Source organism: Cygnus atratus, chromosome 11 (assembly GCF_013377495.2).
Source record: "Cygnus atratus isolate AKBS03 ecotype Queensland, Australia chromosome 11, CAtr_DNAZoo_HiC_assembly, whole genome shotgun sequence".
NCBI lineage: Eukaryota > Metazoa > Chordata > Aves > Anseriformes > Anatidae > Cygnus > Cygnus atratus.
Window position 1 is genome coordinate 2,576,126 of NC_066372.1, and position 72,089 is coordinate 2,648,214.

Below are 72,089 nucleotides of genomic sequence, written 5' to 3' on the forward strand. Positions count from 1 at the left end.
TAGGACATATGTTTCCATAAGACACTGCACACAGACTTTATTTATCTTGCAAGTGTGAACAGTTAACAGAGCTGGGATTCACACCTTAGGATCAAAGGAACACAGGTATTTGAAACCTGATACTTATACCATTAAAGTATCTGCTCTGGGACACACTTTGTATATGCTTTCCTGCTTTCCTCTCACAAGTTACATTCTCTAATGAAAACCAGATATTGTCAAGGTTTTTGGATACAATAAACTTATCAGAACTCTGCTTTAAAAAGTATGAAGATGATGAACTTTGGATGACATGGATTGACTTTTGACAGCCTTCTCCAGACCTCCATGTGATAGCAACATTAGGTTTAGGCATAGGAACAACAGCATCTTTTGCAAAAGCAAACAGAAGGAAGGGATAAGAAATCAGTGACAAACATTTTATTTCTTAATTGTTTAAACAGGAATTGCTTATGATTGCATAAGTTTTAATGGTTTTCCAAAGGAAGCAGAACAATTCTTAGCTAACACTTTGCTTTGTTAGAAGTGAAGAGGGTTATAAATGCACTGTACTATTATCTGTGCCTTCCTTCATATGTTGTGATTATGCGTTCAGTAAATAGCATCCAGACTAAAAAGACCTTGTTGTGAAATCAAGCAACATTAACTCATTAAGTCAATAATTCATGGATTCTTTTATCTAAAGTGGCAACATCACACCATCAATTCACAAAACAGCCACTTCTCTGAAGTGTATGTGATGATAATAATGGATTTTCTAACAATACACTCTCAGAGCAAGGTCACTGCGCACAGATGCGGTGGACACCATGATCTGACCTAGGTCAGCAAAACAAGCTTTATTATTGAACCTAATTATGAACTATCAAGATAATGGCCTAGACTAAACTGTTTCCTAGGGGGATTATTTAGAAACTAGTCAGCCATTTTAGGTTCAAACCTACTGTACAGCAATACCTTCAAAAGTAGAGCAATTGCTGCTAGTAGGTACTGTGTCTGCTAGGTACACTATACATGCACACAGAAAACACACCCATTTTAAAATATCCACGTATCTGCCAAAGGTAACCCTCACGCTCATGGCATATATCCAAATCAAATCGAATGGCATTTTTTATAAGAATAGTCAAGTGAGAGCTGAAAGAGCAAGCAAAGAGGAAAATGAAGTGTATAAATCTGCATGATCATCAAGTAAACAAGGTAACAATATAAACTTTGTTTGCACTTGACATTGCTTAGGTCTAGAGATATAAACCAATCTTTTAATACAGCCTGATTTTAATACGATGCTAATAAGTGAAGAGGAACGAAGCCAAAGCTATTTGGGATGCCGCTGATTACTTTCAGACCAACCACAGTAAGACTCATGATATTCATATCATATTTCAAATATATTCCTTCGGAGAGCTCATGTAAGAAAAGTCTTTCATGCTTCCTACATTTCCTTGATTAGCTAAAATTAATGCAAGGGATCAAAGCTGTCTACTGCAATTTTTTGCTCAGCTGAGTTTTTTTTTTTAAACCTTTTTTCCCCCTCCACAGAAAGATAAAGCATTTCAATTGAGTTCACTTCTCCAGCCAGAAAAGTCATTAAAATGTTTCCTTCCCTTGTGTGTCTCACTCTGTAATTCTCCCAGGTATATAGAACTGTCTCATTATTATTTTATACTCCAGCTCATGTAATTATACCCAAGTTTCAGAAAGGAATAGTTCCTTGAGATCAGAGTTCTTGTTGTGTTAGAAGTAAAGCCAACCTCTGAGTATTCCTGGCAGGGGAAGATTGATTCCCTATATGACTCCCTCAATTATTTAAAATGATCTTGTTTTTATTTAAAATTTTGATTCATATGGTAACTAGAGACCTATTTTAGAGATGTTTGTTTTTCTAAGATCAGAGTTCTGTTACTGTGATAAACTTCTCACCTTTAATCCAGCTTTCAGTCCCAGTGAACCAGTCAACCTGTATGAATTAACATGATGTGATTGACCCTGTACCTTGCCTGTGGGTTTGTAACGAGATCCAACCCATGGGAAAACATGTAGGGAGAAGGGAGGGGGCAGCTCAGCCTGAAACCCTTCCTTTAACTGGTTGGCCTGTGAACCCATATGAACTGCATCTCCCACAGAAGTTATGATTTGAAAGTAACCCTTTCAAATCACACTTGGAAAGGTTCACATAGCTCTGGTGCTAATACACTGGGGCAATTTGCAGAAAATTTTGTATTCCTTCATTCCATACTGACAAAGACTGAAGTTCACAAGCTCTAGGCCAAAAGAAGCCATGGGGGAAAAACAGTTTTTCACAAAAATCAAGATAAAAGAATGACTTAGTCATACATTGATGGAAAGAGTTCTTAGGAATAAATGTAAGAGGGAAGGTAGAAAGATTCACTGGGTAAAAAGATTGCTGGGGCACCAGCTGAAAAAGGTATCTTTAAGAAACAGATATCTCCATCTCATACCATTAATTTTCCAGGATCTATTTGTTCTATATTAAGCAGATATCTATAACAAGGATTCTGATTTTTGTGCAATCGCTTTTTAAAGTCTGGAGCAAACTGAGAGTTGTGCTGGCAGTGGCTGGTTAGGAAATAATTCTCAATCATGTGAGTAAAAGGATGTTTTAGACACTTGATTTTTTTTTTTTCTTTCTATTAATATGTCAAGGAAAGAGACCAGAAACTTTTCAATTAAAATTAGAGGTTGTGGTAGCAACATTGTCACATGAAATAAAATGTTGGACAGCAACACTCTATTCTAAGCATACTATGGACCGAAGGAGACCAAAGGCAGAGAATAAATAAGAATTCTACCTAGCTCCTAAAAGACCCCAAACCATTAGTTTAGAAGGAATTCAGTAGGAAAAGCAGAAGTCAGTTAAAAAAAAAAAAAAAAAAAGAATTGGAACAAAAACCAGCCATAGAGGCCTGGAATAGCAAGGAAGATGTTTTAAACACCAGTAAAACACTCAGCTGAGAACATGAAAGGGGAGAGAACCCTAGTGAGAAAGATTACAGTCATACAGACCTACCATTTGGTAAATAAAACATTCATAGAAACAGACCTTTCAAAATAAATTGAGAGAACAATCTACGGAAAACATGGAAAATACCTGAATATAAAGGACTAATTGTTCCTCACCTGGGAGTAAATGAAACATTGCTGTTTTACAACAGAAAATCTGCTATTCTACAACAGAAAAGGTCTGACTCAAATTATAAGCATCCCTCAGCTAGGAGCACACTGTTATATTTTAATAGCTCAATAAACATAAGCAACCTCCTGCAATGCCACAGTCCTGTTTCTTCATTTGCAGTGGCAACCCAGATACTTTTCAATGAGAGTTTGATCAATGTGGATAAAATTGTGACTGAAATGCAGCTAGGCCTTCTACTTACTCTGTTGTTTTAGTACACGCTGCACGTACATCTGCAGCTCTCCTGGACCTCAGGAGAAGCAGGGAGCTACCAGATAATGTCCATAAGAGATCTAAATACGGATTTAGACATCTAGTGGTAGGCAAATGCAATTTGAAAGTGAAGTTTCTCTGCATTTTAACTTCCTGGAGCAATTCTGCTAATAGTCCCACTCCTTACCCTTCTACTTCAACCCCTTTGATCTCCACTGTGCTGTGGCCACACAAGCTGTCGTGTAGCTACTCAGAAATGATACCTGGAAATGGAGACAGCAGAAAGCTGGGAAGTGATGCAGCAGGGAGCCAAAGGGATGGAGTGAGGCAGGACATGTGCAAACATCAGCTACCATTGTAACCCTATCTTAGTCCTCTAAATTCAAGTGTTCATACTTCCTCTAAGTGCTTAATAAAATTTAGTGTATGAGAAATGTTTGGCTTCTGTAGGAAAAAAACAAAACCAAAACTTGTTCTGCACCCTTGCTTCTGCATGTCAGCTCAATACAGTAGTTTTAAAACAAGCAGAAAATGCTTGTTCTCCTGCAGTGTCCCACTTCCAGCAAACTGTAAGCTGCTTCCCTTCCACAAGCAGCAGGGAACATGGGCTCTGACCAAAACGCGACAGAAATTTGCAAGAATCCTCTCATTCAAATAGACTTCAGAGTGCGGTTGTATTCTGTAGCATAGCATAAGAACACAGAGTACGGAAGGCACTTAGGTCATTTTTGCATTGCTAATTAATGTTTCAGAGCATTTCAGGAATCTTTTTACAGGAAGTTTATAATAAAATTCAAACTGAGAACTCCAAAAAGCATCAGGTGCAGTGAATTTCTAAGATATAAATGGCAGTGGAAAATGTTGAGCAATCTTGGGTAATTTGCAAGCATTTTAGTCAACCTAATTTCCTCCTTGTGTGCACTGATTTGCTTTATATACAAACACCTTTGGTAACGCTCAGTAGAATTAGCCTTTCCCACAACCTCATGATGCGTATGTGCTGAATCAGGCCAACACATTGCTTCATACATAAGTGCAAGCAACAAAATCAATTGTCTGGAGCATTATCTGATGTAGTCAACCAGTGGAAGGCACTTTACATTCTGTTTATGCCTATTCCTCTTCACTGTTTTAAAATAAACCATCTTGAAATGGTGTTACCTTTTCACTGCAGTTTACTATACTTCTAGATTCCAGACAAGGAAGGGAATGCAGAACAGACATGATTACAAAGTTTTAACTGTCATAATTGAATTTCAGGGAATATATGTCCTCTACCCTACCATTCCTTGATTTCAGTATTAAAAATAAAGGTAAATTGGAAAGGATTTAGGCCAATAGTTCAGTAACAGTGAAGAGAAACCTCTTGACAACAGGATTACACTTCTAACACTATGTTCTTCCCACCCTCCTATAGTCCTTAGTTGTTCCCCAGGTCCTGGCTGCTGAAATCAACTCTTTATCTAATTGTGACTGTAGATAAGTATCAAAGTAGTAGAGTAACTAAAATAAGAGGATACACAGCTTTTGTGCTAATAAGCACTTCTTTTTAAACGCTAAGAGCGATTAGTCCTTTTGTGTCAACTATTGATTATGCAGACTGATAGACAAAAAAAGCAGCACCTCATTCTTCATTGTCCTGCATTTCTAAAGAGCAAAAGTGGCTTAAAGCAATTCTAAAGCAGAGCAATACTCCATCTTCAGAAATCAAGAGCAGCTTAGCTGTATTACAGAACAACAGTGATGGGTTCAACTGAGTGAAAAGCAGTTTCTGGTGTTTCTTAGTACTATTTCATTAAAATATACATTTTCAGTATTAGCTTTCTATTCCAAAGGTGAAGGTCATATCAAAGTCTCAAGAATTAATAATTTTGGCTCATTCTGTTTGAAACAAATTTAAGAAAGACTTTTTGCACAGTTAAAAGTATGTGTGTTCAGTTTAAAATCTGAATTCCAAAGAGTAAATGTTCACAATCCAAATTCTGTGAATTCAGAATCATCTTTGATTTAATTATGCGCTCTAGCTTGGCAATGTCCTTAACTGTCATAATGCCTGACCACGTGTTTATGGAGTCCATTACATGTCATAAAGTGTTTGGTCTATTTATAAAGTATGCTGTGTTCAATAACTTGACTATATAAAGTGTGATTTATAAGAAGTTCGAATAATAATTGTTACATCGCAACAGTGCAAATGCATATTCTAAGTGGTAAAAAAAAAAAGCTTCTGCATGTTTAAAAGATATTCCTTCAAAATAGCATTTTAATCTTATTGTTCCATCTTAATTACATGGACACAAATTATCATGAGGTTCTTAAAGCATTTAAGTTACATATACAGAAATAGTGAACAAGTAGTTACCTGGCACATGGGTCACCTTATGCTTGTTGGTAGCAGCAACCTATAGTCAAGAGTTAGAGCAGATGTTAAAAGCCTATTATCGTGTTAACTGACTCCAAGTGTTTAATACTCCTGTGGTTATTTATTTAGATGTATTTTCAGATGGGAATCCTTGAAATCCCACAGCAAGAACAAGGTGGAATTCAGTATCTCCAAGTTTCCAGTGATTTTTGAGGATTTTAAGATGAATACAACACTTTCATATGTAGAGTAAAAGAAAAGCATAACCTTTTAACTTCATATCAAAAGCTGAAAAGTATTTAATTTTGTATGCAACTTCAGCTGCTTTTTCTTAGTTTTTATATTGCTGCACTACTGCTTCGCACAAGTGAATGTGAAGCTATTTCATGAACTATTCATTGATCTCTATGAATTTGTTACAAACACTTTGGACCTAATTATAACAGCATCCTTGAAAAACAAGCATTTTGAATGTCACAAGGAGATGTTGCTGTAATAAAGGAGAATGTAATAGGCCTTCATGCACATTATTTGAGAGCCAGAGGATTTTCATCAAAGAGAATAATATAAGTCCCTTATAAGGAAGGTAGATCCTATACATATTGCGGTTTGAAGATTTCTTGATACAGAATATTAAATCTGTGGAAGGATTCTATTTTCAGGCATACACACATGAACATGCTAGCATGTTTCACATCCATATTTTGTAAAGAGCACATAACTTTCCAAGAAAATACACTTTTATTACTATTCCCCCAATTGAATACAGAGTACCAGCATAACATAGACCAAAAGTGCTGGGAGCATTAAGGTCCTGCAAATGTCTTAAAGAAGTTGCACAAATTGATGATTTAGATTTCAGGGGGTAACTGTTTGATTCTTCTGCCACTGAACCTATTCAAATCGTCTGTCCTAAATACAATTTTGGGTGCCTAAAATCCCCATCTGAGTGTTCTAGCCAGCATCTGGTCCCATATTACAAGTATTCAAGCAAAATGAATTAGAAGTATGAAAACTAAATGTCTATGTAAGCTAAAGCATAAATTCAAGGTCCGGGTATTTAACACATACAGAAGCATTGCAATGCCTCTTGGTAAGTGCTCACTTGCACATTCATCTATGAATTTTGAATGTGTACTATTGGGTTATACATGTCTGTGACTTAGAATCTAAATAATATATTTATACAAATCTGCTTTATTTGATTAATACTTTGCTTTGTTAGGATTTCAACTTTCAAGTTGAAATACCTTTCCTACTTATTTTGCTTTCCATGAGCACAGTTGATCCCATTACTGAAATCTCTACTCAACCATTAGGTTATTTTTTGTAAGAGCATGCACTGCTTTTGAAAGATGTTGAACTTTCAGATTTATGACACTGAAAATCTAAGCCATTGATCCCCTGCACAAATACATTATGGAGAACACTTGCAGTATACACTAGCTACTTTACTGAAGAGCTCTTTCAACATGCTTCACTCCTGACCTGGGGCCCATCTCTAGAAGGGAGAAAAGTTAAGTCTTCTTGAATCATTGAACTTTTCAACCAGAACTAGAAAATGTACAAGCAGTATACGTGCTGCTATGGTGATGTTGACATTACTGGAAGGGTAGCAAACTTCTGTCTGTACCAACCCTCTGGGTTTCAAGTCTGATCTACAGAAGAGAACTTCTGTACCTCTTCCGAATTTTACTATTTTACAGCCTTCATAAAACTAGTGGCATCATTTAAATGACTAAAATGCCATATAAGTCTCTTGGTCAAGACTTCTGAAATTCAGTATGAGATAATCTATAAAATACAAACACTTAAGAAACCCTGTAATTAGGTGCTCATACCATCTAGGTGGTCCTTCAGTTTAAAAAAATTTAATGGCATTCAATACCCCCTTCCTTCATCTGTCTTGAGAAGCAGCAGCCCCTTGCTAATTCCCTTATTATACTAGCCTTCTCCCAGATAGGGAGAGAAAGTTGGAACTGCATGAATACAGTTGTTTGGAGATAGACTAGGCCAAATTTCAGAAGAGTCCAGTCTCCATTAATTTTTACCACGGATGAGTTTGGACTTCCTTACATAAGAAATTAATTTCTCAACAATTAAACAACATCTCATCCATTACTGCTTCTTCATAGCTTACAGACTTAGGTTTCTAAACATAATGTATGAGTACACAATGTCTTTAATTGCGGGGTCTCTGACCTAGTCTTTAGGATGAGGTGCAGACAGAAAGTAATGTACTTAATGACTTTTTTTTTTTTTAAAAAAAACACGTAACTTGTATGCTTGCTCTTAAGATGACAGAAAGCAGTTTATTATAGAGTACATTTACCTTCTACATTTTAGGTCATTTGAAAGCATACCTCATGTAAAAAACACACTCAGACATGTAGAAGTTTGAGCCTGAAAATAAAATCACCAAATCACCAGCAAGAGCCACCAAACACTGTATAAAAGAGCTGTATATTAAGTTTTCAGCTTTGAAAAAATGAAATAGATCAAATAAAATTTCAGACTATTCCACTGTTTTTATTCTGTCTATTCATCTGCATTAGACATGGCTTGTTTTACACGCACAAGTCAAAGAAACAATTATTCTTGCTCAACAATGATTTTACGTACCCTGCAAAGCCTTATTTCATTTAGTTTCATTGCTCCATTTTAGAGGTCTCTTAAGTGACATGTTCAAGCATCAAACCAGAGAGTCTAAGGTTCAGTATAAGACCATTTTAGCTCCTCACTGGCCACAAAGCACACTGTTCTAGTCCATCTGTGCTGTTTGCCCTTCATACAAGCTTCTCATAGGGCCTAAATAAACAGCTGAACTGTCTAACTCAAGGTCAGTCCTGGTTCAAACACTTATACCTTCATTCATATTACAAGTATTTCTTCTTTCCAGAAAACCAGCACATTAGTAGCAATGCCCTGTTGGATTTAAAAGAAAATGTTGAAAGTAGTTGATTATATGAAGAACATACCCCCATGTATCTTGTTTGTGGCATAAGATAATATTAGTTGTGTGAAACTGTTTGGAGGAAAAAAGCTAAGCTCAAGTAGAGTAGAGTTTTGATGAAAAAATAACTACAGAAACACCACTAGCACAGGTATGTCAAAACCCGAATTTCACTTCCCAGTGCCTCTTATCAATGCTTTGATGTGTTATGAGGATGGTGGTCATGTTCTCAAAACAACACCAGTGTACTCAGCCCATTATCAACAAGCCCAGTTATAGCCTAGCCTTCACTGCAGCCAGGGTACAAAGATGTTTGTGAAATGCATGCTTCCAAAATGGTGGACCTGAAATGAAATGGGGCAGTCCTTTTGTGGAAGATGTGATAAAGTCAGTAGCTTGAGCAGGCTTTTAAAAAATGCACTCAGGTAGCAGATTTTCAAGGAGAAGAGGAAAATTTCAGATTTTTTTTTTCAATTTATAAAAAACAAATCTGATTACATATCAAATATTTAAAACATTATCTAACAAAAAATATTGGCAATGAATTCTTGTATTATTTTCATGTCATAACAGTTGGAAGGTGGTCAGAAAGAGGCACAATATGACTTTTAAATTAAATTTGCTACTTGAAAGAGATATGTGCATAAACATTTAAAAAGAAATAGACATCTGTTATTTAATATTAGATAGGAAAACACTAACTATTTCCTGTAAGTTCAGCTATTACAATGAATAACCACTGTTGTGGGAAATGGATAAATATATACATAGGATTAGATCATCCTTAGATTAGGGATTTTTCTTGTGAACTTATTTTTTAAAATACCTGGAATTAGTTTCTTTTTTCTTTTAATGCAAGCATTCTCTCAGTTTATGCAATTGGCTGAATAAAGAAAAATACTAGCTCCTGTATAATTTAATTTAGGATAAATTAGAAACTTTGAAATATGCTTTTCAGTTGCACAGATCATCTTAATCAAGGCTTACCACTAATATATTGTCAATAATAATGTCTGAAATGTTTTCCTGGAATGAAAGAGAAAAATTCTCATTTTGATAATATGTCACAAAAAAGATTTAATTGTGCTACCATTTCTGACCAACTACAGCTGCTGTTTCTTCAGGAGAAAATCATCTACATCAATCAGCTTTCTTGGGGCCCTGGTTCCTGATCTCAAAGATTGTGATCCCGCTGCTATGAGAAGGCTGCTGGTTGAGTTACAGAGCCCACCTGGAAGAGTTAGGGCCCCTTCCCTGTCATGGCAGCACATCCAGAGCCACTTGCACTCTGAGGATATGAGCACGTTTTCAGAAAACCTTGTTCAATTTCTCAAATTGGTACAATTCATAAAAGTTTCTTCTCAAGGGCAGAAGAGGCACTGAGTAGCTATCTAGCAAATGAGAGCAAAGCTCAACCTTCAGAACAACTTTTTTCCTTAAGAATTAATCAACTTAAAACATTTTCCTGCAGCCAAAACTTGATACACTACAGCTAAGCATCACATAGATGAAGAATTTCTAATTAAAATTTTCTGGCAAGATAACTGAGTTGTCCTCATATTAAGGATTAATGCTTTTGATAGGCTTGATGGCTCTATATCCATTGTAAATCGTAAAAAAGATGCTTAAGGAATTGATTCAGATTTATGAATTGCAATAGTTAATATTGCAACAGCAACAATAAAAAGCTCTTCCTAATTCTTGAGCGCTAATCATTCCTAAGTTAGGAAATTTTATTTTATTTTTACACACTGCATTAGTAGAGTAACTAAAGCATAGTTGCCTCAAGGCAGGATTTTGCAGCTCCCCCCCATACACTAGACAAACACTCACTGACCCGTGTGGCATTATGGAAATGCTGTGTTTACAAGAATAAGCTTCACCCTGTCCCATCGGCAGTTCTGCAGCTGGACATTAACCTGTCCTTACCCAGTGAGGCTGAGGGAGGATACACACCAACAGGAATCAGGAAAATCAGCTTCCATTGGGTGGTGACGATCTCCACGGCCAAGCCCCCAGGATTTCCCTGCACTCTCATTCCAGGCTTTTCTCCTTGCCCCTACTTATTCTGCATTTAGGGACTTTTCTGCCATCGAGCCAACAAAAGCAATGCCCTATCCACACTCAGGCCTCTTCATTTGAAAGGGCACAATGACATTTATTTCAACATGAATTCAGATATCATTAGTTTTACCTACTGCTCAGCCAGAAGCCCCGTGTTAGAAAGTATTTTAGTTTGTGTTTATGTTGAGTTTTCTACAAGAACAACCTTGAACTCTTAAGGAACAATTGACTGAAAAATATCACATACTTCAAAGATTCCTGATTTTTATTCTTCAATAAATTAATGACAAATCATTGGAACATCTAAGCAAGATAAAATTCAAGCTAAAACTGATTTAAAGTAGTACATTAGTCCTCCCTATTTTCCTGCCTTTGGACAGACTTAACTGTTTAAGAAGGGGTAAAAGATGCAGAGGTATCATCTACCTCATCATATTTCCAGCTCAGAGTCATTAAAAAACTTCTAGAACTTCAACTTTGTTGAAAACTTTTCAACAAAACAAGTGGAAGCTTTGTCTGCCCGAGGCCCGTGGTGTAGAATGCTTCATTTTTCTTTTGCTAGGACCACTGGCTAGCAGTATTTAGAAACTGAAGTTTAACAGTGCAAATTTTGGCTTCCTCCCATTCCTCTCATTTATTAAGTCTGCTCATGGAAAACTTGCACAAGCAAGGACAGAAACACTATGAAAGCAGTCAATATTTTGCTCGGCATACGCCACCTAGAGATGTAATTTTAAAAAATAACCTGCTTTGTTTGTTCAGGCTCATTCTAGTGCTTATTTTTTTATGGTTTTATGCCAGTGTGCTACACGTTTGTAATCTTTTGGATTTAATATTTAGAATTAGTAGGTATTAGGGAGAAAATAGAGCAAAATTTAATAATGTATGTTAATGAACAGCACAGGGACGATACTAAGTTCATTTCCTCCTGCAGGATTTGGAGAAGTGGTAGTAGCTTGTGTCAAATTATGATTCCATGATTCAAAAGGAAAATGAAGTTGATTGCATGTACATAAACTAGCTCATCATTTTCATTTCTAGGAAGTCTTGCAACTATTTTTTTTTTAAAAACTATTTCTCCAGTTAAATCAACACAAACCCTTTCATGTACTTGAAGAGATAGTTGCTTTATTTTTAAACTGATCAGTAATATGGAAGATAGGGAGTACTCAGAGTCAGGCTTCTGGTCTCTTGTTAGGAGACCTGGGGATAAAGGAAACCAATGAAAGTCTTCAAAGTTGGACACAGTAACAGACACTGATATTCATTTGTACTGTTATTTGAGTGGTTCACATTCACAACTATTTCCACATCAGCTATTATAGGCTTGAATTTGAAGGCTGTCTGTATTTAATTGCAGAAGGAACAATAACCTATAGCCTGATCCAATACAGGTGACATTTGCCCTGTTCACTAGGGAGCATCTCTTTATAGTGTTTGAGGGAGCAACTGCCTACTGTACTAATTTAATGGCTGCTTTGGAATAAATCTATGGATGCTATTATGTACACCCTGGTGCAGAAAAAAAAAATCAAAAAAGGTGTTAACACTGAACACTGAGTACAGGGAATAACAAACATCTGTGTCATCCTGAAGCCAGTGTGAATGGGTACAGTTCCCTAAAAGCCATGCTGTTATCTTTGCAAAAGGTTGAAGGTCTTAAATATATGGGCACAAAAAAGTTACTTTGCAATTTCAATTTCCATCTAGAAAGAGATGCTCCAAATAGCTGAAAATTAATGTTTTTCTTATGTTTTGCCTCAAATACAGATGTAATTCAGCACAGCCCACTTTGATAATAAAAAACACCCAATCATTATTAGTTTTAATTTTAATACTTGCCTTCACACACAGGCATCCCCAGGCACTTTTCAAAGGTACTGGAACAACAGGCTATACAATTTAACTTGAAGTTAATTAAGAACAGCTGAAAGAATCCAGAGTACAGCCTTCACTTTTGAAATTCAGAAATACTTTCTTTAGCTTTAAAAATTTGTACTAGATCTATCACAGCTCTTGCTGATTCAGATGTTGCAGTCACCAAGTTGATTGAAAAATAGACCATTTTCTTAGGGGGGGCTGTGTGCTTAAGATACTGTGGTCAAGCACTACCCTGTTATTCCTCCAGCTTGCAGGAATTTCTTATTAGAATAAGAATTTCATCACCCCATTGCTTATTTTAAAATTAAAATTTTTCTGTTTCAGGCGCTATCATACCACTATTACACAGCACACCTGAAAGCGCATTAAAAGTCAATGGAGTAACTCCAGCCGAATTCACTAGGCTTTGAAATCAATTTCTTCACATTGATTTCAAATGGAGCTGAAAAGGGACTTGTGTGCTTATGAAGTTGGAACTCTGAGGAAAAAATAATGCATTTCTCCTTATTATGACAAAAAGCTAAAGAACAGTACTGCATTTTTTTTTTGCAGACAATAGCTCAGACAGGAAAGTATCAGCATAGATTTACTTATTTGAAATTAAGCTCAACTACAGACACGCCTAGATGGCTGAAATGCTGTCTCAAATATGTGCAAAGAAATGAAGAATAATTTTCGCTGTTCATCTTTTCATTAGTACATTACTCAAATTCATTGCAAGAGCTGCAGTTGTAATTTGTTGCAACTGCAAAACAAGGTTTCCTATGAACAAACTTGGTAGGGCTCTAAAAGTGACTGGGGCTGAGTAGGGCTTTTCTCCTCACACAAATATATATCCTGGAAGACGTATGTGGGTATACAGCATGCACAGAGACGCCAATGGCAGGCAGAGCACCGCATCTGCCCATACACTGCCTAAATTTGCATTTCTGATAGCATATAGCTATAACAGCATATAGCTATAACAGCACTAGCATTACCACAGCGCTAGCTTAATTGGGCTGGTCCTCCCTGGGTTCAGACACTGCTGCATTACCTAGATAGTGCTGCCTTTGGAAGCTACACCAGGATGAGGAGTACCAGTTATCCATCCTGACCTGCTGAGCTATTGGTGTATCATTTTCTGTAACTACCAAAGTAAATAAAAATGCTATGTAATCACCACATTTCCTGATTGAGAGGTGTTTGTCCTAGTCAAGGAAGACAAAAGTGAATGAAGGAGCGATACCTTGAAAAACAGAAGAGTTAAAATAGCTTACGTCTTCTAGTAATGGGATAGTTAGAGAGAAAGAAAAATACTCTTTGCTGGGTGCTTTCAGTCATGTAAAAGATATCCCCGGCCTCCCCATGAGGCTGGAGACGACAGGGAGGATATGCACTCATCTAGCATCCAGGACTCAGACAGCAGGCATTATACAGGAGAGCATTCCTAATTATTCTGGATTTCCAGCAATGGAAAGCACTTTGGAGAAGTAAAACATTTTTGTTAGCTAGTAGACACGTTTTGCAAGACAACTAAAAGGACATAAAAGCACAGTTTAAATTTTCAAAGTGAAATCACCAAGACATTTCAATGTACATAAAGTACACCATGTACATAATGTACACCAAGACAATGTCACCAAGACAGGTTTCTTTATAATTCACAGTAAAGACATTAAAACAAAAAACAGTCAAAGCATTTTCAAGTGGTTGAGGGCATGGCACCTGTCTAACAGTACACCCGAATGGTCTGTACACCTAGAACCAGGGAACATCTCAAACAAGTACTTTAGCACACTATGAACTGAAAAATCAGACCAGTTAGCAGTGCTGCCATTTATAGTGATACCATAGAATGGTAGAGGTTTAAGTAAAGGTAATATACTGGGTTGACAATTTTTTTTTTTAATAGTCTATTTAGTCTGCAAGAATAAAATCCAGAAACTCTATTCTTTTGTGACAGAGGGATTATTATTGTTTCGTCTTTATTTCTTTCTAGGAAGAGGCAATTCATCCAAAGCCAAAATTAAAGTAGCAAGAAAAAGCTGTCTGTGTCTAAGCCAGTAAGCCAAACATCCTTACAATAAAAGTGTAAGAACTTCCACAGGCTGTAGACATGAAAGCCTTCAGTGTCATCAGTCAGACAAACCCCTAAAGACAAGTGGCTTTAATCCTATGGGGAAGGAACCAGCTTTGTAGACAGACAGCAGAGCTCTGGGGAAGCATCACTCTCGTCAGACACAAAACTGGAGCTGAGGGAATCTGCAAGGCTCTACAACAGCAGATCCTCCTGTAGACAGCTAACAAATATTGTTGCATGTGTACGCGTGAGCATGCATACACAAGTCAGTCTGTAATAAATTTTTTTTTAAAATAAAAGTTCTAGCCCAAATCCTTGAAATAGGATCTTAGATACTTCAAAATAAAACTTCCTCTGAAATTCTTTCCTCTGTTTTGCTTGGAAACATGTTTTTCCCCTAGAAACAAATATTTTGAGATGACTTCCTCCCTTTCCTAAAGTACTATAGCAAATTTTCCTCAGAGTAAAGAACATTAGACTGAAGTTAGTTATGCCTTCCAGTTATGGTGTTCCCCCATACCCTGCTTACACCTGTGCTATGCAAGCATTCCATTACACATCATTATGCAATTTTAACCCATCTGAAGCTTCCAACAGCTGTGCCTTCACAGCATAGCCTTGGTGCTGCAGGACACCACAGAGGCAGAAAGTGGCAGGGTTCTCCAGCCTCACTGGATCTGCTCCGTAGATACAGTTTGTTTTTTTAAAGAAAATAATCATTTTTGTTCAGGCAGAATCATTCCACTGATTATAAAGCAAGTTTCATCTGGATTGAAAAGAGCTTGAGAAATTCTTCTTATTATCTAGTAATAGGTAGAAAGGGTCAAAATGGAGCTAAGCAAATTCACGGAAGGAAAATCCATTGAGGGCTACTGAACAGAAAAGGTACCACATCAGACTCAAAGTTCTGAGCCACAAACCAGTGCAGGATAGATCAAGTTGGTAGGATATCATGTGCTCACTCTGCTATAGTACTTAAAAGTCTGCTCTTGGTCCCTCTCAGAAGCCAGATAACGGCCGTTGTGGTACAGCCATTCTCACGGTCACTGCCTCAGTTATTCTAAAGTACATAATACACAGGAAAACAGTACATTCTTTGCTTACAAATTGTAAAGGAACAATTTATTCAGTATTTATTTATGCAAAATATAAATCATTTTTGCCGGTAAAGCACTAGTAAGCTCTTTGGTATTACTCACATGACTACTACTACTATTCTAAGGTGAATAATTGTGGAATTGGGCCATCTGCCAACTGGGAAATAAAGACCTAAATTCTGTCACTTACTTTTACTGAGTATTACTTTATTTTGTGAGTTGACCTGTAATGAGATTTTGATGAGGATAGATAGAAGCTTTTCAGCCAGTATAATTCAATGATGAAAAATGATGGGTATGTTTGAAATTACATTTATTTCATACCATTCTCATGCTCCTTTTACTGCATCCCTGTAGCTTCTTTTTTAAACTATAGATAAGGATATTTTTGCAACTTAGGGTAATACAGACCAGAAAAAATAAGACCGATCTGAACAACTGCACTGGAGTCTCTCAAAACAATAGCACAGTATTATTTCCCTGCAAGCTTTCCCCGAACTTCAGGTTCTGGAAGGGTCTTGCATTCAGTTTCACACAACTTCCTGAACTATGTACTCAAAGTCCTACCTGCCACCACTGCTCAGCGCACACAGAGTAGAAGCAGACGTGGTGAAATGCAGGGACTTCCCAGAGAAGAACGTGAGTCAGCTTTTACCCATGCTGTTTCTTTTCCAGATCCGGTAGATCTTGATGTACCCCTCCAGCTGATCAGGATGGGTGATAGGTCAGCTCAGCACACACAGACACGTAGCCTGAAACCACTCCTACACAGGCATGGATATAGAAGACCAGCTACTGAACTTATTGTCAAAGTGTTTTAAAACCAGGGAAAAGATTCATTTTCAGTCCTGCTATGATGTTAAGTAATGCAGAAAGAAACACGATTATCAGGTAGAAACCAAATTTATTCTTTTAACCATTACCAAGCTACAGAAGCAGGCTTTGAATTGAACTGAGGTGAAAATGCCTGGCAGGTAATTTCCAGTTCTCTTCCAAAGTCTAAAATAATTATACATACAGATAAGAATTTTATTTCTAAAGAACTGAAAGTCACAAATTCTATCACTTTTCTCCTCCTCTGAAAAGAGATGCACCATTGACTACAACATACTCCAGGAGAAGCCCCATCAGGCCTCTTAAGGTCCCTGCCCCAAGTAGTGGCTTTTGCTGTACTGTTTGCCTGGGTACCCCTTTTCCTGGGCAGCATTCACCCAAATGTAAGCTGACTGGTGTGACAAACCATCTACTTTTCCTCCGTAGAGGCTAGATTTTAAGAGCAAAAAACAACCAAACCAACCACAAATGCAACAAAGGAATACAGCAGGTAAGAGGAAATGTTATGGAAACAAGTTTACAATTTTTTGTAAATGTGAATACAGGCTATAGGTCAGTCAGTGAAGGTGTGAGCCTTTCCATTATAATTACACAGACAACAGCTACAACTGCCTGGTTATTAACTGGGTCATGTCACTGTTAGCTTTTTACTTCAGAGTAAAGGAAGTTTCCAGAAAGAGGATGACAGCAGACTAGATTTCTTTTTGTCGGAAAGGAAAGCATAAAGGCAGTTTGGGGGAGAATATATATATTTTTAAAGCTTAGAGAGATCATCTTGGTCCCTTGGTTATTTCAGGGCAGGTCCTATATTCCATTCTTTGTCCAAATGGAACACGTTTGGGCTGGCTGCCTCTACTTCTGCTCATCCTCAACTCTGCCAAAAGTTAGTTTTGTGCTGCAAGCAATTGACCACAGAGGAGTAGGCTATCAAGTAATTGATTTTTCAGCACTTGTGTGGCCTCAGGCAGGTTTAGAGAGTGCTGAAGCAAGACAGGGCTTAAGGCTGTCCCTAATTCTGCAGCTCAAGTCAAGATGGGAGGCAGCTTTATGGGCATTTACAAAACGTACAGCTCTGCAAGCAGCCAGATGTGTGGGGATTCACAGTTGAGGCTTTGAAGGACATACTCAGTACCATCCTTCTCCATCTGTGTAGGACACAGTTTGTTACACAGGTAAATTCTGTTGCCTGGGCATTTTCTACTTTCTTTCAAAACTGAATCAACAGCAGGATTTCCCTAAAACCTTATTTTTTATGAAAAACAGCATTTTTAAAATGTTAATAAAAAGCACATTATCATTCTGTCACCAAGACCAATGTGTTCTGTGACCAATTTTCATCGTCTCTAGACAAACATGACAGAGCCTGTTCTAAAAATTTCTCAGTGAAAGAAATAATTATAGATTTCCTGACAAAGTAACAATTTTAAAGTTTACCAGTTGATTCAAAGTCCTTCAAAATGTTCAGTTAAAAGCTCCATGGCTTAGTTTCCTAAAAAATTACATCACAAACAGAATGCTAGAATGGTCATTACACTTGCTAACAACACCATTAGAGGATGCTCTGACAGTACTGGCCTGGCACCAATGACCCAAAGTACACCAGGTCTTACCTTTGTCTGTTATTTTGCAAAGCAGAAGAATGTTAAAGATTCACCTAAGGAGGCATTTCAGAGTATCTGCCAGAGTATCTCTAGGCTTTTTCAGCTATTAACAATTTCAGTAAAACATGAAAAAAATCTGCAAGAGCCCAAGGCTCTTCTGATTGATAGAAATTTTGTTAATGTACAAATTAACTATACATGTGGTTTTTAAATTCAATTTAAGCCTGAAAATCTAACCTTAGGGGTTTGAAATAATGGGGCATTAACTTCACTGCCTTTTACAAACTACCATGAAACATAAGTAAACGACAAAGATGAATAAAATCAGAATGATAAATGTTTTATAGTTGGTATTTTTTTTAAATAACGTTATTGCCATTGAAAACTTAAGTGAAATGAATTCAGTCATTTTAGCTTAGTCCCTGGTGGACAATAGTCCACATTTCAAAAGCATCACACATAATTTGGCAAAATTGGTGGCTTTGGCTCAGATGTGGCTTAGGGCTGAGTAAGCATGCAATTCCCCTAGTGAGAGTGCCCCTTTCCTTCAGGGTTAAGGTCAATGGCTAGTCACTGTGGGATAGGGAGGCTGATATTGTCTGCTTGTATTCATCTCTGCTACAGACAGCATTTCACCTGCCGGGCGTACATAGCCTTCCAGTGCCTACAAATATATTCTTTCCTTAAACATACATGCACCTTCACTCCCTTCCACTCTCCCAGATAAACACACACATTCCCTTTCTAGGACAGACAACCCTTCAGTCAGTTTTATAGTCCTCATCTTACCCTTTCTTCTTCCCCCCTCCTCCCTTCCCCATTCCACAGTCATATTTCACCTTATACTAGATTTAAAAGATTGCCCATTCTTGACCCAGAATACAGCTGGGCAATATACTAGTTTAATGGCAGGAAAACAGGGGCATCAATGGAAATTATAGAAAATCAAATTGAACAGATGTCAGGAAGCACATCAGACATTGTAAATGTGAGGGATGCCCATCAGACAAGGTTATGGAGGTGAAAAAACAGAAGACGTAAAAACACAGCAAGAACAAAACCAGCCCTCCCCCCAGCTCCCAGTGATGTGCTTTGACTGATGCGTTGGGAAGGTTATCCTGCACCACCCGTCAAAGTTATGGAGAAATCTGCTGGATTATGCGATTATAAAAGACAAGTGTTATGGCAACATGCAACATACAAACACTTCAAAAGCAGTCTTATTGAATGTTAATGTAGATTTCTGTCCAGCACCGAAATTAAGATTTTACATGAATTTTCAGAAATACAGAAAGTGGAGGCATTCAGGCATTTAACACAGTAGATTACGCCCACTGGGATCTTTAAGAGAGCGTAGACATCCAATTCCCAATAGTTGCAGAGGTCTGAAGAGCCTGCATCTTCACATTAGCATGAGGCATTTGAATAACTTTCCAGACCTTGCTCAGATTTGAGATTTTTCTGCCTTTGTTACTACTTTTAAGGAAGAAAATTGCAGAATTGTTTTCAAACACTAACAGGACACATGAGCTTCTGCTTTCCTTCAGATCACGTAACTCCATTCATTGAAATGGTATCACACTAGCACGAGTTTTTCTTTCCTTTATCCAAGAGTTAAGTTTAATTGGAACAGTAGTCATTTCAGCTCTTGAGAGAGAACACAGAAGCTTTGCTCTATCCTTTGATATAAAGCCCTCACTAAAGGTAATATTTAATTCAGTAGGTACTCTTTTTCTAAGGTTGTCAAATCACATACTTTGTAGGACTTCATTAATATTTTCTGATAATTATGAAAAGACATCGGCAATGTACATGAGACTATACACTGTTTGGTCTATGTCTAGTCAAAAACTGTATTATTACATGTGGCAAATGATTCAAAAGTTGCTTTAACATGAAACAATACCTGGGTCAGGTAGCTTTTAAACCATTCTTCTATGTTCAGACATACCTATAAAATCATAATGGTTTCCCATTTTGTGTTGGCTATTATAACTTGAACGAGCTGTTTCCTTACCAGGGGGGCCACAGCGGCACAGGAGAGCCAGCATGCTGTCCTGCACACGAGCTACAGAGCCCCAGCTGGAAGACAGGAGAACACTCAGGACTAACCAATGGTCCTAATGAGACAAGAGCAGGGCTGCCTAAACAGAGTAGGAAAAAACAGTACCATCAATTTGTGACCATAAATTTGCACTTGCAATCCATGGCGTCCAACTACTTGTTGCTTGTGAACTGCAGGCACAAGAGTTTAGAAGGGTCCTATGCCACTAAACACAGAGTAAGAGAGCATTTGAAAGCAATGTCTTGTATCAACCCATGCTGAAAAACATTCTAATCGTGCTTCTGCCTGCAAAGCTACTGCCCATTAGCATCAGCCATTAGCTGATGCTTCAATATAATTGTTACTAAAAAGGATAGGAAGCATTCTAGAGTATCTTCACACACTGAGCAGCACTGCGTGCATGCTCCTTTCTTTCACACAGTCAGCTGCCCTTGTCCATGACTCAGCCAGCCAGCTCTCACTGAGAAACCAAACCATGGAAAAAAAAAAAAGACTTATGTACATAGTTTCAGATGTTTTGGAATAACAAGACAAAGAAAACTAGTGGGAAATGGAGAAGCAACATGAAAACTTGGCTAGCAGGCTTCGAAGCTGACAGTTTCAAACTTTTTATTTAAAGCCAAAATGTTTTGAAGTGACTAATAAGAAGTCTCTTAATTGAAGTTGTAAAATCTATGTCAAGTAGTGTGCAATTCAAACCTCAGAAGGAAGTGATGGTGCAGAGAATATCAGGGTTTAAGTGCACTAAGTTATGCCAAAATATTCCTCTTTCTATCTGCTTACAGCCAGAACTAGCTTCTTGCCAGAAATGAGACTTTGCTAAAGCCAGGACGTCTTACACATCTCAGAGACAAACATCAGGAAAAGGGTTCTCTGGAACCTATTTTCTCAATCCCTATCAGGTTTAAAAAAAAATCTGTAAAAATACCTGTTTACTATCACAAAGTCTAATGTTGCTATGAAACCCCTTTGCCCATCAATTCTGTTCATTACTTCCAGTTTTTAATTGCTTGGACCAAGCCAGGCCAGCTCATCTTTAATTGGAATAAAGAGTTAATCTTTTATACAAAGGACCCAGCTGAGTCTTTGTATATGTTCAAATGTGCAAACGGCTTTTGGCAGTTTAGAGTGTGTGTGGTGTTAGAGGGATTTAGCTCATTAGCAAACCACAAAGGCTCTGCTGACACTGTACTGTGGGTAAAATACATGAGGCCAACCTACACCCTGTGGACATGTACAGCATAACTACATAATAAACAAGCATTTATTAATAATTTTATCTGTCACACATGCAGAAGGAGAGGTTGAGAAGTCAAAAGCTGTCATATGTTGCAACTAAAGAGGCATAATTAAAATGATAAGTGTCATGTGATTGTAACCCTTGAAGAATTAATCTAGCATGAAACAACAATGGTATAAATACAACAACATATGTTCCAAAAATTAATTTCACATAATAGGCAGCTGATGTAAGCACTTAGACCCAATTATGTATGGTCATACAACAGCAGCTGATGCATGGAAAATCCCTTCTATAGTGTATACCAGAATAATCCCATTATAAGTGATTGAATAGAAAGACTCCTTTAAAGTCTTTGCACTAGTGAATTTACAGACAAACTAGGATTTATGGAAATGTGTAACTAACTTCTCCACGAATTCGTTTTCGAGCTTTAAGTTTTCAAATCAGATATGGCTTCTTCTGTATCTCAGAGCATTGGCTATTCTGCAGAAACATGATTTGTGGTGACAGTTACAATCTATGGATTTGTTTAACCTCCATTTTAAATAACTCTGCGTTTAAGCTAATTGTTTTATTTCATAATTTCTACTTCACCCAAATAGTGGGAATTGATTGTTGCTATTATCTCTACCTGATTCTCCCTCTGCAACTAAATGAAACGGATCATAATTGAAGACATTTATCTAGTAGCATTAATTTGTTGTTAATATTGAATGTTTAGGCTTTACTTCTATTAACCTTCATTTTAGTACCGATTAATATTTTTCTCATAGCGAAAGCATGAATAGCTTACACATAAATGAAGCATATTAGTGTTTCAGCTTATACCGATTGTCTGCATATGAGCTTTGCCGTTTTTCTATTGACCTCAACTCTGGTTGTGTGCAATGCCATGTCACATCCCAAGTTTCAGCTTGAGAGCACAATGTGCATCCAAAATTTTAAACCTGGAAGCACTGATAAGAATTCAGATGCACACAGATCACCTCCTGATAATGACAGAAATAAACTTATTCTGGACAGAAACTGTATTTATTGATTTAGATTTGGCCCTGAAATCACTTCAGATGCTTGTAAGGTCAATCAGAATGACCTACCATATGTTTCAATAACCTTCTGTTCCCTTTCAAATTATGCAACTTTTAGTTATGAAGCTGTGAACATACCTAGCGCTGACCAATGGTGCTTATATGCTTGTGCTTGGAAAATCCAGAAGCAAATTTCATTCACTGCATCTCTAGAGCCAACGTACTAAACAACAGGAAAAACAGTGGAAATACAGCACTGCAATGAGAAAACAGTGTTACCTATTTCCTGGAATTAATGTTGAACTGTACAATAATAGTTTTCTGGGTGTCACGCTAGGCAGGACAACTTCAGAGATGCAAACAGACGCAATTATCCATTCAGCTGATCATTTGAAAGTATATCTGAGAAAAAGCTTCTGATGAACAAAGTGTTCAGCAGAGAGAAAAAAATGACATGTCTCCAAAAAAATCACTTTCAACGTATATGTTAGCAGTTCTTTTTACTTGGGCACCCATTTTATTCTTTCAGTATGGTAAAAAAAAGGAATAAGTAATTTATTTAATGAATTGTACAATCAGAGTTCCTATGGTCTAAAGGCATACCCAGACTGCGTATAGAAACAGCAAGAGGTTGCCAAGATTTTAACTGCAAAAAAAAATTTGCTTAGTGAAAGTTATATTATGACAGCAGTTAGCCAATGACAGAGTTACAATTTACATGTTTTGGGAAAGCAGATAAACATTACTTCTGAAGAACACAAAGTTCTGTTGGCATCTAATAAATTCCATGTGGAAGCTGTAGCCAGGGCCAACGTGTGCTTTCATGTTATCTCAGCAGAGCCAGTCCTTGATGTTTCAAGACAAGGAAGCAACAGCCATTACACTCAGTGGGTGCAAGGGAATGATTTACCAGCCTAGGGACTGGTGGACAGAGTGAGAAGCGCAAGGTGAAATAACAGCTCAAAATACTATTGCTTTTTTTTTTTTTTTTTTTTTAACATGCCATAATTCCTATAAGTTAGGAAAGGAACAAAATATTTTAAAGGTGCATAAAAACCTTTGGAAAAAAAAATAAGAACGCCAAAGACTAAATCGCTTACTTGAAATAGGAAAGAAGAGCTTCTGTTTAAAGTTAATGCATTTACCTAGACTTTCAAATTTCACTTGACATTTAATTCCAACCATTTGTAAACTATGGATTAAATTAAGGTTCTGAAAACACTGACACAAGCAAACGACAAAACACTACTTTAAGAGACTACTAGTTGCAAAGCCAACTTTGCTTCCTGAAGGCCTCCATAAGCACTACGTTCCCTTGGGAAAATACCCTACAAATGCCACCAGCCTCCATCCCAAATTGCTCCAGCACACCACTTGTGACAAGCTGTGACCATTACCACCAGCTGAGACAGCACGCGTGACTTCTGTACTCCAGGACAAGTAGTTCACAAAAGCAGCCCTTGCAGGCTGCCTTTCTCTGCAGAGCAGCCCAGGCCACCCCAGCCAGTTTAGCCATAGTTATTAACCTGTGACCTGGTAAAACACAGGTTGAGCCAGAGGATTGCTGTGACTTATACCAACTTGATTGGCCCCTTGGGGACCCATTCTGCTAGGAGGGGATTATTGGACTTTACTTCTGTCCTTTCTACTCCTAGACATACCTTTAAAGAGCAGACCTCTACAAGTCTCTGTCGGTTGTGTGTACCGACACAACTTATAGTTCATGAATTTGCCTTTACACAGGCACAAAGTTTCCCTATGAGCAGGATAAGAAAATTCACATCAGCCAAGTCCTTCAATTTTCAGCTGATTTTAGTTGGATAGACTCAAAATATGTAATTACAGCAAAGACAATTTTTCCTACTCTACCCTATCATACTCAGCTTTTAATGCAGGGGATGGTACATACAAGTGATCTGGCTATTGGTTTGATTGTTTAGTGGTTCTGCTACAAAGTTAAGGAGAAATTGCACATGAGCTTTCCAGAATGACATCTCATCTTTATCAAAAAAAGGCCACACATTTGGGCCTGGAAGTACTAACAGCTGTATCTAAGCAAATGCTATTAAGAAAGGAAATAACGAATTGGGAAGTATTTGAAGTTCTGACCTTTCACCCCTAGGACTATGATTCAAGCTAACCCTGAAGACCCGATTATGATCTATCAATGATTTCAGGTTTAGATGCCCAATAGGTAATTTGTTTCATGCTGGGAGAAGTTGCTTGATATGGTTTAAGAAGGAGGCTATTTGTGCAAAATCATGCACACAAGCTTGTCTTAAACACTGAATAAAATTGTGATGCATAAACATAAAACAAGACAAATACTTCAGCAATTACTAAATTGAACAGTAGATTCAAATTTTGAGAATGAGTTATGTTTTTTTTTCTCCTCAGCAGAAGTCTTGTGTTGCTCATTCACTAAAGAGTATTACTGGACTTAATGCCATGAAAATTAAAATAAGATCTGATTAGTTTTCAAGTACTGGACACTTCAAAGTCCACTTTATTATATCTCAAAAATATTGCTCTATTAGGGATGCATTTCATTAGTTAGAAGGGTGGCATTACTCAGTATTAATGAAATATAGCAGGCACCTGAGGAGATAAACATTATTACATTTAAAATTAGATAGGTACGTCATTTTTTTTAATGTTTTCATGGGTAATGAAGAACATTCCCTCTGAGTGGGGAAAAATGCTAAGGAGCAAGAGCTCATGTAAGGAACATTCAGGGATATTACAGTATCACTTCAGTTCTCCCAGGATTTTAGGTGATGTCCCCTTAACAGTTTTATGAAGTCTACACAAGAGCTTTATTCACACAATTCAATCCATCTCCATTTAAACTGGAGAGATTTTCTTCCTCCATTTTCCTCCAATTTTGGTGCCAACTAAATATTTAAATTTTTCTTTGGCTATGTCACAAAATTCACAGAAGATCCAAATACAGTAGCCAAGATGAAGCGATGATGTTTTATCAGTGCTTTTCCCCCTTTTAGCTGTTGTTTAAGAGCAATCCTGAGATGAAAAGGAGAGGTTATTACACTTGGACAACCTTAATTCTTCAGGGAAAGATGCACAGTTTAATAACAGCAGCCAGCCATCTGCTGCTCCTGAGGTCTGCATGCAGATGGAGCAGCCTTGCAATTCCTTGCAGCCTGTCACCCTCTGTGCAAGTTCAGAGGCAGAAGATATCTTCTCAAGGGCTGTGAAAAAACCCTGCCAAGACATAATCTCTTCTCATTGGCAGCATGGGCACCAGAAGCAGCAGGACTCCGCAGGTGCCCCTGCTGTGAACCACTACAGCATGCACTTCACAAGTGGGGCTGCATCCAGGCTCTAGCATTTAAGAAAACAGAATAAATTTGGGTATTGTTTTTAATGACATGATTTTAAAGATAACAAATTAAAGGTGCTTATTACACATTTAGGGTTAGCAAGCAGGCATCCACACGGCTGAGTGCATAGCAGCACGGCTGGGAATGGAAGTTTACAGGACAGACATACCTGTTTTCCTACAGTTTTTATGCAGCTCCAAAGAAAGGAGCTGGTAGGCTGGAAGCCCAAACAAGCTGTGCAGGCACAGAGCAGGGTTCAAGAATCAACAAAATTAACACTGGCATAGACACACTGGAGAGAGTCCAAAGGACCATAAAGATGAAGGAACTAGAGCATCTCTCCTGTGAGGAAAGCATCAAATACTTAAGCAAGATTTAATTTTAAATTTGTTAGAAATTCTGTTCTCAGGAACCAAGTCTCTCACACTGGATGCCTGATTCAGCAATTGCTAATCCAGTGGAGCATTGCAAGTTTACCCATATGGCCTCCCAGAGCTTTTTGATGCAAACATGTCCAACCTGAATGCACACAGCAGACAGATCATACACACTCTATAATATAGACTATAAATAGAAAAAGGTTTAATTGTGGTTTTCCTGAAAGCTCTCAGCTGGAGTCAGTATGTATTTCTGAGAATATAAGAGCTAAGGTCACAGCCTTGCTCTATTTCCCCTTCCCATAGATTTCCCACAGACATTTTTTCATCAGGTTCATACAGTCTGACCTGCCAGTGCACCAGCTGAGCTGACCAGTGAGCCAACTCTGTCCCTTTGCTCGTGGAGCTGCTGCTGAGTTTTCCACCACCCAGCAGCAACACCTTGCTGAGGATGGAAAGGGAGTGAGAAATCTTGTTTTTTCTTTCACTTCTGCATCAGAACCTGTGCCATATATCATTCAAATGCAAAGAAATTCAGGAATGTTAAACTTTTATGTAATACTCAAAGGAAAGGGGCAAATACAGATTATTCTAATATTTTAACTAACATCAAATGAAGTTGCCAACTTTGGATTTGAATCAACTGAGACAACCATAAGGATCTGTGATACTTAAACTTCTGTTTGCTGGAGGTTTCCTCTAGCCCTTACAGGTGTTTTGTAAAGTGCATTTGGAACCTACTGCTGTATTTTCCTTTGCCTTGTTTAGAAAAAAAAGGCATAAGTGAGTCTCCCTCTTCAAATTATAGATGTCAACAAGATATGTCACAGTGCATTGGATTAAATGCAAGACTTGAACCAATTATTGCATACAACCCTGTAATTTGAGAAACAGATTTATCTGTGAATATTGGGTCAGATATTGTGAACTAAGCCAGTAATAGAAAAACAAACACAGGGGTCCAGAGAGTAACAGAGGTCAGTGAAAAAGTTGCAATTAAATGCTTCCCTAGCTACATGACAAAGCATTGGAACAACATCTTCCTGTAGATCTGGGAAAGGACTAGATAAAACCTCTTGCTTTGTGCCATTGCTGTGCTATAAAATGCTGATGATTACAACTGCCTCCTATAGACTGGAGCAGTATGAACCTCACCTGACATTCTGAGCTAGTTTTCTCAGTCAATATTACCGCTGAATGGGACCCATTGATCAACCAAGTGAAGCAGCAAAAAAAAATATGGATTCCAGCTTGAGAAAAAAATCACTTGGGAAGCCACATGTCTGGCACAGCTGAATTCTCAGCAGTTTGACTGGGTTATAGCCACAGCCCGTGCAGCCAAATAAATGTCAGCCAACTACAATTTAGATTTAGCAGCATACTACAGTTAAAATAGCTTTCTAAGTCTTCACTTAGTGAGGTCAGTAGAAGCTTGACCTGGCTTGGGTAGGCTCAGCCAATGATATGGTTTGATACGGGCATGTGGTCAAACAAAACCCTCCTTAACTATAACCTTTCCAGAAGCTTGACTTTCTAATGAGAGGTTGGTGGTAGCATTGCTATTTCCCTAACCTCTCCTGCCTTTTGGTTTATCTCAGTTTAATGGAGGAGAAAAACAGATATGAGAGGACAGGAAAGAAAAGGAAGGGCAGCAAAGCCCTGGCACAGGCTGCGCAGAGAAGTGTGGCTGCCCCATCCCTGCCAGTGTTCAAAGCCGGGTTGGATGGGCTTTGGGCAACCTGGTCTTAAGGTGTCCACCCCCTTGCCATGGGCAGGGAACCAGGTGGTCTTTAAGGTCCCTCCCAACCTGATTGTGCAATTGGGTGTGAAGTGAAGGATGAGACTACATCCTATCTGGTTCAGCAGTGCTCACAGTTGTACAAGTACCTTCATGAGCAAGAGCTTCTCTTTGTAATAACCATCTAGTTCTGACTTACAAACACACTGAAGTATTTCATCATATCTTTATGATACACAGATGGCTTGTTCCCTCAAGGAGCAAGGAAAAGTGTCTATAATAAATTATCATGCAGGGATCCTTTAAGGAAATAAAGCAAGGTGAACTAAAGCTGAATTTTGAATAACAGTTGCAAGCCAGAAAACGCAGATCGTTGTTACATAGCTCAAACTATTGCACCCCTTTCTGTGGCTCAAAGTACACTATAATCACTCATTAGAAACATGGGTATTTCTTTTTATTACTTTCCTGCTGCAACTAACTTTGAAGATGTCTGCTATTGACCAAGAGCGGTTCTCAGGTGAAGCTATTTATTCACATCCCACTGAAAAGCATCGTAGGTCATTTATTATCAGTGAATCAAAGGAGCTTTTCTTTGCTAAACCTCCTGTAATTTTATCCCTAATTAAAAAACAAAGCTTTCACTTGAATTCTATATAGAGCACAGAGATTTCAAGCATTATTAATATTGCAAGTCCCTACCTATTACAAACAACCCAGAAAACTTTTCTATACAAAAGTTACTGACTAGAATTTTTTTTCTCCCCATTTTGTATAGATTATTATATTGCCCTCATTACCACTGTATGTAAATGCTTTCCATTAATACGGTTAGTGACATTAACAACTTGCCACGTGCAGTAGGCTCCTCTGAGCATCTCCTGGAAGAAAACAGTTTGTGCAAGATACAGCATGTGTAATGCAACATACAATTTTTTCTTTATTATTGCTTTTTTTCCAAGAATGTAACAAATTTCTATTAGCCTGGACTCTAAAATATCCCTAACTTAAAAAAACAAACAAGATTACTTCAAATATTAAAGTCATCTTAGCTTCAGAAATGCATGGCAAATTCAACCACATTTAGCAATTACGTCCATTATTTCAAAGAGACTTCCAAAAAAACTTAACTGGCTCCTCAGAATCAGCTGAGGTGACCTAGATTCATCTTAAGTGTTTCTTACATCCCAGTAATTGCAGGAACAACCCCTACGTAGAGGACAGTAACTTACTCACACCTGCAGGCTATTTTTGGCATTGCTAACATTACACAGATGACAGATGTGCTCGGCAGTGTACAAAAACCCAAACCCCACTTAGGGGGCCCAAGTCCCCTTATCCGACTCTGCTTCAAGGCAGAACACTGCCTTCACCCACAAAAATATTTAAAAAAAAAACACATTTCAATTTGGAGCACTTTATTCAAATCTGAAGGCAACTAGTGACAGAAACACCCTAGAAGATTGATACGGTTTGAAGCATGTTATGTATGGCTTTGCTGTTCAACTTGCAAGTAATTTGTAAAGCGGGTCCGTCCTGACTATGAAACATTGTATCAGTGTGATTGGAATCAATAGTTCCTGCACTGTCATTTGTCACATATTTACAAGCCTGAAAAATAGTTCATTTTGTCCTGATCCTATAACTCAAAAGATTGAATCAGAACCCTGGAGGGATCTTCGAGTGCAACATATTCATTACTGGCCACTAGTCTTTGGTGACACTGTGATCGCCACGCCAAGAAGGGAATGCAACTTCACATTAAGCAGGGTGCCCCCACATGTTTTCTGCTCAGAAATATTTAAGGCCTGTTGGTAAATTGTACCTGATTTACTGTAGTTTAACTTAAAGTTACCTGTATTTCGATTTGCTTTTCAGTTTTACTTTCCTTCATTAGAAGGCCTTTCAGAATTTGTGCCTCAACTTCTGACAAGTTCCACCTACCGCAGCATTTTAAGGAGCAAGCTTGAGCTGTGAAATAGTCAAATTCAGTTATATTTTTTCTTTAAACTTTTATTACAAACTCTACATCTCCTCCCAGTGCTGCACGCTGAAGGCACGGCCCAGCAACTGAATTTCCTGTTACTTCTCCAACACCAAACGTCACTTACAGCCTTAAATAGACAACAGTCCAGGTTACCAGTTCATTGCCATGAAGTAATGCTCATCTTCCCACAGGAACAGCATTAGATCCCCCTTCGCAGGCCACCTCCATACTCTGTGGACTGCCAGGATTTCTCTACCTGAACTGTGAAGGGCAGGCAGAAGGATTCTGCACTGACCCTTTCCGAAAAGGGAAGACAGGCACCCTGTGGGATGTCCTACCCTCCTATTGCTGTTCAGCCTGGATGCTGCCCTCTGCCTTTCCCTAACCCCCAGAGGAGAAGGGATTGGAAAGTGGCGCCCCTTGCAGACAGGGACACAGCTTCCCACAAGCTCCCACATCTATTCCACCAAAACAGTGCCCAGCACAGAGAAAGCAGAACTCCAGTTTCCCCAGTCCTCTCTCACACCTCATAGTTGGCCAAAAAAATGTTTATTTGGCAAAAAAATCCCTTAGCATGCTCAATAACGTGAATACCAAAGTTATCAAAGTATGACAGGCAACACTAAGCAAGCCTGTGCTCAAGCACTGGATGCACATATGGTCTGCATATGCACACATGGCCAAGGGTGAAAACCTTTAAGTGTTATGTAGTTTTCTGGTAAACCACATTTTATGGTAAAATGGTAATTACTTTCAAAACATTCAATGAGATTTAGTAACTTAAACATGACGCAGCAAGTCAAAACATGGTGGTTGGACCCGATGATCTCGAGGTCCCTTCCAAGCCCTACAATTCTGTGGTTTTGTGAAAACAACACTTATAAGCAAAAACACATAGTATTGGCTCTCAGATCCGATCTAAAATAAGAGTCCAACTCTTTATATCTACAAAGAATTAAGTCACCAATCCAGCAAAAAGCTCCCCAGAAACTATTATCTCCTCTAATTAACAAATGCATCAAACACAGTCACTTTGCAGGACATATAGCTTCAGACCGCGTCAGAACATCAGATACAATAATTCTGTTTCTCAGCTGCTCTACCACCTAGACACAAACAGCAGTAATATCTGAAGGGGCTGGGTTAACAGAACCCAAATCCTTTTTTCCCCTCCTGAAATTTTAAAGAGTTGCTTCACTTCTGACTCATGACTGACAGTCTACAAAAATGAAGCAATGTTTCCAGTGGCGTCTCAGGAGAAAAAAGCCTCTTAACACTGTGAGCCAAGACTCCCTGATGGTCACTGCTGGGGCCCTGTTGAAGTGAGGCTACACCAGGGGCAAAACCAACCCTTTACTTTTCCAGCTATAACTCTTACCATAAATTGTGAACCGTAGTATGCTTTAAACATTGCCTTAAAAATGTTTTTGAATTCAGTTGTAACCATCACCCTAGTTTTCAAATTTTATTTGTTGTAATCAATGGGGTACATAAAGCTGTATAACATTTTTATGGTATACTATATCCCTGAAGTATTTTTTTTTTTTTGAGTGCAGAAAGGAAAAGAAGCAGAAGTTTCCACATGAAAGCTAGACAAACAGCAGGACATCCTTGACTGCTCACACAAATTTCATTCTCTTTGCATTTTTACAGACCAAAATGATTCTTCAGGGTAGGGGTGGATGGCACTGAAGTAAAGGGAGTCAGGAAAACAAAATTTTTTACTAGAGAAATTTTTCACTAGAGAAAGAATGGGAAGGAGCCAATGCAACAACCTTCATGCCCTTATTGAGCAGGGCAGAGTACCCAGCTTCGGAAAGAAGGAAAGGAAAAGAGAAAGCATCAGGTAAAATACGTTTGCCATTTCACTCCCTTTTCTCTCCAATTAGGACAGGAGTGGGTGACCTCTTCCCCATTTATTTCCTCCCACCTCAACAATTCACCTTGTCTTGGCATTATTATTTCACCAAAATATCCCTCTCCATCGGATCTCAATATTTTCAGCACAATAGTGTAGAATCACTACATCTCTGGTCCTACCACAGAGCTACCTTCTTTCCTTAGGAAGACCATTTTCTTCTTATCTCTTCCCAGCAATACTGCCAGACTAACGGCAGCACTGCAATGGCACTAACTCCTTCCCATTTTTTCCACGACATTTACCAGATTATTACTTGCAGCTGCCTTTAGCTCTTACCTTTACAGTCTTCATCTCCACACTCGGTGGGTAGTGGATGAAATTCCTCTTGTGACATAGCTCACGTCTCTCTATTTCAGGCATTTTTGTCTCCAAGCACATTGACTTGCACATCCCCTTCCCCAAAACTCCACAAACCCCTTCCTCTTACAGCGCTATTTTTTATTTTTTGGTCAAATTTCCAACTAGTGCTTCTTAGCACCACTCCTTCCACCCAAGCCAGGTCTATAAGGTTGAGCCTTCTTTTGCTTTCTCTAGACATGACAGAGCAGACCCCAGAAAAAAAGGTGGAATGACTTTTACCAAGTATTAACTGCAAGCATTCTCAGATGCTAAGATGCTTCTAGCTCAAGAGGTAAAAGTGCCATTGTCAAACATAAAAATACCTACATTTCTGTTAGTTCTGAAAAAACATCTGCCATACTTAAAATTTTGTACTGACAACACTGTTTTCTTCAAAACCACGTTATGTCCTTTTTTATTGCAACTTATGTAAGAATGGAGTGTCAGGACAAGACTTATTTAATATTTAGAAGCCCGATGACCCAGGTTTCCCTTTCAAGTCTGACTTTAATGCAGTCATATGCAACCAGGTAATATCCTGCAGGCCACAGAGGGCTTCTCAATACTGTGTAAACAGCACCAGACATACAACAACCAAATTCAGAGCTAATGGGTCACAGGAAGAGAACAAGATAGAAGAAAGGTATCTACAGTGCTCGAGTTTGCCAAAGTTAATTCCATCCTTCCGATGATGTTCAAAATCCAGACGCCAACTAAGCAATCCTTGCTCTGTAAGTTTACATGCCCCTTCAAACCATGTTTGTGCACATCCTTCTTGTATCACTCATCATTTATCATAGACCTTAAGAGGGTTTAGAGTCCATAAGCTTTTCTTAATCATTACTCGTGTTAATCTGCACACTTCCTAATTCTTCATCTGTTACCCATAAACATCTGACACAGTTTAAGTAAATCTCCACCCTGCTCATTTGTAAAACCAGATGCAAAACAGTTAATGTCTCTGCTGTTCAATATCTTAACCCTTAGTCTGTAGTGCAGTATCAACCCACAAGAAGATCAGTTCTTTAATATTTCTCTCCTGACTTTACAGGAAACAAGAACTATAACAACAGGTGAAATGGCTTACTTTAATCACACATAATCACTTCTGAATATTCTTGCCTTTACTTCTTATAAATCAGCCAAGAAAGCAAAAATAAATAAATAAAATCACAAAGAATCAGAGTGATATTGGAGATAGAGATTTGATAAGAAGGTCATTCTCCCTACATTTGCACTACATTGTATTCTTAAACATTTTCCCTCAGCAGTTGCCTCATTGCTTATTGCTTTTCCTCAGGGAATTTCACAATCCTTCAGTCCAGGGAGATTCAATTATATAAACCAAAGCACAGGAGAGCACCCATCAGGTTTCTTACCTACACCTCAACTGCTCGTCAGACAGCCCAGCAGGTTTTGCATGACACTCCAGCTTTCAAGTGTCCTCATGCAGTCTGCCATGGAAAGGCACAAGATACCTTTTTATCCATCCTCTTTTGTCAACATGTCTCCTTGAAGTATTTCTTTTTCTGCCCCAGAGTCATTATGGCCACTACAGCAAGCTCATATGTTACATGGATAGAGCTCTGTCTGCAGGATGGAGGAGGCAAGGGGCTGCTGCTCACTTTAGTCGTGATGGCTTCGTGTGGAGATGAATAACCCAGGCTGTGGTGGAAAGCGAGCAGGAAAAGCTGGGTTCACACAGACCTCCAGAACAAGCCCATTAGTTTATTCACAGAAAGGCATAGCAACCACCCCTCACTATCAGAAAACAGCTAGGCAGGATCCACACATTAGAAGTAGCAGCTCCCTCCATTTTGTAAGGTGAGGCAGCCACATACCCAGTCCTTTTCCCATGGCACAAAACAACTTTTTGGGGCTCACCAGCCATCCTCCAGCAAAACCTCCTCCCTCAGAACTTTCAGGAGCCTTAGAGACATCAAGTTCTCACCCGCAATCAGAGCCATACCTCAGCCTCCCACACAGCCACGTGTGGCCTAGATCCCTCCTTTCAGCCTGCCCCAGGTGCTCTTAGGCAGGCCTCACCAGGCCATTAGCCTGTTTGCACTTCCCAGCAACAGCTGTGGACACACAATGTTCCTCCAGTGCCACCTGAGGAAAAGAAGATGTGTCCGTTGCTGAGAGTATTTAGGATCTTCTCTAACAGTTTGGGGAGGAGTTGACACTGTACTTGTGTAATCTTTCTTAAAATCAGCAGATGAAGTGGTGCTGGCAGTTGGATTTTGAGTCCTCTTTCTTCCCACCCTCCAAACCTGAGGTGATTTGAGGCCTAACCAATGTGCACACCAGGTCTGAGCACTATACCTCCACCCAGGGCTTCAGACTGTCCCTCAGCGGGGCTATGGCACTGAGGTGGGAGGGCAGGCCAGTGCTGGGGCCAAGCCAGAGACCAGCAAAGCTGAGGCAGGGCAGGCTGACATGGAGCTGTGGAACCTGGGCAGGGTGAGAGGAGGCCATGGCTGGGTTGGTGGAGGCCATCCTGGCCTGATGATGCCCTCAGGGCCACAATACGACTGTGCCCCAAACCCCCTGTCCATACCCATCCTGCAGGGCCTCACAGTACATTCCAGCACATATGCGAGCCTCTGGGTGATCGTGGTCAACATATTCAACTAACTTTAACAATTTTATTTTATTTTGGTTTTAAGAAATTATTTTTTGTAAAACCTTTGAAGTTTAGCAGTGTGTCTGTGAGGGAACCCTACCTGTTCCTACAGGTGAGGTTGATCAGTACTCAGCAAGTGCTGGCCATTTCACCAACACACATTTCATCCTGTGCATAGCTTTCATGATACAAAATTTTCTGTTCCACTTTCCTTGAGAGTGTGAAGCTGTTCAAGGCCCCATTTGTCATCATTATAGGACAATATAAGCAGCCATCGCAAAGTCGTTATAAGAATGCTGAAGATGGCTTCTAATATTCTCTTTGCACGTTCAGAAATAATTTCCTTTGCCATAAACTCACCTTTTATTTGGGGTCACTCAATAGTAAACTAAACAAGTAGAAAAGAACATTGGATTTGTCTAAAATTGCCAAGAAACACAGAGGTTCTTGGCATGAGAAGCATTACAATAGAGATGTCCACATGCTCTTTCTCCCCTACACATTCATGCAAACACAATCCCCTGTAGAAAAATGCCATCAATTCTTGACACAAGAAAGGAAATATTAATACTGTTGGTTACAAATAGCTTTCCAGACTTATTACAGACATAGAAATCACCTAAAAACACACACACACACATTGAAATTTGATTTCAATAATATCTAATCTGGTGGTTTGGACAGGATATGCTTGCACTGGAGGAGCAGCCTAGCAATGAACTCCAATACGTACCAATGCATCTGCATAAAACTTCATTTCATGAAGAAGTGGAGCATTCAAGCGATTAATCAAATCACAAATAGTTGAGAGATCTTAACAATGGCAATCATGCAGCCATATAGTCAAAAAGTTGATACCCACAAGCAAGCTAACATGAACCTGTGAGTAAGATGTATTTCTTACCTCGATGCTTTCTCCCTGTATGACTCATTTTCTTTTTTAGTGGCTCTAACCATGATTTCCTGTTCTTCACATTTGTGGAAGACCTTAGAGATTATTAAATAATATCAGAAACAGTTGCATTTCTGCCTGTTCGCCATGATCAATCTGGGAAGAGAAGGAGGATTTGACTGTACTGGGATGATGAGAGGAGGTTGCAACCACTGTTGTCTGAGTTCACTGCAGTCCTTCCTGACTTTAGATTCTGGTCACAAGCAGCCTCTGAACGGTGCCAGCAAAGTGTTTTTTGTTTGCACTTAGTGAGCCTCCGTTATTTTCTTGTGACCACAGTGATAAAGCCATGATCACTATCATCATGGGGTAATTACACGTGGCATGATACTTGCTATGGGATGTCTAGTATTTGCAAAAGTAAAGAAAGGGTTTTCTTGGGATGACCAGATAGGCTAAAACCAGTCAGGTATTTTTTTATTTCTTCACATTGTCAATAAAAACAGAGCCACTTGGACTCAAAGGTGAATTTTGTAATGTGTTGCAACTGAATGACATGTTTTAATGGGTAAAGGTTATTTTTAGTAACAAAGATCAATGTGATTGAGTGGCCTGTGGCTACCTGGAAAGATGAGTCAAGGGCTAGTGCTAAGTATTAGGGTATAGACTGGTAAAACTTGGGCCTTGGGAAAAGAGATAGGCAGCTTCAAGGCTGCATCAACCCAAGATCAGAATATGCTATAAAACTGAGTTGAATTTGTCTACAGAGGCACAGTACCTGCTGAACTGTGGGGAACGCTTTCTACATTTATCTGCTTCCCAGAGAAGGCCAAGCATTGTGGCAATGCCTCATACAATATGCATTAGCACTTAGCGCTCCTGATCACTGCTCCCACAGATTTAGAGTTAGTGAATACAAGTCCAATGGAGAGGGGATTCTTTCTTGGATTTTCATAGCAGGAGACAAGGTAACTGGCAATACAAAAGTCAGGGCTCAGAAAGCAATACTTTTCTTCATGAAGTAGCAAAGCAGAGAAAAATCAACAGTCAACAAATCAAGCAGCTGTGTGCTCTGTAACAGCAATGCACTTTATGAGGGGGAACCCATAACACCTGGGAAAGCAAAACAGGTATGCCACTTCCTGATCATTACTCAATCACACAAATACAATTTATAAGACAGATGATAGTGTTGAACCAACAGGACACTGCTTGCTGACAGAGAAAGGGAAAGATTAGCCAACCACAGAGAGGGCAGAATAAAAAATTTCACAGGTTGCTTGAGAAACTGGCAGTTATATAATCCCATGCAGCCTCCCTTTACCTGTTAGTAAAACAGGGGTTTCCAGATCTTAAAGAGCTAGTTCTTAGGAAGGGTTTTGATACAAATCAGAAGTAAGCAGAAAACAGAAGAAATGAAGAATAAGTAGTTAATGCTGAGCTCCATTACAGGAGCTAAATGAAAGATAGACAACGCAACCATAAGGATCATTCCTACTCTTGTGGCTGTCATTCCTGTATTATTGAAGCACTTCTATGTTGTGACTAGAAGTAAGGAAGAGTAACTCTCTGTGGAAGGTGGGTTTATTTACTCCAAGACCTCAGGAATAAATAGCGACAAAGACAGTATGTGCATTAAGTCTTGCTTAGCTCCCAAGCAATGTTTTTTTTTTTTCTTTTTTTTTTAAGATTTGGTTTCTAAAGCCAGAGAACAAAAAAATCTGATACTTAGCTTCCTGTTTCCCTCCACCTTTCTTCCTTATTTGGGAGTTTGAATTTCCCATGTACTCTTATCAGCTCTGTAGCTTGCATTTTGTACAACAGGGAGAGATCCAAACACTTTTTACAGCGCTGGCAGTTTGTTAGTCAAACTGCCTCTTCGAGTGAGAACTTTTGGAAATGGTATGTCTCTATTGCTGATGAGGTGCTTCTACTCAGGCCTAGGTCAATGATGAAGGTGAGATAAGTTAGTAATGTGAAAGAAGCCTTAGAAACTGGAGTTCATGGGTTAGTTTTCATGTAGAGATCATTCATCTGCGATGCCATGGTGTTCATTAACAACATACATTTTTGGGTTTCTCGTGAGTAAAACATAGCATCAGGGAAAGGTGAAATATATCTTCACCCCACACTCCGTTTAACATTCTCCATACACATTCAAAGGGGCCTAGCACTCCTGCTTATACAAGGTTCCCCACTTTAATATCTGTCACCTGACTATTCACAGTGGGGATTTTGATACAAATAGTGATGATAAAAAACACACGTTTTAAATAGAGACGTGCTCCCGATAGGGTTGCAGCTAGGAAACTGCAGAGAACATGTTAACTGAATTTTTATAAGTATATATCTCAGCCGAACAAATAATACAAGGTCAGTTATCTACTGTTTCTGAATGTCCTCAGTCTTCTAAGTTAACCACTTAGTGCTTGAATCACAACCGCAGTTTCAGTGTCTGCATGCACCATGGCTTGCTCTCTTCTTGTGTATGATGCTTTAGTACACTGATACTCAGCCAACTGTATTTTTTTCATGTTAAACTGGACTAAACATTCTAATAAAAACATTCCTTCCCCCCAAATTGTGACAAACCTTTCATGAGTTTTTAACAATTTTAGCAAATTAATTTGAAAGAAAAAATAGTACTTGAAAAAAAGGAAATGATAAAAAAAAATGAAAACCAAATACTTAAAGAAATCCTGGATGTGCAGAAATGTGGCTAAAGCCTGCAAATCTGAATAAAAACCTCTATCCACACTTTCAATGAAAAAAAAAAAAGTACAAACCAGTATATCTTTTTCATCCCAGTTCTTGTTTCATGGTGTCCAATCTGTGATGATGTAACGCTTCAGTGTGCAAGCTCAGTCCTGGGCCTCTCCTAATAGGAACTGCCAAATATGCCAAATAGTGGCAATTACATGATGGCTTTGTGATGTGGTCCATTGGCCATTAGGGACTCATCTTTGACAACCAAACTGATTTAACTCAGGACCTGAGGATGGATTATACAGAGATTCCAAGTACAAAGGCTTCTGCTGTTAAAGCAGTTTAATCACTACTATAAACATAAATAGAGACTGAAAATTGTTTACATTTTCCTAGGGTTGATTTACAGGGTACGAAATATTTCGAATATCATGACTATTGGTTCAAATCTGCAAAATAAAAAACCCTGACTTTTAATGTCATTTTTTGGGGGTATATTATTATCCAATGGAACATTAATAAAAAATTATTAAATGGGCAAGATACTTACTACTTGTTCTCTTTATTAAATCTATCTACCATTAAAACTATAGACTTTTATTTTCTTCTCATTTGCAAAAAACCTGAACATCCAAGAACTCAACCATGGACTGCTATACCAGTGTTCCTCACTGAATGCACCCTGGGTTTTCTAGTTGTCGCATACGTTTAATTTAATTACAATTAATGAGTTACAATTTACCCTAAGGGAAAACTAGCTTTTGTTGACAAAGAGGTGTTTAGTGAATGGCATTCAAATTCATGACCTAGACCTCAAATTAACAAGCTGTCCATTAAGAATGCATGAGTAGCTTTAAAGACTGCCTTTATCTGTCATGGTCCTTTAACTCCTCCATGATGTTTTAAAAAGGACAATGAAAACTGTGTGATACCATAAAACAAACAAACAAACAAACAAAAACAAAAAAGCTTTTGATGGTATTTTTTTCACTGCAAAATATTATGGAGTTCTACTGGATTATAGCTCATAAAGAGGCTTTCAACTAACCCACAATGAATTAGGGTCCTCCTTTTAAGCCCTGTTCTGACTGTAATACAGCACTCCCACGTTCTGATGGCCACTTTCCTTCATGCAAGAAATAAAATACTAGGACTCCAAGGAGGCAAATTATCAGATACACTGTTCCTTATTACGTAAGCAGCAAGGAACTGCATTGATGTATTTGGAAAAGAAAGTGTGGTCTCAAGCACAATATTAAGATGAATCAAATTTTGCAGCTAAGTTAAGCACAGTATTAAGGTGAACCAAATTTTGCAGCTAAGTTAAGCAAACAATAAAAATTACATGTCTTTGGAGACTTTCATTCTATCTACTGGACCACAAAACTGTTTTCAGATCTTTTTTTAGATGTTAACATGGTATAAAGATTAAGAATACCAAATTCCAAACAAAATGGGAAAATGTTCTTCTATGGTATGTCAGTCTGTAGAAATCTCTATGATCAAATAACAATGTCCAAGAGCCTTTATATGATGAAGTGAAATATATAGTCTAGTTCTAAGTTTTCAACTCACATTTAGCTAACCAGTGCTTGTGTCATTCAGGTATTTTTTTATTTCAGGGCAGGGCAAAACAACCTGTAGGATCACTTGGCCTAGGGAGAGCAAGCCCAGCTGGAGGTACCCCAAGACCGTGTAGAAAACATTACAAAAATCTTTCGGATTAAACAGTTATAAACACCAGATTGAGGCTATTAAAGGATAGACCTATATGATTTAACAGTAACCACAAAGTCAATGCAGAATGGCCTGCCATATGCCATTGGAGTTCCATTTTTATTCCTCTAGCCTATGTCTAGGGTCAGCATTTACAGCCAAGTTCCTCAGAAACACTTGTGTTCCAGATTTTTTTTCTAAATGCTAGTTTGTTATTGCACTAGGAGGTCACCAGCTGGTGTTTGTACTATTCAGTAGTCTCTCAGCTACAATTTCTTTCAGAGTTCTGCTTCTTCTGCATCTTATTTCTCAGTCCTATAAAGCAGTAATATGGAACAACAGAAATCATCATTAACACAACACAGACATCTACATTCAAACTACTAATTTACTATGGTAAATTAATATTTCAAAGGGTTGTTGAACTTGTCCAAATTTGCCTGCATTTCCCTGACAGAATATCCCAGACCCTGCCTGTGGAGTTCAGTTATTTGATTGTTAGAAAACTGGAAAGATAAATATTATCATGCAAATCCAATCCTGAGATTGGAAGCACTGCATTACCTGGCACAGTATATTAGTACATTTTAATATGTTATAAAATGCCTATGATTTTTCCAAAAGCAAATAGAGACAATGTCCTTGGTTCCCACACGTATCTGACTTGAACAAAAATAGATGAAAATTAAGGCCATGGCACCTGATGTATAAATGAATCCTCTTAGTGAACTGGAAACCCTCCAAGGTCTTCCCTTCCTATTTGTCCTTGTCTTTGACTCATACAAAACTATTTCTCATACATCAGAACTTCATACTTTGCCCTTTTGCTTTTTTTCTGACTCTTTCTATACTCACCGCTTCAGTGTTTGTGGGAAGTAGCAGGGTGGTGGCTGGAGGTACAGCAGTGGCACTTGTTGACATAACCATGGAGGAAGAGGCCAGCTGAATCTTCAAACAGGTGACAAATGGAAGTGTTGAACAAAAAATAATTCAACTTCCAGGACACCTTTCTTTGTCTTTTTGGATGGCCAAATGAAATAATCACTTTCTTCAGGCTGGAAGCTCATTCATAGGACCATCATACCCCTAAATTACAGTGTGATACATACATTGAGAGGGTAGTGGTTGGCATCAGGAAACAGAAGGGCAGAAGCTTTCATCTTTGAAAAGGGATAAATCTTAGTTTTGATAGGTAGCAGATGTACTAATCAGAATATGTGCAGTGTGATTAGGAACTTTGACTTCTGGAGATGTCAAAGGCAATAGTCACCAATCTGTGCCACTAAACATCCATAGCGTTGTTGGAGTATTTGAATATAACAGCATTAAAGTGGCTACAGTGTAAAAAATGAAGATGTTTTATGACAGTGCTTGGTTGCATTTTCGTGACTGAAACCTGAAATATTTCACTTTAATATTGAAACGCTTGCAAAATACAATATCTGCTTCTCCTTTAATAAAACCCTTACTCTCTGCAAGTCAGAGATCATGAGGACAAAAACCTGTCACATAGCATGCTACAAAAATGCCACAAGGACAGATCATACCTAGTTGAATGGCTGAGAATGGCTTTACTGTTTGTTTCTACTCTTTTGAAGGATACGTGTTTATTGAATGATGGGTACATGTGCATGCACACTGGCCAGGATAGTTGTGAGCAGAAGTGGGTCAATAGGCATTGCAAAAAGGTGGCATGCTCTCATCTCTCCTCTCAGAGTGGTGTTTTGGGTGGGCACTAACCTTGCTACAGCTTACCATCTGCACAGAGAGTATCAGAGTCTTGACAAGCAATTAAATTATTCAGTCAGGATCAGGGGTACCTCTGGAATTCAGTGATGGTAGATGTACATCTGACACAACATGCTTCATTGGTGTAAAGTTGATCCCTTATTTTCAGAAAAGGAAGTCTGCTTTGGGAAGCTGAAGGATCTTTTCACTAGTTCCTTTCAACTTTTCAACTTTCAAGTAGTTTTACAATTTAAAAGATCATTTATGAAACCCAGATATATTCAAGTCAAACTTTCCAAATAAGATACATAATTTGAAATGCTTCAGTTTTTCAAGTGGTGAACATAAGGTATTATTGCCCTGATATTTATCCTTAAAAATCCATTTTTAACTTTACTTTGAAATTACCAGTATACAACTTTAACTGTAAGCTTTTGCTGATAAAAATTAAGCTAATGATGGATAAACATAACAATCCAAAAATGTAGGCACTTTGGAAGAATATGACAAAGTGTATATCCTTGGCAGTAGGATATAGATCTTCTAGCCATATGTAGACTGCCAAGTACTTGGTTATGTCTGTGTGAATGGCAAGTATTAATAATGCAGGAAAATGGAATTACAGTCACCCTGGGCTAACTGGAAAGGAGCCAGGCAAGAAACCAGAGCAAAGTGTGATGCACAGCCTCCAGGAATTTGTGTTCAACAAACTCCTGTACCTAAGATATGTCAAATCTTTCCCACCTTTGTTAACTGGAAAACAGCTTAGTTTTTAAAGTGCCTTGTTAAAATACATTCTTTGATTCAGATATTGCAGAACACTTGGTAAAAGACATCTAAGGAACAAAATTCCAGCAGTTCACTCATATCTCTTACATAATTTTGCTTGGAGTACCACAAATTAGAAAGGCAGTACATAAATTGTTTAGCATGAATTTAAAAATCAGTTAGAATGCATTTTGTTTTAGGTTCATAAATGTACAAAGCTGCAGTCTATACTGGAGAACCATTCCAAGAAAGCTCAGGTTAACTGTTCTCTCAAGATATCCACTAAGAATCTGTAAGTGTCTGGGAGCCCTTTGCTATTTAGATAGTGAGAGATAAGATTTCTTCTTTAAATATTAGCTGTCAAACTGTGTTATGTCTTATTATGTTCCGTCAGATTGGCATTCACCATGATGAGGTTTAACAGCACATGCTGATAACGCACAAATAATATAACATAATTTAGAAATAAATTTAAAGGACAGTAGACTATTTTCAGCTCAGATACCTGCTTATCAATGTTTTGAGATAGAACACAATTCAACCACAACAGGAAATGTAATTCATGTTCACAAAACTGGCAAGTTCTTCTTTTCACCAGCTAGCTAAATTTGAACAGCAGCTGTGCTGACTTCAGTGGGGTTTCTGACTATTTTCAATCACTGTAATGTTTGCACAGTACTTTCAAAGTATGTATGTTTTGTAGTTCCCAGCAGAAGGGAAAAAAAAAAAAAAAAGGCCGTTTGAGAAGTATCCTTTAGGTTACATGTTTTGGTTGAGTATATAAGGGACATGTGTTCCGTGTCCAGTACAAATAAGATCAGCTTGAGAATCAGCAAAGGGCAGTTTCTAAACAGTTCTGCCAGCCTACAGAATCTCTCTCTTATTAAACATGCTGAGTTCATTCTCTGCATCACAGATTATATGACTTTTAAACCCCTTTCATCAAGAAGAAAGGTTAGCACTCCACTGAGATACCTTTTGAAAGTGAAAAAAGAGACTGACTGCTGATTTTACTGAAGTCAGTGGTCAAATGCTGTCACCTGAACTTGAGCTCCAGAGTTGTAAGAACTCAGCATGGCTCAGTTTTTAGTACCCTTCTTCCATGCAAAGTTTTATTTCCTCCTAATTTTGACTGTTAATACATTAACTTCAGATAATTTTTTATCTCCCTCCCTCTCTCCCCTAAACCTTAATTACAGGTTGCATTCCAAAAGATGACTTTTTGTGCATAGTTGGAAATTAAAACACTGACCTTCTGTAGACTTTTTTTTTTCCTTGGTGTTTTTCTGACTATCTGTTCTGTACCTGACAAATGAGGCACTGAGGTCCCTCCATATTCTGTTTGGGGTCTATTGGCTGAGGAACTCTTGGTCATTCTACCTGCCTGACGTCTAGGATCATGATGAATTGTCTCCAACTCTAGCCTCAGATTGTTTTTTAACATTTAATTTAGTTTCTTCCTGTGCTTGGATGAACATGGCCATGTTATGGATTTCTGCTCTAATGTACACCAGCAGGTTGGAAGAACAAGCCTCAGCAAGCTGTGGAAATAAGAGAGGCTGGATCAATAGTCAAGGTCATGACCCTGACTCTGATTTTGTACACTGTCCTGAGATTTTCTACCCTTAAAAGCCTCCGACTGCTTCTAATGTGGATCCAAGTGCATATTGAGAGATAAATTCTTAACAATCAACCCCCCAAAAGGGTAGTTGTAGCTGGATCCTCTTACCTTTTGCATCATGCATGCAGAGCTGACTAGGAATGCACCTCTCTGCATTTGGTCTAAAAAGACAATTTATTGTAAATGTTGTTCCTGGCAGCCTTTTTGATAAAGAGATAGTACATGTTAAATTTTGTCATCTGTTGCTGCAAAAGCATTCATTCATTTATTCATTCATTCATTTGTTCATTCAAAGACTAATTCATACACAACTAAAATTCAGATAGCTATCAATTGTAATATCCCATTTTAATGAAGATGCAGAATTATTATATAAGCTAAAGAGCAAAAAGATTAATTTCACAAGCATACCTTGATTATAACAAGTAGAAAATGCTGCCATAAAGTGTAGTGATAAAGGAACAAAGATGCTAAGATGCTAAGTCATTTGTTGAGCATGCCTTTGTGCTGCAGATAGAGCTTTGAGTCTTCAAATATACGACTGTAATCCAACAAGGCACATTTCTGAATGGGTAGTAATTTTCCACTACAGGATACAGTCATGCTGAGATTTAGTGCTTAAAAAAAAAAAAAAAAAAAAAAAAAGAAAGAAAAAAATGATTGCAAAGGTATTTAATGTATCAAAACAGCCCCCCCCAATCCTTGATACAGATAAATTGTCATATTTGTTAAAACCCATCCCAAATGATGTGCCGTCAATACAATAAACAATTCAGTCTCCAGTAGAGATGAGCAAAAGAATTTCTCAGATACAGAAGCAACCTTTTTGTTGTTTTTGCAAAAGAGTGAAAAAATCAGTTTTTGCTTGTCCCTTCTTCATGAGATTTACTTAGCAGAACAGAAAGCTGCATTTTGCAATGGAACAAGAGAACTGAAGGTCAGTTAGGAAATTCATATTGTTGCATCACACTGTCTCAATCTGAATATGATGCGCATACTCTGCAGCAAGATGGCTGCAGAGAACTGCAATGAATATTACAAGAAGAAAGCAGTGCTTAGAAAGGCATTCCATAATACCTGAAAATTGCTTACAAATACAGTTATCCTTTTAATCAAGGGAACATGAATTTGTAGGTTTTCACATGGTAAAAATCAAGTGTGCACAATGTGAGAAAGAGGAAGTTATGCGAGCTTTATGAATTGACACAGTAAGGTTGTCAGAGGTATTTAGGTGCCTCATGGGATCTTCAATCAAATTAGATGTGTAGTGGTTTTGAAAAATCTCAGTCTAGGTCTATTGCATATTGAGGTGCCAAATCACTTATAATAGTCAGTGAGCTCTGTTATTCATTAAAAAGAAAAGGTAGAGGACTTTGCTTTAGCCTTTGGAGTTGTCCTTTTGGTTCCAACCTCTAGCTGTGAATTTAGGTGAGGACTGAACAATCAGACTCATCTCTTGTACAAAAAATTTGTACCCGTGTACCTGATGGTAGGACCGCCACTGTAAGCTCCTTAAGCAAGAATCTGACATTTTACTTGTTCCCAGTGTGCTGCTTTTATCTGCAATCTGCAGGAATAATATGCAGTAATATTTCACCAAACCTGATACTCCAGAATTATGAGGTATGGCTGCATGACATGGCTGAGGAGAGAAAGCAAGAAGAACCAGTTAAAAATCATGAAAGAAATAAAGCCTTGTTGTTACGAAAGGTACCAAACTCTTTGCTGTAGATAAACAGGAAACAGAATACAATCTGTAGCACTATAGCAGGATACAGTGACATAGGTATAACATTATTACTGCTATGGGGTTAAATTTTCTCTTCCATTATGTCCCATTTACACTGGTCCATCAGCAGGAAGGGTTTAGTAACCTAATAGATGTGATTTACTGAGGTACAAAGGAAATTATTTACAAGACTGTGCTGCACACTACATTGTTCCACACTTAACATATAGACCCATGATGCTCCAAAACTTCCAACAGAAGGATGAGCAGGGGACCCATGCCACTGTGCTGATGGACTGTGCTCTCCTCATAATTATTAGAGAAGTTATTGCATCCAGGATGCAAATGAGAACAGGGCTGCTAGAAATTCAGTGCCAGGAAGCATCATGGTGAGACAGCTCTACAGAGTGTAAAGCTACTTTTCCCAGTCACAAGATGGTTGTCATGTTCCACTGACAAGGCTGCAGTTGATAATGTCATATGCCATGTAGGATCCTCAGGGATTTAGGTGCTTTAAGATATTACTAATTATTTCTGAGCTCAGACCCATCCAGGAATGAGCCCCCTTCTGCTACTGTCCTGAAGCACCTCCATATGGAGGTTGCTGTGAGTTCTCTCTCCATGAATCAGGCAGGAAAGGCAGGAGAGCTGAAGAGGGCTCCTGGAGTAGTGCTACTAACAATGAAACCGAGCAGGATGTAAAATAAATTTAAAATGGTGTTTGTGTCTCTCTCGGATTTCCCTCTCAGAAGATGTTGGATGTTTTTTTCATGTCCTTTCCCTACCTTCTTCTCTCAAAGGTCTCTACTGCAATGAAGTATATCCATGCAAGAGATCTGGAAACAAGCTCCATAAGCTTTCCTGTAATCTTTCTAATAATTTCTGATCATTTTTCTTGATGCCTAACTTAGCTGTGTCAGCCACTTCCCCAGCATTGTTCAGGGTAGCTGTTGTATTGCCTGAAGTTTTTTTTCTCTTGGTGGCAAACTGCACACCAAGAAATATGTCCAGAAGAACTGAACATAAAACAGGGAGGTAGAAAATGCCATTCCTTGATTCTAGTTTGGATGATGTATGTTTCAGTTAGACACAAACATGTAGAAGTATCTTTGGAGGGGAGCTTATTTTTGCATATGCTATGTTTTATTTTCAGGACTTAATTTCCAAAAGCAGAGAGTGCCTTGGCAACAGCCACAGTTACACATCCAGAAAAAATATACGTCTATCTTTTTTTTTTCCCCCCTAAATATATTATTTATTACTATATATTTCTTTTTTGTTATAAATATGTCCCTGAAAATATATGCTTATAAGCAAAACAGTGATTCAATACACAAAACTTTCATGCTATCAAATTTATATAATAAAAGGGTGTTTTTTACTAATTCCTTTGATTTATGAATAACCTCTCACTTATCATATCTTTCTGGGTCAAATACACCTCTGTTCAGAGAACTGCAAGGGTCTAAGAATTACTTAAATCCCAAACAGCAATGTTTCTGTTGTGGGTGCTGTATATCTAGGGTTTTGGTGAAAAGTTGCTAAGATCTGCCATTTTCTGCCACTCTTGAAAAAATGAAAATCTCTGCAGATGTTAGTAAGGCAGCATCTGTTGTGTCTGCTTATGGAATTCTCAAACTATCACTAGGTAGATGTGGATTTTATCCTTAATAAATAGCATTTCTTATTCTGATGATGGAAAAAATATCTGAGAGGGAAAGTGGAATCTCCCAGATTTGTTGAAGTGAAAAGAATTGCTCAGATGTGACTGATGGTAGAACCTGGCCTACACAGTACTGAAAAGCACTTCACGATGCTCTATACTATCCCAAAATTCTTTGCACTTACACAGCAAGAAAAGATGCTGCAGGAGTCTCCCTTAAAAAGTTTGGGTACTAAGAGGGTAGGGAGTGTGGACTGCACATAATCATGTAACCCCAGCATCCCTGGCTTCTGTGTACTCTTTTTCTGGCCAATTTCAGAATCCCAGCAGACACTGTCTGCTCCCTTTTCCCATCTCATTTCCCATCATCCACTCTCAGCTGTAATGGGTGATTGCTCCCGGTGTACCACAATTCACATTTCCAATTCACATTTCCAGATGGTTAACCAAGAGGGGCAAAACACAGTCCACACACAACACGTTTGTCAGTCTCTGAGTTCAGCTGGAATCAAATTTGGCTGTCATTGGCTATCCAGGAACATTTCAGGGGGTATGAGTCCTTCCTCTCTCTGAGCAAGAACAGCAGCAGTCACCAATATTGTCACTGACGGTATCAGTGTCACCTCAGAGCCAAACTTCTCCTTTCTGATACTATTTCCTGAAGTAATCATTAAGAGGAGAGCTCAAGAATGTGCCTATTCTAGGAAGAAAGGCCTCATTCTAGCATCTGTTTCTGCCTCTCAGATGCCTCGTTTCTATGCTTCCTCTCTCTGTTTGATGAGACGTGATATCATATTAAACCCATCTAATTTTCTCTTTTGCTCACTCCACCAGAAAGTGATTCTTGCTTTTGATTGAACATACTTTTGCCATTTCTAATACTGATTCTTTCCCGACACTTCTAAACATAGTGCAGAACTCTTTTCTCCCATAAGATGTACTTCCCTTGACTTTGTATTTTCTCCACTGGTTCAGCATGTGAAAATGCAGAGAAGATCCTGTGTACTGTGTCTCAATAAGAAAAGCAAAAATCAGGAGCAGAAACCCAAATTCTCACAACTGGCCTTGTCTATTCTCTGATATACCATTCATAGAAGACAGAATGTGAAAAATCCTCTTATAACCAAGCCCTTCAATCACTAGCTATGTAAAAGATACAAGCTTTCTTCTCTTTCAGTACTTGCTGCCCTGACGTCCAAGAAAATTATGACAATATGATTTTATTGATAGGCTATTAATCAGAAAATAACTTTCAAGTCAAAAAGAAAGAACAGTTACTTCTCTTGGTGCTGTGAAAATTAACGCCTCAAAAATTTATTTTTACTACTCTTGTTTCATGACTTACTGCTTCCTGTTTATGTCCCCAGTGAAATGAACACAACTTACCAGTTTGAACTCACCTCCATTTCTCTCCTCTCTGATTACAGATGAAATAAGCAAAGAGATCAAAAGATAAACTCTTCCAACAAATACACATCTTCTGGGTGTTGCAAACAATACATATACAACATGCAAGGATGGGTTGGATTCTCAAACCACTTTTCTTTTTAGATGTTAGCAGCACCCCAGCATAATTAACCTTTGCACTCCCGTGGTTCTTATATGCTGTATTCCTGCACACATTATCTGTAAGCAGAGGAAAGTCTGAAAAACATCCAGTTTAAAGGGTATCAGCCACTTCAGATTTCACCAGCTTTTGAAGAGGTGTAGTATCATAAATATATTAAAATAATGCAGCCAAATATCCATCAGGCCATCAAACTGAGTAAACTCTCCCTCACATATATGAGAGCAAGAGAAAACATTGTACATATCTGATGGTGTGTTTCAGTCAAAAAAATGGCTATCTACATCCGGATCCGGGCACTATATGTGGACCAGACTCACCGGGAAAGGACTGTTCACACTTTGTTTCTTGTTCAAACACTCCTTCATTGTAAACTCTGGAAACACAACTTTGATTGGGTACAAGTCCCCTGCCACTCCACAAACCAAACTGAGATGAGGCCAATTATGAGCATCTTTTATCTTGTAGAAGTAAGGTATGAAACAATGTAGTTTTATAGAAACAAAACCTTCCAGTGAGACATCATCACTTGTATTACACAGACACATGGGACTATGGACATGCAAGATCAATGTAGGAGAGTACTAAAAGGTCATTTTTCAGGATTTCCTGAGTATGTAAGGATTCAGCGTAAATTTTGTTCAGGCTGGTGAACAACTTACATAATTACATCTGAAAAAAATGTTGGACTGTCTGGTCAACTTGCCAGACTTCAATGTAAAGAGCCAAAGAAGAAAAAAACATTTCCAAAAATTTCTATATGTTCAAAGAAATTGTTTGACAGAACAATCAGCCTTAAGTAGCTTTTAGTCTCATCAGCCAATAATTTTGTATTTTGCCAGAAATGGTAATCTAATAAATATAGCTATGGAATTGTTTAAGGGTAGAAGAGATCATTTTTATTTCTATTGTTGTACTGTGATTATAGTCTTGTTATATATATTTTTTATAATTTATTTATATCAACATTTTCCATCACACTTGTTTAAAATCATACCAGGAAGGCAACTAAATCTAAAAACAAGTGGTTGCAAAATGTGGCTTTGACTAGAGTCATTTTTGAAAAGGAGATGCTTGACTGAAAGCTACCAATAAAGTCCTAAAGTTTCACAGGGAAACAAATGTTAGTGTCCAAGAAGAAGTTGCAGATTTTCAGAACTTCTTAGTCTTTCACAAAGCTAATTTTTTGCCTCCTTTCTCTCTCTCCTTTTCTCACCTCCACTTACTGCCCAGAAACCCACATGCACACAGAACAGACAGGAGAGATGTTTGTGAAAACTGCAGTTTCTGCAATCAAAAGTACAACATTTACCATGGCTTTTATCAAAGATTTCAATTCCCTCATCTTAAGGAAAATGACCCTTTTATTTTGTTGTGGACATAAAATTATGGCCCAGGGAAAATTGGAAGCATTTCTGTTGAGGGAAATCAATTTTCTCACTGCCATATATGATCAACATGTCACAGCCATCACCTAGATAATAATAGTAAAGTACAAGTAAAATGGCTGGTAATACTGGCTTCAGAAAAAAAAAAAAAGAAAAAGAAAAAAAAAAAAAGAGCACGATAACACCTTCCCTCCCCCCCCCCCCCAACATGTTTGCAGTAAAAAAAGAAAGAATGCAAAGGTTTCTCCTATGATCATAGCTTTCAGAACCAGAGTGTTTCACTCTGTATATTGATGGTCTGAAGTGTTGATGAAGCTGACAAGAAATTTGGTCTTCCTGGAAAATAGTTAGTGCTTTGTGTAAGCTGTGCTGGGTCCTTTTCAATCAGCTTGTTAATGGGCAGCTAATAGTAAGGAGATGTGACCAGCCTGAGATTACCCAGGAGTATGTTTATGTAGAAGCAACATTGAGAGCACAGAAGCATCTTCTTAATTTGGATACTACAAACAAAGGAAACATCAAATCTAACCTTGCTGAGGGAATGTTAATGGCTTACACTCATCCTCCTCCTGCCACTTAGCATCTTTTGTGCCCCACCTTGGGAAGCTTCCCGGCAGAAGTGTGCATTAGCAGAACTCTACCCTTACAAAACCCTGGCCTAGAAAAGGAGAAAACATTACAAGTGATTAAATGATTTTTGATGTTTACTTCAACAGACATAATACGTCACCACAGTCAAACACATTTCCAGAGATGCCATAGATGTATGTAAAATGTAAATCAGTACTCTGTTAAACAAAAGGATATTATTTAGCTTTTCAGGTTAAGATATAAATAGTGCCAAGTAAAATCAAGAAACTACATCTGAAAAGGCTAAGGTCTTTAACACTGTCAATAAGAACAGATACCAGCTCTGATTTTAGTTCATTAAAGAAATGTAAATGGGATATAATCCTTCCAACCCTGGTAGTCACTGATAGTGACTAGCTTGTAGGTAATAAAACTGCCATGTTATCCAGATCTCCTATCTCTGTTGTACTTTGAACTTTACAAAAATTTAAACAGTTGAATGGTGTCATTCACATCATGTTGCAAGAATGGCAGTGGGCTTACAAAACAACCTGAGAAATTAGTATAGTGTTTGTTTTGAGACAGAGACTGACTCTAATGTTTACTTGAAAAGTAGAATAATATTCCACCAGACTTAAAAAAATTATTTCTTCAACGTATGGGTTTGGTAACAATGGTTAAGTGTGTTTCTCTCATATATTTAACTATGGAAATCAATTAATCATGCCTGGAAATAAAATACTGCCTTAGTAAGATAAGACATTTTCACACAGCTGGATAAAGTGGTAACAATCTGGAAGGTTAAGTAGAAATGACTGACATTTTTAGACCTTGATATTGTAGTCTGAGGAATCTGAGCAAAAAGTCAGTACATTGCTGATGAGGATTGCAGAAGACAACCACTATTAACAAATCTAATTAACAAAACAGATGTTATTTCTTTCTTGCTGCACTACTGAGGTTTCCACTAATATAAGTAGTAGTAGACAAACACTGCAAAAATTATTTTTTTTAAATCTGAAGTGATGATTTTTTAGTCTCAAAACTAGCCTCCCCCTGTATAAAACGAGCTCATGCTCCACCTACAGAGGACTTCATAGTAACAAGGCCCCACTCACACTCAGGTGAAACTTGTGCTTTGACTGTCAGATTCCCATGTGAATTCCTGTGAGAGATAGGGAGAGAAAGGACAAGATTTGTGCTCTTATTAATGACAAAAGTTAGTCAGATAATTTCTACTTAGGTACTCATCCAGCAAAAGCATCTAATTTAAATACCAGTAGTCACATTCATTATTAACATGCATAGAATAAAGAATATGTTTACATTTTTGCAGGACTTATTGTGAGTTTCATGGAAGTCCACTATGTCCTCAGTTTGGCAAAGAGGTTAGGACTAGTGTGATTACTAACTTGCTTAAAACCAAGCATCTGTTGTATTGGATGAGGAATTCAGCAGACATAATGTAAAGATAGATATCCATATATAAATACATAAAAACAAAGCCCGTAAAAACCTAAAGTGAACCAAACTACAGGCAATTTTATTTGTTGAAACAGGTTTCTGCGTAATAATTGATGAAGGTTAAACATCAAATTTTCCAAGTCTATCTGATCAGTCTAAGAATGTGCAATGCCATGACATGCTTCAAATTTAAATACAGTCTGGAAGTGTGTTTCTAAGGAGTAAAATGAATAACTGAAATATACTAAGAATACAGTGTAGACCTTTCAAATCCTTTTTTAGCCTTTAATCCATTATTTAGCACTTCATTCTTTTTAAAGAAACCAGCAGAGCTATATCCTCTCAGAAGCACAACCTTGAAACAAAGTGTTTTTAGGCACGTACAGAAAGCATTAGCGGCTTTCATTGCAAAATGACACCTGTGCACTCATATGTCCTGATCCCTGAAGTCATACTTCAGAGTATAGACTTATTCATTCAAAACCACTTCATCTGATTTGTATCAAAGTACCTGCTCCTTGCTACACCGACTAAGTAAATGTCCAACTCAGACAGCAAATACTATTGTCTTGAAATCTTTCATTCTGGTGTACTACCATGCATTTATCATTATGGTGTTTCATACCCACATACCCATAAATATTTGGTTTTGGTTGTAGGCAGACCTGAGTCTCATGGAAAGCTGACCCACAGTAAGTAAGAGGAAAATCTTATCTTTGGCCTTGGAGAAAAGGAGATAAAAACGAAGGGAAAGTTTGAGTAGTGTGAGCAAAACTTTTTTAAAGTTAAATTAAGTAAATGTCCTGTAGTCAGTTATTAACTTCACATGGTTAATGCTGTTGTTTGGTCTAGAAAGGTTATCTGCTGTAACATTTCTTAACATTTTCATAATGTTATCAAGAATTAAAAAGGTAACATTTATCAAACATTCACTGTGTCTGTGAATCAGAACAAAGAGCAATCCCACAATAGTGATAATGTCCAAGCTGTCAATTAGAAGCAGGTCCAAATACCTTGGAGATATTTGTTTTGGATGATGCGTTCTTTGTCATGTAAAAATGTAACTTTTTTGCATGTTACTGATTAAGTTAAAGTCAGAAAATCTTATTTCCTTCTAATTATTCCTAAAGCCCTATGCAAAAATGGAGAACAATAATCAATGGGATGATCCAGATACAAAAGAGCCTTAGCATGAAGAGAAATCAAAGGGCCCAGTCCTCCAAATCCCTCTATGATTAGTCTTTAATCTGCAGTGAGATTGCTCGTGTGAAATAGAATTTACAGGATCAGATCTTAAATCTCCCAACTGCATTTTTTCCTAAGAAAAGAGGTGGATTAGAAAATCCAGACCTAATGTCTCATCATGTCTGGCAATGCCAAAGAAATACTGGCAGCAGCCACTGAGTCTAAAAGACTCATGTAATTTCAGTAGGTTTCAGTATGATCAGCCAGGACTAACTCTCAATGCAGTGAGTGGAAAATTTATGGTTACAGCAATTTTTTAGCTTTCTGTCCGACCAAGCAAATGAACCCATGCAAGTGACTATGCTAAAGGCAGACAAGAAGCTAAGATTCCCAGGTCTTTCCTCTATAGTAAACATCATAACCTCTGATTCAAAGATTACTGTCATTTCAAAATTATTTTAAAAATGGAACTGCTCTTGCTCAAAATGTGGTAAAACCCAGCTCTGCCTTCTTTTTCTAGCATTTCCAGCAATGATGTACATGAGCTGGCAAAAGCCTTCATCAGTAGGCTATCATTGCTGCCAGGGTATTAGAAGCGGCTTGGAGATAAGACATTGTGTTCTGAGTTATGTTTGAGAAATTATTCTTATGTGGAGACTATTCCCAGAAACCGCAACATGCAAGTTGCACCTCTGTTTTAACAAGTCTCATCCAGACCTGCTTCTGATCAATAATGAATAACTTGGTGATAGTAAATAGGTGAACAGAAGTGCTAGTTACAGCATCTGGCAAATTTAAAGGCATCAAATGAGTATTACATTTCAGTGGGACTCCACACCTTCCAATTCACTCAATACCTCCTAGAATTATCATTTCACTAATTAGTCAGGGATTATTTAAATGATGTGTTAGCTACAGGTTTGCTGTCAGCATGTCTTCCATTAAGTCTGGTACATCCTGCATTTGGAAGTGGGACTGGAAGTATGAGAGTTACCTGCTCGCATTTGTGTGTCACAGCTCCATACAAAGGTGACAGACTGGATTCTGTGCCCCTCTCCTTGGTTTGCAGCACATATCACAGGAAGAGCAAGCAGACAGGCTGGCTCTGCTTCTGCATCAATGGGATGGGAGGCACAAACAAAGAGAGCAGAATGCAAGAGCTCCTCTTCTACCTGTAGAGCTCCCTGGGCCTCACAAATGCCCCCATTTCACAGGAAGAATGAGAATGCACTTCTGTTCTATATATTTTCTCTTTCCCAGACTTGCTAATCTCTTAATGTACAATAGATCAAAATGATAGATGGCTCATTGTCTCCATTCTGCTTTGGAGATAATGTTACTTTGCTTCCTGATGGCCTGACTCCTCTGTAGAATATAACAAGTCTTAGAATAAACCTACTAATCAGATCTGTACACATTACTGATTCTTTTTCCCTTCCTGATAAGTACCAGACAAATCCTTATCCAAATTATTTTGTGGGTTTTGTAGCAAAATGCCAAAGCAGTCAAACAACACTGTTAATTCCTTAAATTTTTAATGATATACTGAAAATATTTGCTATTCTATATGTAAATTCCCCTTATAGAGCTGTGACTGGAATTACCAAAGCTAGTCCAGGATGAACAACCAATTCCAAGCTAAATTCTGATCCAGGTTATAACCAATAAGCAGAGGACGCTCTTTTGATTTCAGTGACATCACTCTAGATTTACACTACTCTAACAAAGATCAGAATCAGGCTTTCTTTAAAGACTTTGTTCTCTCAGATGCCTTTCCAGATTAATTGGTGCAATTACATCCTTCTTTCCTTCTTTCCCCTCCGGTCAATCTATATGTCAGAGGTTTACAAGCTCTGTTGATTCAGAGCTGAATGAAAGCTGTATGGAAACAAGTTACAATTGTTCCCCTCATCTCTAACAGTCCCAACTTTTTTGTTTTTGACGTAAGAGTCACAAAAATACACTAATCTTTCATTCCCTCAGACTTCCTCTTCATTTGAAGGGTGAGAGACACTTTCAGAATGGAATGGGCTGTCTCCCTTCACCTGTGAAGCAGTTCATGAAACCCTTATATGCACTTATTACTTTTTCAGCTACCAGAGTAAGAAGACTATTGGCATTCACAGTCAGAAAGTAATCTTTCAGCTGAAGAATTGCTAAGCCAGAGGGCACAGCTTAGTGATCTAAACATCTAGGATCAAATTAAGCCTTGGTGCAAGAGAGAGCAACTCAGTTGACTTCAGTAGAACTGTGTTCATTTACATCCAAGGTGAATTTGTCCTGCTGACTGTATGGAAACACAGATTCAAATCCTGGCAGGCAGGGACGGGTTAGGAGTCCTTTGTCAATTCAGCAATAAACAACGTGAAATATAAATAGGAGTTCACAACTTGCCATGTGTTTACCTAAGATCTAAATAGTAGCAGCCAGCAAGATGCTTCTGTTAACTTTCCCCTGAATCAGTTAGAAGTGTACTGATGATAAAAATATTTTATCCTGTTCTATTTTGTCTTTCAAAACCATTTGCTCAAGTGGCTGACAACTTTTCATCAGAACAGAAAATGCTGCTAGACACATTTCAGTGGCCTATCCCATGTGTAACATGAATAATATCATTTTTAAATCCAATAAATAAATGTTTGTGAATTTTCCCCAATTTTCTGCACTATTTTTTCTGATATTGTTTCCATTGTGTTAAAGGAAGTCCTTCTTTTAGGCCTTGGGGAAGCAGTTAATACTATATTTTATTTTTTCCTTTCCACTTTGTCTATAACTTTTCATGATTTCATCAAGACTAAGTAATCAATTTTTTTCACTTAAAATTAAAGAACAGTACGGTACATAAATATTATTATTAACAACATAAATGTCATTTTCAGACATGCTGTATCTTTCTTTCACAGGGAAGGTGGAAAGGGAAATCAAGAGCAGCTCCTATTATCTCCTCTCCTGTTTAGACTTTCATGGGAAAAGGCTGTGGGTAGGTAGTGTGCAAAGACAATGTTCCAATATTAGAAATCTCCCAACCAGAAAGTTGTATTTTGGACTTGTGTTTCCCAGACCTCTGCAATAGCAAAGTCCCTAAGTGATGTTAGATGGCAATTACACCTTAAGCAAAAAGATATTGCAGATCATTGATTCCTGCAAATCTCCTCTCCTTTGAAGTAGCAGCACTTGCTTATGAATGAAGATACACACACTTTCACCCTGAAATCACATGAACCTATTTTATGTTAGTCCTGAAATCACATAAACTAGATGGTCCAAACTGGATATATCTCATCTCAAGAAGAAAGGTTTGATTCTGAGCACCTCTCTTTAAGCAGACGAGACACTTATGTGAGTAGGCTTTGCAATATGACTGATACTGTGGAAGTGAAAAGTAAAAATATGAAGTTTGCAGAATACAGTTCATGTTTGTCTTTGGCCTAAACACTCACAGCTCCACTCAGGTGAGTAAGATTGGAGTCACATCACTGGCTTCCATCTGAATATTTGAGTGAACAAGGGTAGGAAGGGAGGAAGGTTGCAGAACTGTGTTATGGGAAACTGCACAGATGATTGGTGGAGAAAAAAAAATAAAGTAGAATTAAGCTCTTCTTTGATTTTACGGAACATTGACTTCTGCAAATGTGACCTTAAATTCAAATTGATTTGATCTTAAATGCGGGAGATTTCATCTACCTTCCAGGCAAATATGCTCCATATGTTAAATACCAGTAAATATAGTTAAGTTCTCCACTATCTATGAATGGAATACAGAACAGCTTTTCTGTAAAGACCAGATTCTCCCTTAGCAGCAGAGGATTTAAAAGGTCAGAACTAGTAATGATCAGTTGAAAACAAAGGTTTGCCTGAAAGCCGTTAGAGGGTTTGCATTTCCATCAAGTCCTAAAGCCCATTGAATTGCAGAAAAATTCAGGTGCCTTACATATATTTTCTGGTGGTGATGCTTCTTTCCTTCTTTACCTTTTGACGATGAAGAATAAAACTGGAATATTATTTTCAGGAAGCATAATGAGAAGTCAGATAATTCCTCACAGTTATCCTGGGAAAAATGCCCAGGTTTAAGATTTAAACTGACCACTATTGAGTAGAGTTAGGAAGTAAATTTTTCTTTCGACTAGTTACCCTATAATTACTCACTGGAAGATTTTATATTTTTTCTTAACTATATTGTAATGCTCACCACCTGAAGAAGTATTCTTTAACAATTTTGGCTACTTATTTATTATGTGGCCCTCTGATGTTGTTCTGAATAGCCACAGTTTTTAGGTCTTGGGTCATACATCCTGAGGAAGAAGAGTGATATTCTCTCCCCCAAAGATAGATTGCCCTTGAGTGCCAAAAGCTGGCAAAAGGAAAAAACAAAGACAAGACCAAAGTGCTCATGGCAGAAGGCTTGATGGAAGCTTTAGGGGACTAATTCTGATATGTTTACTTTATTTTGTTTTTAATGGGATGTCAGCAGAAGAGAACAAACAGCTTTTCCTGCATCCAGAAGCATAAGCATTTATTGGTCCAGATAAAGCACAGAGAAGAAATATTATTCAGGGTGTGCTATAAGTCATCACCATGTCTCTTTGGGTAAACTGCCAAAGTATTTCTGTTGTACAGTTTTCACTGTGCTGCTTTGTGCAGGGTTCAGGGGTTTGTGCTTGGTTCAGGGGCTTACTCGTGGCCACTGGAACAGTGCAGAGTTTAATACTGTATGTATCCTCTTAATCTTACCCTTTAAGTGCCTCTTAGGTAAAAGAATTTCTGGTATTGTTAACAGGAAAAGCAGTTCTGTTGGGAATCATATGTGTGTAATTGTGGTAGAAGGTTACACATTCATATGCACGTGTTCTGAAACCTCTGTAAGCTAGGAGGGGCTCAGATAGGCTTGGGGTTGGAGGCAGGGGGTTGGAACTAGATGATCTTTAAGGTCCCTTCTAACCCAAACCATTCTGTGAGTCTATGATTAAGCTACTTAACCATTCCTTCTTTCAGGGCAAAAGGAACTTGCTATACTTTCCTCTTCTCAATCATCGTAATAAAAAAGCCTTATTTATTTATTTAATTTTAGCATTCTCTGGCATTAGATTAGGAAAGTGGTACCCATCACAACCACTTTCCTGTCTTTTCATGATATGGGCATAAACACAAACAGACGGGATTATTTTTGAGTGTTTGGGAGAGGAAAACCTTTTGATATCATTTAGGCATGTTTCAAAATGTTGTCAGCATAAAGCAGAGAGTAGTCTTACAAATCTGCTTCCTTTACATATTTCAAATTGCTCTAAACCATAAGCCTTTCTTTGCAAAGAATTTTTAGAAAGCAAACATCCTAATCATCTTGTATGTTCTGGATCAAATCCACAACTCTCACATTAGGCTCCACTATGACTGATTCTGTAGTGCTGTGTAAAACTGCCCTGAGGGAAACCAGTGTCCAATATGTCTTATTCCCCCAAAGGAATATTCTGGTCAACTTTGGTGTGACTCAGCTGAAATTGCCAGGGAGAAAACCTGTGGGCACTGGTCCATCATATGACCTCCAGTATCTATCTCCTTGAGCCTAAACTCAAGCTGGTGGCAGGCTCTCAGAAGGGATAATAGAGAGGCCAGGTGTCTAATCACGGAAGTGCTCTGGAATACAGGGAGTTGCTGGAGCCCTGTCAGACACCATGCAGTTACAGCCAAGAGTGGTCAAAACAAAAAAATAGCTGTGTAACTCTTGCATTCTACTGTTTTATGGGGTGTGAGAAAGCTAAAACTGCTATTTTGTCAACAGCATCTCATTTATACACTGGCAACTTAGTCACGTTACAAGAGTTATTAATGGCACCATTTGTACACTTGAAGAATCTGTGCTGCTACTGTACAAATAATGCCAATACCAGATTCCACTCAGGCATAGTCATTCATATACATCAGCTAATGCCAATTTAATTGCACAACCATATCATCATAAATACTGAAATATTTGTATATAATAATATGTGCTAAGGAACACATTGAATTTTTTTGTCATTAATTTCAGTTTGCTATTTCTATACATTATATGGATTTCAACTTTTCCCTTGACACTGGCATTGTTGAAACAACTGCTTGATCTATTAAATTTTTTTGAGTAGCTCTTTAAATTATAAATAGTGCCCAGTTGTTTATTTCAAGTACTTTCAGCACTCCAAATGTGGTTTAATTGTATTTGAAAACTGCCAAATATCAATGGAGATCAATCCTGTCCTATTGATCTGTTTATGCAGTTAAACATGTAGAATATCAGATTCAGGCTCTAACATATTTAAATACTCCTCTATTGATCAGCTGCTGCCATGATCCAGCACAGATGATGGCACAGATGATTACAGGAAATGGCCTGCTCTGGTTTGCTCAACCGATACCTCTGTCTTTCAAAAGGCCTCATGGAAAATCTGATCCACAGCTCAAAACCAGAAGGTGAATCAGATGAGTACACAAGTATGCCCTATAGAAATTTTCAATCCATGGAAAGATTTTGGCATCTGATAAGGGAAACCACAAAAACACATACTGAAAAGTTTGGAAAGTGTGTTAAAATCCTGGACCTTACTGCCCATATTTGACAGTTGTGAGTTAGGAAGCTCAGAAAATCTTTGTTCCTTCACAAGAGCAACCAGTTAAAGACTGTACAGGGCTGTTTGTCCAGCTAAAGTATAAAGGTATAAACTTATGACACAGAACTGTTTCCCACTGCAGATGATGGGACTAATCTAACAGGAATGCAGAAATGACAGATCTTACAATGATATTATTTCAGCATTTAGTATTATTATGGAATTCAGGTTGGCGAATGCTACAGACGAGTCAAAAGTACACTTTTCTTCAACCCCGGAGGCCTATGAACAGATTTTCTAGAGCTAAATAGATGTCCGTTTTATTTGTTAACTGTTTTGAATATCCATTAGAAAGCTGTCAAGGTGTCAGCCTCTCGTATTTTAGTTCAGGATAGATTAGATGGAGTGTGTTGAAGGAAGGATAAAGTGTCTCCTTCCAGTACCACAGACAGATCAGGGCCAGATCCCAGAGGAGAATCACTCTCCTGTGAGTGATGAGGTCTTCAACAGAACAGTTCTGTGCTGGTACCTCCCAGTGCTCTGCTCATGGAGAGCACATGGGAAAGCACCTCTCCTATCCCTCAGATATCCACAGTGTGTGAGTGTGTACAGCTAAGTGGCAGAAGGGGATGAGAGTTCAGATGTTGGACAAGGAGGAAGAGTGGGATGGAAGGCAAGAATGAAACTGCTCTAGATGCTTGGCTGAGCCTTTCTAGGTAAGGATATGAGGGAAATTGATGTACAGTTCCAGAAAGTGCCAATATTGCATTTGACAATACCGCAGAGAGAGGAGTGATTCATGGAAGTGCCAGGAGTGTGGTCTTCTCACTCCTAAGCACAGGGCCTCAGAAGAACAGCATTGCTATAGATGAACAAGCATAGCTTCATGCATTCTAGTAACTCTTTCTGAGAGCTGAATGCCTTATTCCTTGAGCTTTGGAAATCCCACCTACAATTGTGAAATACTAAGGTGAAAGCAAAGAACAAATACATATAAATTGCTCTGTGGTGTTTCAAGTGAGCGAAAACTTGGAGTGCTACCACCCATCATTATTATTATCGTGCTTTGTCAGCTTGTAAAGGTAAGTAAAAAATTGTCCTTGTCAAGTTTTCTTCAAAATTGAACCTTGCTTCAGACCTTAAATAAACAGCCTTCTCTGGGAACAGTTGCATGTGGTACTGTCATTACATTACGTTATCAAATATGTACCTTTTTTGAACTGTACACAAAACTGTTTGAACAAAGTCAGAATATTTTAAAACTTGTCTTCATATGCTAAAATAAGACTAAATCTGTAGTTTAAGATAACTTACCTATATATTATGGGCTCATATTAACTGCTTCTGAAATGAGTTGATAGATTAAAAGACCTTTCCAATATTAATGATAATTAATGTAACTGTTTTTACTTACAATAATTTTTGAGGATAATATCGCATCAGCTTTAGTCTCAGGACTCACGTTATAGTAGATAACTCTGCCTTTGGCAGGACTGGAAGATTTCAGTAAATGCTTCAAAGTACTGTGAGTCAGATCATAGAATTCAAAGTGTGGTAGTGTAAAGCAGAAAGGAAAAAGGAATACGTCTACGTATTGCATCAAAGCCAGCAGTTGAAGGACAGTATAACTAGTTTTTAGTAAGTAACAGAGACTGAAAGATGGTTTCTTCAGACAAATAAATTGTTTGAATATGCAGTCATTAATTCATCGCTGCAGTGATAAATTATTCCTCAGTTATACAATCTTAGCAAATGAATTTTGACAGATATAAAAACAGTATTTTTCACATTAAAAATATAAAATAATAAGAGGTAAGATTGCATTGAGTGTGGGAGACTTCCTTCTTAATTTCTGTGGAAAGCAGAAATCAAGCATTGCAGGTAATACTCTTTACCACTAACAGCAGCTTGAACTTAGCACTCATCAATATCTCTAAATTACTAGGAAGAATCTAGTTAATCATTAGTTTCTTTACACCTTCTGGCAACCTTGTAAAGATTTCTATGAGTTAATATAAATCCCATAAAGATCACAAAGTGTCTGTGACTACTGGAACTTTGTGGGAAACTCTAATTTAATAACCAACCAACAGGTTACAATACAAAACTTTTGTTGAAGGTGCCTTGGTATCTGAGTGCGACTGACAATGTGATGAATGATGATTGCTGGGCTAGCTTTGAACAAGCATTCTTCTTCCAGCAAAGTCAAACAGACCTTGCAGAGGAAGTTACAGAATTTGCTTTTTGTTAAGGCAACTCAGAGATCAAAATCCATATGACAAATCTTTAAAACTCTGAATCCGGTCTCAGGACCGGATCTGCTCTCCCAACAGCACTGACTAGCAGCAAAGCCCAGTCTAACACTCAGAGGACAGTGTGCCAGCCTGTTCTGTCCACCAGGCGAACTGCAAAACTTTCTGTTCAGGACTGGCATAAGGAAAATTTATTGTGTGTACTCAGCTGATTCTTTGCAGAGCACTTCAAAGCAGGTAGAGATAGTAGTAAATGTTGTTTTTGAATGGGTGAATTTGAATGTCTCTGTTAAACTTCATCATCTATGTTTAAAGGTTTAACAGTTACATGATCCCTCTTCTCATCACAGACAATGTACAGCATAGCATTCATTCACAAATGCAAACCAGTCTCACATATAAAGTGAAAACAGTAAGGATGGAAGAGGGTAAAATATGCAGGAAGCTATTCTATCCCCATATGGCCTGAAATTTGCTCAGGGTATTATACATGTGATTAACAACTGTCTGCCAAATAAAGGAAAAAAAAAAGTTGGAGAATTTAAGGAGGAAATGGATTTTACTGAAGTTAAGTGGTCAGATGATAAGTAAATATAAAAAGCCAAATGATGAATTTCGGCCTCAAACATGAAGTCTTTGGAGACAGGGAAAATAAGTGGTCAGATTCTCCTAGGTTTCGTTTGTTGCCATGTTTGCTGAGACCTACCTTGTAACAGGTTAACATTTCAAAAGCGGACCCAAATCTATCAATTGTATCGTTCTGGTCTGATTGTTAGGACCAAAATTAGACCCATTAATCTTTAAAATATCTTTAAGAAAATTAAACATTTGCATATATAAAAATATAGAAGTTTGAGGAGTCAATATTATTGATTTTGAACGGACGTGCTAATACACAAAGATTGGTTTGTGATACTTATGTGCAGTGGAAAGAGTTAAGTATTATCTCATCCACTCTTTCTGCAGTCCTATAGCTGGCATTTCACAATGTAACTGAAATTTTCACGTTCCGTTTTAAAATAGGACTCAATATGGAATATACAATAACAGATATATACAAATAGGTATTCATATATATGTGTGTGTGTTTATGGATATATACACATATATAGGACTTGAAATCATCCATAATCAGTGAATCCATTTCAGTGGGCTCACAGTAAATAGATCATAGAACCATAGAAGGGCTTCGGTTGGAAAGGACCTTAAAAACCATCCAGTTCTAAATCCCCTGCCATGAGCAGGGTTGCCACACACTAGACCAGGTTGCGCAGGGCCCCATCCAACCCAGCCCTGAACACCTACAGGGATAGGGCAAAGTGATGTTTTAAGATAAATTTACTACATTACAATTTCATGCATTTTAAATCCTACTAAATGATTTAATTTAGCATCTTTGATAGCAGATATTTTAAACATATAGTGCAGAAAACCAACATTCATAATAAGCACATATCTTTTTGTCTCTCTGGCAGTGGAACATTTTGGATTTGTGTGCAAGACAAACTCCAATAAAGTATTCACACTGTGCTTTCTTAAGATACTGCTCAGAATATCTCATGATGGATTCAGGGATATTACCATTACTTTAGGCTTCACTCTGCAGTTCATCTCTATTTTAAAAGCACAGGGAAGCTCCCTGAGAGAAGAAAAATTACATTTAAGTACTTAATATGATGTTTTCCTTACTTTTACAGGAATGAATGGGTGATAGCGTGTAACTCTGATATACTATTTACCTCCATACTTACACAGCTCCCACCACTATAGTATTCAATTGATTCACAAACTTTAGTGGACTTAGACTCACAAAACTCCTATGGAGCTGGAAAATGTTATATTTTCCACAATTTATGGGGAACAGAAACTGAAAGAGAAATCCTTCCAAATTTCAGTTCAGAACAACAGCATGTCTTTAGAAACTGTTCTTATGCTTGGGTTACACTTAAAGATGCTTGCTACGGTATATTACAATCACTTCAGTTTTTCCCTTTTATTTCTATACATCTAACAAGTAAAAGGTGTAACTTAACATGTTTAACTTGCTCATCTGTTATTTACATAGTAATTTCAAGAAAAAAATCTATCAAGTTATGCAGTATTTTATCAAATGAAGTACTTATATTTTGTCTACATTTATGTACAGAATGAGAAAGTATATGAATTTTTTACCCGCATTTTTTCTAGTAAAGAAATATAACTGTCAGTAACTTCTTTTGAAACAAAACTGTTGATTCCCTTCCTTGTCTGTAATTGTGGAAGAGCAGAGACCATCACACTCTTAGTGGTAAAATAGATCTATTTAGCCCTGTAGAGCTGACAAGTACAATGTTTTCCCAGACTTAAAAGAAAAGGAACTTACCGACTCCCATACTGCCAAATAACAGCCAAGACCATAGAGAAGGTGAAATATAAGATAAAATATTAACTCTGCAGTGGATTGAACCCATATGGGACCTTGATTTTTTAAAGTGACACATTACAGATATAAACCTATGTTGGAGGGATTGTATCTGTATCAACTGGAGGAGCTAAGCTCTCCAAAATTCAGCAGGGTTCACACCTCCTGCCTTGGCTTGCTCCCAACCTTCTATGAGATGAAAATGTAATAGAAAACTCTAGTAAGAACATGTACTTTGATGTCCATAATTTAATTAATATGTGTATAGCACTTTCAAGATGACTCATACTGCATACTACGTTTCTCTTGAAGAAGATACTATCCACTTTTGTACTGACTTTTATCACATCCAGGAATGCACAGCTACTACACTTATACTCTCTTTACATATCCTTGGTACATATGTATATCTATATGTAATAGCAAATTAAGTGGGCCTAGGACTGTTTTCTGGCAAGAAAGCCAAATGGTGGGGAAGACCTGAAAGAAATGTTGAGTGCAAAATACTTTTACCTTTCAGAAGAGCATGGACATGTTTAAACAATTCCTAGCAGGTATGGTCATTGAGAGTGTGTTAGTTCTTGCAGGTAAAGAACTTGGAGACTGTCCCATTAATTTATGAATACAGATAGATGAGCTCCCATTCCTGAGAATGTTCCCTTACACTAATTTATCAGTGCAGATACAGCATCCATTTCTAGTCACTTTACTGTGAGGGCACAGGCATAACCACTCTTACACATACATAAATATAGTACTAAGACAGTGAAAAAGAATGTAAGTACTTCATGAAGCAAAACAGAGTAGTACTTAATTTCATGGAGGTAGGCTCAAAGAGATCAAAGTTGTCAGAGAAGCCCAGTCTTAGATTAGTGATGCCCATTTTTTCCTATAAAATTTTAAGCATTCTGTTTTCATTATGACTCACTTTCTAAGGAAAACTTCAGGCATCCAGGCTTACTACTGTGATTTCATTAGTAGAACTGCATTCATTAGTAGTATTTCATTTAATAGTCTTTGTTGGTAATAGGTGAGATAAGCAAGGTCAAACCTGTCATTATACTTGGTGCTGGTGGTCCCACCATAGGCACAGTGTTCCGAGAAGAACAGGAATAGAAAAGGAGTGTGTGTGTGCTGGGAGGGAAGCCTGTGAGGCAGAGGGGATGAAGCAGCTGCTGTTTTTTGCTCTACATTCCAAATCAAAGCTTTAACCACTGGCTGCCACTGAGGATCCTATGATAGCTTTCACAAGAATAGTTCAATGCATTTCACTTAGTTGCCACTTCTTACAAAAACACTGTTGTGCAATGGTGTTTGTGTGGTACAGAAGTTGAATTTCACCATGGAGATAGCTATATTTCAGTGGTGGGTGAAGTGATCCCAGCAGACTTTGTAAAGCACTTTGGGATTCTTACAGATGAAAGGTGCTATACAAATGTCAGGTATTGTTATACACCACTTAGGAGAAATGTTTCCTTTTATTCCTCTGGATTTACTGTTGAACATATAGAGATAATCGTCATTGCTGATAATACCAGTAAGAATAGCATTCTGAAGGATGCAGGCTGTGTAGATTTTTCTGTATTCTGCTTGTCTGTAACAGGAGGTTGCATACTGATAAGGAATTTTTTGACAATGCAATTATGGAGAGCTAGCAATTTTTCATATTTAGTGGTCAAGGTGCAACTGTCAGAGTTATTTACATGGCTGCACCATTTACAGCCCAGGATTTCTGCAAGGATTCAGCAGAAAGGTAAGCTGCTTTCATGATGGTATTCAAAACAGTATAGTACAACAGCATCCTTTATTAGGGCCATTTGTTTTACTGTATTACCACCCTATATTTGTCTAAGTTCTACTCATTCATTTTATTAATAGATGCTATTCAAATGCATGAGAGATATTTCCAGCAATGTTTACTCAAGCACTAGTTATAATTTGCTAGAGAGATTTCACTGTTTATACTAAGTACCTATGTTTTTTCTTTTTTCACTATAGTTAGCATAACAGAATTCAGAACATAGTCCACTATCAATTATAATAAGAATGTAAAAGGCAGACTATTTTGCCAGGCAGATTAGTAATTTCAAGTTTGTGTTCTCTGTTACATTTCTTATTGCTCACATCTATGCTTTAACAAATCAAACGGTCCTTATAATGCTAGAAAACGATCCTACCCCAGCAACTCTCTCAACTGTGTAATACCTGAATATAAAGCCTCTTAACACTGTCTTCCTCATCTCCTTCCCAAGTCTCTCCTTCCAGTTGGGTTACCTCCTTAACCTACTGGCTCTATTCCTGCCTTATTGTCTTCCCCTGAATATTAGGGAGAGGCAGAAGCCAGGCTGTATTAAACCACTGGTTGCTGCTGACCAAGTGACGCCCCTGAGCCCTTTTGGAGGCAACTTTGGCTGAGTAAAACCTGGTGGAGGACATGGTCCAGGACTGAATGCTGGATAAGAAAAACATGTCATCTGCTGTGAGGACTCATTTTGTCAGAACCTTGGCAAAATTTTTATGTTCAAGGGAGCTGAATTTATCTCTAAGGAAGTCATGCAAGCCTCCCTCCTATTCCCAGTATCTTTTAGTGCAGAAGCTGTAAAAGCAGTAAAATATACAGAACTACTTCCTCCCCTCTCTGCTAGCCAGCAAGGGCACCTTCCTGGCTAATCCAGAAAGACTAGCCACAGGGAAAGGGGCTAAACATTTAGGAAAACTTACTTAATGTTGCTGAGATTCATTTTATAGTCCCATCTCCCTTCCAAGAATCCCAAGTGTGAGCTCAGTGTAGTGGGGGACTGTGCCCAAAACATGCAGGATTGTGGTTATGGCTATAAGTATCCTATGCAAATTCCAGAAATACTTTCTTCCTAGCATATTGACGTCTACATCTACCTTCAGCAGCTCTGTTCAAAATTACCATAAAAGATCAGAGTGCAGCTTGAAGGTCAGTGTGACCATAATTTGGCCATACTAGAATATTTACTCTTGTTAATAGACTTTACTTCTTTTTATTTTTCCTTATTGCTGCTTTTACTCTGCTCTTACCCTATGGGAGTTTACCTACTGGGTGTCATGGGAGAAAGAAAAAACTCAAAATTCTGTGAAGAGTGTGATAGATTTGTCACACACACAAGGAAGAAAAAAATGCACAAACAGCAGAAACACTGAAGGATGTTCTACAGATTTAGGTATGGTAAAAAAGAGGAGTAACATGAGATGCTATGGGCTTCGTGGGGTAAGCAAGAAGTCCATATCAATAATATCTGCGTAAAGAAGTTAAGTAACAGAGAAGACACTTTTAGTGAGAAATCAAGAATGAAACCAGTAAAGTATTCATGGAGTTAGGGATATGACTTAAGACATGAGGAAAGGACTTTTTGAAATCTCTTACAAAAGAAATTTTAAGGATAAAGGTTTACCCCAACAGTATCCTAAATTTTCCTCATGCACAGACTTAGTACAGCAGAAACCAAAAGAATGAAATATCTTTCAAATATCAATACTTCTTGAGTGACATAATATTCTTAAGTATTTAGTTGAATAAGCAAGTAAATGTAACAAGACACATGTTCATCATATGATAGATGATGGATCCACCTGACTCTTCCCAGAGACTTCTTAATGGAAACCACCAAAGAACCTCTGTAATTTAATCACTAGCCACTGCAATTGGCTGACTGTCTGTTAATTGCTCAAATGATTCCCAAACTGTCAGACCAAAAGACCACCCAATGATTCATTGGCTGTCACTCCATTTAATGAAAGCAACAAATATAAGAAACAGTGGCTGGAATGAATCTTCCCTTATGGTGTCATCTCTGATATGTGTCTCAGTATCCCAGCCATTAAAATTGTTCAACTTCTTCAGAAGTTTGAAATAAATCTTACTGTTGGAAAAAGAAAAAAAAAAAAAAAGAAAAAAAAAGTTCCTAAAGAGCATTTATACTCCAAGGCAATTCTGCAAAAATATCCCTAAGGAAAGACATATTTGGTATTTATCAGAGTTGCTATATCATTATTGCTCAGTTAGTTTTGCTTATACCTAAAAAGCCTAAAAAGTTTGGGTAGGGATAATGAATATTTATCAGCTTTTTCCTGCGGAATTTTTATTGTGCATTTTGCTGACATAATGCAGTGATCACCCACATGTACCCATACAAAAAAACCTCTGATGTAGGGCCTTGTCATTATTTCTATTCCACAGACAAAGTAAAAAGATATAGAAATATATTTTAAGCTTCCAAGAACTTAAAAAAAAAGCTCTTTATAAGTTGTGCACAATCATAACTAATATAAACTCTGCAATTTGAATGCATTTTTTATTGCAAGGCACAGAACACTACCATAACTACATTGAATGTACTACGAGTATGATGGAAAGATAAAAAGATATTTTCATTACTCAAGCATCATTTTGAATATATTCAGGAAAACAACAACAACAAAAACAACCACACACACAAAATAAAATACCACACATGTAGAGCTGGTGGACCTTAAAGCAGCTTTCTGGCAAATACATGCTCACAGGAAAGAAATTTGTAACATGCATTTCATGAGTGATATACAGTGGAGAGTAAAAACCCCTAAGTCTCCATAACATACCCGTTACATACTTAAAACATGTTAATTCTAGGCATGTGTTTGTCTGGAAGAGTTTTAAGAGATAAAGTGATTTCCCATTAACACTGTCCCATGTAGCAGATGTAACGTCATACTCAGTGGCATGCAGGAGAGATGGAAAGCTATGGGGCAGGTATCCTATTGCTGCTCCTTTTTCACTTCATTAATTCTACTTCTACTGACATCACAAATTTTATAAGCAACAAATTCATACTTTCCCTTTGTTAGTCCTTTACCTGAAGCACCAGGTAGGCAGCAGGAATGCCATCATTCCAGGATATGTATCATGACATCTGAAATAGCTTTTTGGTTGTAGCCCCATTATGTTTTAGGAGTCTGTTTGGGGACACATCATCCATCGAGTGCAGCCTGAAGCTATAATAGACTCTTCAGTGTGGAATTCTGTCCTCTGGAGAACAGCTGCCTGACTACAAATGGCTGGGTGATCTACTGGGTCAAGGTTCTCTGCTTCACACTGTATAACAAGGGAGGGATACGGCCTCCTGTTTCTCTGCCAGCTTCTGCACAAGGCTAGAACAGACCAGTCAAAATCTGCAGCAGTGACAGTTCTGCATGGGTAAGGATAGTTAAGCATCACAATCTGCCCACTTTCACATTTACATTCTCTGATTCTGTGCTCAATATGGATTAAAATACACCAAATGCATCCCCATTTTATCAGAGAGGGCCTGATTTGAACTGCCAGAAGGACTCCAGGTTGCTAGAGGTAATATTTGAAATTACCTGTAGCAGAAAAGAGAAGTAGCTACTCAAGAGAGGACTGTGCTGTCCAAAATGGTCATAGTAGGCGATGGTTTCCTTTTAGTGCTTCTTTCGTTATTTTTACTTCTCTTTTATAGTGTCAGCAAGGGTCAGGAACAGCACACATGTACAGAACAAAAATGTGTATCCTACTCTGAAAAGCATATAGCCTAATTTTGTTCCCAGTACTAACTGTCACTTATGCCACTGGCAGCCAAGAACCTATGAAATGAGAAATGCTGCCCACTACATACTTAGTCTCCCTGCTAATGCAGCTGCTACTGGTTAGGAAACTTTGTGAGTTAGTGCTTATCTACTACTGCATATTACAGCTTACCAAAAAAACTACCTTTTGACTCCAGCATTTGACAAGTATTTCCTAGCTCAAGGAGCTAACATTGTGGGGATTTGTTTGTTTGTTTGTTTTCCATCTTTATTTTATTTTTTTGTTATTGTTGTTTTTTTGTGGTAGTTTTTCCTCTATGTCTCTGTCAATGAATACTTCCAGTCACATGTCTAAAACCTGCTTTTATCTTCTGGGGCCTGAAGATGATCCCACAAAGCTTCCCTGAGGTTTCAGCTGATGCTGCAAAGAGACTGAGGCTTTAAGACAGCTTTGATTCTGTCTCTCAGTTTTGTTGCTTCTCTTTTAAAACCTTGCTCTACTTAAGCAAAGCAAATGTTAGAGTGCAGACAATTTCGTACAACTAAAGACATTTGGACCCTCAGAATATATCCTTTCAGGATAAATCATGATATTTTTATACGGTAGTATGATTAGCAGAGCCCACAGCACAAAATCCTACACTGTGCATTCCATTACCTTTCTCTGCTCTTCTTCTTTGTATCATCGACAAGGGTGCTCACAGTCAACAGCTTTCCTGCCCAAGCACCTGCTAGCTGCTTCTCATTCTGCAGGGAAATATGTATGGGGATTATTCAAGTAAATCTTAACATTTTCAGACCTTCAGAAATAGCATGTGTGTCCTGAAGCCTAACAAGGTAGAAAAAATACTAGCAATTTAATTTAGAGAAAGAAAATAAATCATAATGTACAAAGAACAAACAGTGACATCTATATTCATACAGGCAGATATAACACCCCTTTAAAAACTGATATTATGATGTTGCAGCCTTCTTTAAAGGTATGTGCAACTAATCTCATATCCATCTTCAAAATGATCATGTTTTTAATTCATTTGTGACAATAATATTCTTAAACATGGAGTTATGGAATAAGCTGCAGAAAAAGCTGGTGTGAGTTTCAAGTCTTGAGTGCTGCTGCCATCTACATGGCAGGAAGACTATAAACTATAACAAACAACAAAAACATATTTGTTGCATTTTACTGGGCAGATCTGTAAGTCTGTTTGCCAGTGTGATTATAGAAAAAAAAAGTTATGAAACTGAACACAATTTTTTATTGCCTTATGATTCTGTGTGTGAAATTCATAATGATTTAGAGTACAATTTCCCCAGATCCTTTTAAACAAGAAATTTACAAATTATTTAGATGAAATCTGAGAATAGATAAGAAAAATA